Source organism: Nuphar pumila, chromosome 2 (assembly GCF_984573655.1).
Source record: "Nuphar pumila chromosome 2, dmNupPumi1.hap1.1, whole genome shotgun sequence".
Taxonomy (NCBI): domain Eukaryota; kingdom Viridiplantae; phylum Streptophyta; class Magnoliopsida; order Nymphaeales; family Nymphaeaceae; genus Nuphar; species Nuphar pumila.
In genome coordinates this window covers 88,338,922-88,411,010 of record NC_143250.1, presented here as the reverse complement: position 1 = coordinate 88,411,010, position 72,089 = coordinate 88,338,922, and the positions used below count along the sequence as shown (strand labels likewise).

At 38.5% G+C, this 72,089-nt stretch overlaps 2 protein-coding genes and 1 pseudogene across 2 annotated transcripts; 2 read left to right on the top strand and 1 right to left on the bottom strand.

The window, feature by feature from the left end:
- Positions 1-3,342: 3,342 nt before the first annotated feature.
- Positions 3,343-4,207, top strand: LOC149845991 (phospholipase A2 homolog 3-like). Its single transcript, XM_089990068.1, has 2 exons — positions 3,343-3,484; positions 3,926-4,207. Exons 1-2 carry the CDS (start codon positions 3,343-3,345, stop codon positions 4,096-4,098), a joined length of 315 nt encoding a protein of 104 aa, XP_089846194.1. The 3' UTR covers positions 4,099-4,207.
- A 33,187-nt stretch (positions 4,208-37,394) lies between these two features.
- On the top strand, positions 37,395-51,980 carry LOC149845990 (uncharacterized). Its single transcript, XM_089990058.1, has 14 exons — positions 37,395-37,515; positions 37,623-37,667; positions 37,761-37,803; positions 37,893-38,114; positions 38,199-38,333; positions 38,416-38,505; positions 38,593-38,814; positions 38,899-38,997; positions 39,251-39,429; positions 39,581-39,712; positions 48,077-48,203; positions 49,622-49,781; positions 50,202-50,941; positions 51,885-51,980. The coding sequence occupies exons 1-14, from the start codon at positions 37,409-37,411 to the stop codon at positions 51,978-51,980; spliced, it is 2,397 nt and encodes a 798-aa protein (XP_089846184.1). The 5' UTR covers positions 37,395-37,408.
- A 4,465-nt stretch (positions 51,981-56,445) lies between these two features.
- LOC149845989 (GDT1-like protein 4) lies at positions 56,446-69,951 on the bottom strand (annotated as a pseudogene).
- Positions 69,952-72,089: the final 2,138 nt, after the last annotated feature.

Here is a 72,089-nt window from a genome sequence, read left to right as displayed (position 1 = left end):
AAGTGAGACCTTGCAAAAGAGTTTCTTTTCTTTCTTTCTTTTTCCTCTCTCTTCTTTCTTTTCTTTTTCCCCTTCAAAAAGGGAAAAGGGCAGAAAGGAAAAAGAAAAGAGAAAAAAGGGAAAAGGAAAATTTTTGCATGATCACAGTAAAGAAGGACCGTCGCATCGTAATGACTTATTGAGAAAAGTAAGCCCGTGACAAATTGACATCAAAGCAGAAAGATTCATGGCAACCTAGTTGTTCATTGTGTGCAAACACTGAAGAAGACAATGATGGTTTATCTTGGTTACGTAAATTTTTGTAGCTGAAGTATTGTTGATCGAGCATAGAAGAAATATATTGGCAGAATGGTATGAGACATCTTGATTATAGTAAGTAGAAGTGTAAGGTTGTTGTTCAGTTGGATAAGAAAATGTAGATAAGCCAAAGATTCATACCAGTTGTACGTTAGTCTCATAGGTGGAGCTTGACATTTACCGTGTGCATGCAGAGAATGCACGTTGAATTTGGTTGAATGGATTTGCACCTTTGGGTATGAGAGACTCAACTAAACTTTTAGATTCTCTCTCAAGATTGCAGAATGCTCGCTATTTTAGTCCCTTGAGTTGGCAGATCCTCAATGAATTATATGTATAGAAAAAGTTATTGTTTGTGGCTCATCGGTTCTTGCAGGAACGTTTTGCTGACTCTGAGAGAGAGTTACAGCATGCTGGCTCCGGGAGGGAAGTTGCAGTATTGGGCCAAAGGTGCCTATGTGAGGACGAGTGCCCAGAAAGATGCTTTGAAAGACCACTTTGAGGTGATACGTAAGAAGGCGTCCCCTACTTGAGGACTAGTTTGGACCGTTGAAAAATCGCAAGTTGGTGTTTAATGGAGTTGATATCCATACATCACGCATTAGTGGTCATATTTCTCTGTGAAGATCACGAAGGACTTGGAATTGCCCTTGCTGGGGTTGGAAGGCACCCTAACCATGAGCATGAAAATGACAAGTTTGTCGTGCGGGCGAGGATGACCTACTTGTGTATGAAACTGCACTGGAGTCTCATGAGCAGAAAATGTTCCATGTTGATAAAGCAGATGACCACTATCTAAGTGATTGGATATGTGTTAAAGGTATGGGACTTGGCGTGTTAAAGGTTGCGTCGATGGTGGATGGAAACCAGAACAAGTTAAGGTGGGTAAAGAAAAGAAGTAGACCAAAGATATGTACAAAAAAAAACTGGTATATCAGTGAAGTCTGTATTCTTACCTACACCAGCATGGTCCAGGATGACAATGGTTTTGAGTGGGTGAGAATGTCCCAGGCCGATCTTTCAGAATAAGACATGCATAGTGCGAAGCTCTACTGAGTGAAAAATGCATCGAGTGTAGGAATGTGTGGTATGCATTCGATTGATCGGTGATGTGCGATGGTAGCACGACATGTGATAGGCATCAATATCATCGTTAGTGCATCGTTGTGTGGCAGCATAGACGTAGAGCGTTGTTTGGTTAAGCAGTATCAGCGGATTAGAGGATGTTGCTTTTGGAGATTTGGTTAAGGAGCTCTCGCCTTGCAAGATGTCCCACGCATAGCGGTTGGATGCATGGGAGTGTGTGTGGGTTAGGGCTAATTCCCTAGGGATCACCTTAGGTAGTTTCAACCGAGTATAGTGACTCGGGGCTAGATGAGTGAATGCCTAGGCGCCGATGAATGAGTCTGAGTGGTACTCTTTGATATGATGTGCAATCATCAACTGGTCTTCGGACTGGGGGTCGCAAGGTCTTGTTTCTTTGATGACGAGGTTTTGTTATGTCGTGCACATGGAGCCGCAATACGCTTCATGGCATGTAAGGTTAAGGCAAGTTTGCTTTTCTTTCGAAAGTGATAGTTGGTATGGGACGACTATGTACTAAGCGGCATAGACTACATGGAATGCACATTTGGAAATGTGCTTGATTAGCTTCCGCTAGCCAGCTGCGCACGGGATGGTACACAGGACCAATGAAAATGATTCAGCACATAGAAAGGTGTTAGTACGCTGCCTTTGGTCGTTAGGCTGTCCAGATTGGGCAGCTTTGTGCATCGCAGGTTTGTGAAGCATTCTATGCTCGTGACACAGCGATAGAAAGGCTTGCGACGGTAAGGAAGGACCGTCGCACTACACTGACTTATTGAAAAAAGTAAGCCCGTAACACTATTAGCTTCTCTCTTTTTTTAATTTATAACCTGCAGAATCTGCACCCTTGAAGACCTGATCGCGCTGGCTGGCATGCCTACGGTCAGGTGATGGCTCCGATTACTGGATATGTGTTCAAGACCCACAGAAAAGCTATAGCTTGAGGCTCTTTCAGACCAATGATCCAACGTGATCCTGACTTAACTATCCGAAGAAGACAAAGGAGTTCTTCAAATCTGACGAGCAAAAATGATAGAATAGCCCCAGATTTGGCATACCTTTCACACATCGACTTCATTTAAAATCTATATAGGAGCAATCATTCCACGTGGCCCCCATGTCTGGGTCAAGTGAGTGCCCCTACAAGGAAGCCCACAGACCAGAAGATATTTTAGCTTCAACTTGAAAATCATACCATTTTTGGTAACCAATCGACCCATTGCACCAACAGGCCTGTCACTACCGTGAGATTTCGTCACATCAACGGTTGGTAAAACGAGAACCGCATCACTGTCATAGTCAATCTTGCATTTGCTTGACACAATAACAAAAGAACAAAATGATATCACGAGTAGGAACACGACAAAATCTAACCCTTAACATCTTTCACCCACATTGCGGTAGAATGGCCAATGCCTTTGCTCTATAAAATCAGTGCATTGGTTGAAAACCAGGCATTGATTTCAGGTGTCTCAGACTCACCGCCAGTATTGTTGAGCTCCCAACACGTAGCCATGAAGGAATGCAGGTTTGCCCTTCTCATCTTGGTAATAAACTCATCACTTTTCCTGTCTTGTCTAGTGAACCCAGTTCAGGGTCTCAATCTCGGCTTTCAAAACTCTGCTCTACAAGTTTATTCAAACGCGGTGAGTGCAAACCAAGACTCTTTTGCTTCCTGTCTTTCTTATAAGAAAATGTCTTCTTCACTAGGCCCAACCTTTTTAACCAGGGTTTGTTAAGTATGGTCCTGTAAAAATGAGTCTTTGGTATTCAAACTTCACTTTTGATCCTCTTCTTCTTTTCTTCCTTCATGTTCTCCAGCACACAGAGTGTAGCAGGACATGCCAGTCGGACTTCTGCTCTGGTATTTTTGTTGGCTTTTTATTTTTTCCTCTTCTCTTGCTTCCTTTCCTTTTTCCCTTGGAAGGACTTTTGTTATATATGTTTTCCTGCATAATAATGGTGGTTTTCACAGTGCCACCATTCTTGAGGTATGGAAAGTACTGCGGGATTATGTACACTGGCTGCCCTGGAGAGCCCCCATGTGATCGCCTAGACGCCTGTTGCCAAAAGCATGATGCTTGCGTTCAGGCAAAACACAGTATGTCAATGCGTTGGAGCATAGCACTTTTTTAGTTTGAATATCTAGTAGTTGCGTAAGGCACACGATGGCATCATGTTGAATCTTGACCAAGTTCACGAACTCTGATGCTTCTATAAAGTGGAAAATACGGTGGTCATGAACTTGGTCTTTTTTTGGGGGGGAAAGTAATGAACTTGGTCATGAAAGTTGAAGTTTCAGCAGGAGTTCAGGAACTTGGTCAAGTTATCATGAGATGCTAACCATACCCTTACTTTTTGTGTCAAAACTTTATGTTGTTCCGAGGCTCCTTTCGGCCAACTTTTGGCACTATATTAATAGCTTTTCAACCGCTATATATAGCATCACTAGCTAGTTGCTGTTCTGTTGTCCATTATCAAATGGTTTCTTCTTTCTTTTATATGAATATATACTTTTCCTATTGTCGCCATGGTTGCACAGATTACCTTGATCTGGAGTGCAATGAGGCCTTACTGCAATGTGCCGCGAGGGTTCGCGAGTCCGGAGGAGAAACGTTCAAGGGGAATACGTGTCTGATAACAGAGGTTGCTGATCTTATCTCTGCAGTCATTGAAGCGGCATTGATTGCAGGAGGCATAGTACATCATCCCTAATGTTACAGACAGATGATTAAAGAAGTGTATCAACTGTATGAGCTCATATTATTCGGCAACTGAGTCAGATTAAGCTTGTTTAACTCCCATTTCTAATGCCAAAAGGCAAGAGTCTTACTTTTAAAGCCTAGTCTGGATTTTAAAAATGTGTTAAAGTGAAAGGAAATAAAGTTGCCCGTGTTCACATGCCTTGGTATCTTAGTCGTATAAACCTTTATATATATATATATATATATATATATATATATATATATATATATATATATATATATATATATATATATATATATATAAAGGACCATTGGTAGAAGGCTAATTTTTATCATTTTATGATTGTGACCCGAGAATAGTCGGGAGTTGAATGACATTATCTTGGGGCCAGATGAATCATTGAAATTTGCCTCCACTGCATCTGGTTTCGCCAGTTAACACTACATAAGAGAGTAGTAGAAGATTAAAAAAAAGGAAAAAATATCTCACAAGAGTGCCAGCCACGTGGTTATCCTTCTTATAACTGACTCTATTATTGGTCACATTGAGCAAAATAAACACTTTTCTTGAGCACGTAAATCTATGGAGAGTGTTGTTTTTTTCTCCCTTTTTCTTGCAGTTCTAGATAGATGTTTACCCTTCGTTATCAAAGGGAAGCCTTTGGATTTGAATGGTTTGCTGTACAGCTATGCTTCTTTCTCTCTTTCTTTTATTCCCACCTATTGGTTGGTGGTGAAAATCCTCCAAACGGCTCTACGAATTTAGGACTATTTGGTTTGCTTGGAAACTGAGTCTTTGCAAAATTACCAATGCCATTTTTGCAAGTTTTTTTTTTTTTTGGAAGGCAAGCTGGGGTTAGGCAGAACCCCTCACAAGTTATTATTCAACGTAGGGTTTGAACCTGCAACGTGCCCTCACAAGGAGACGTGCACTGACAGCTCCTACCAACCACAGAGCTCCTACTGACCGATGAAAATGCAGGTGTTGCTTTTGGTGAGCAGATCTAGCACTGGTGGCCTGAGTAGGCATGGTGAATGGTGGTACCTAGGACTTATGGTGGTGCCATCTAGGAGTGTCAATGGGTCTGGTTTGACCCGGACCTGGACCCGGCCCTTATCAAACCCTATAAGGTCAGGGTTTGGTGATAAATAAGGTCTGATTAGAATCCGGATCGAACCCAAAGAGTCTACTTATATATGAAGCCAGGTATAATTTATGAAATTTCATACCAGACCCTGACCTTACCTGAATTCCCATTAAGATGGGGAAATTTTCAATGTAAAAATGATAAAAAAAATATTATTTTACCGGGTATGGTCCTGTCTGGTTCATGTAATCTTTATAGGATCTGGGTATGGTTTCTCTTATAATGGGCCTGATTGGACTCGAGTCCAGGCATCTCAAATCAAGGCTGAGTCTGACTCTACCTGGGTCCAAACTAAACCCGACCCATTGACACCCTTAGTGTCATCCAATGGGCCGAGTATTTTTCTAAGTATTCAATCCGAGTACCGAAATCAGGCCTCAAATTCATCAAATCATTTCTGTTTTTTTTTTTTCTTGAAGAGCCCAACAGGCCCGACCAGCTAAAAGCTCGACTCGTCTCTCGTGGGATTCAAGTTGGGCATGGGTCTTTTGGGTCTTACTGAGCTGAGTTTGGCGTGGGCCAAAATGGGTGTTTTAAACACAAGTATTAAACATGGCAGGCGGGGTAGGTCTCCAGCAAGGTGAATTTTTTCCTATCCAAACCAGGTCATTTACTACTTGGGCCAGGTCAGGGTCAGGGCTTATTGGGCTTCGAGCTGCTGTGACAATCCAAAGTCCAAACCCAGCCCATCTGGAGTTGGGCACCCAATACTTATAGAGGACCTCACCTGATGCCCACTCCTAACTCCACGTGAGTGTTTGTGTGTGAAGTCTTTCCTAGTGGGCTGCAGTCGCACTCAGGAAACTATAAGGACACTATTGAATAGATTCCCATTAGAATGGTTTTGCATTTTTGTATTCAAATGAGTAATTTCCCTAGTGGGCTACAAGTGGTCCCAACAGCCCAAAGGCGCACATACATTGAACCCGACCTGTTGAAGTGGCGCCCAAAGGCCCACATGCAATGAATCCAGACATTCTGATGTGGCGTACTCTCAACCGCACAACCGACTGGCCGAATGTCACTGCTGAAGTGGCAAGCTTTGCTGACAACTCGATACCCCACGCTGGCAAGTGTGGCCTTCTGCTATTGCTGCGCTTGCGTGGCAGTGCTGACCGATACAATCGGCTACCCCATGCTTACATGCATTCACTGCGGGTCGCATCAGAATGCAATGGATCCAATCCAGTTCACAATTGCAATACCTGATCCCCCAAAATCTAATTCAGGGTAGGATTCGAACATGGATAGGGAAATTCTTACCAGTCACATGGCCTTTATCAGATGCAATTTTTTGTACAAATAGGCTTTAGAGTTTGGATGCTAATCATATTAGACTTTTGGGATTCCATGTGCGCGCCCCAAGATCCAGCCTACGGATTACCAATTCCATGTAGCGGGTAAGGGACTACCAAACTGGATATCCAAACCTTATACTTTAGGTTATGTCTAGGAGCCCTGAATCGGAGGTGTGTTGCAGTTTCCTCCGGTGATCTCATGCTCTATGATGTTTGGGCACAGTGGTGCCACCAAAACACTGATTTGGAATGGAGAATTGGCAGCCCCTGCACCACGTTCACCGATACGGATCCCATCATTTGAAATAGGATGGGTTCCATCATAAATTCAATCCTAGCCATCCAATCAATGGCTAGATGGTTCTGTTGAATGGATGGGATTGAATGTATGATGAAACACCCATCATATTTCAAATGATGGGATCTGTTTCCCCAACACCTAGCAAAAGCACTTTGTTTTGGACTATCCTCAGCCGTTCATTTATCTGTTATTGATGTCGTCCATCTTAAAAGTAAACGTCATATGTTTTTTTTGTGGGTCCCATCTAGGTAAAAACCGACCTTTTGGCTTGGTTTTGGGTGGCATTCATCTTCATGATGGACGGCATCCAGGTACCTTGGATGGATTTTCTATCCAAGACACCTTGGACCTGATCCTCTCTCTTTAACCCTATTCACAATAGAGTTTTTTGGGGGAAACTCCCATCTTCAATGGCACATTTTGGCAAAACCAAATTTTGGCAACACTTGAAAACTGTATTTTCATGCTCTCAAACACAGCCTTAATGTCTCTATAGATAGGTGCTTTCACGCAAAGGCGGAGCTGCTGCTGCTGTGTGTGTGTGGGGGGGGGGGGGGGGGGGGCAACACTTAGAAAACTGTATTTTAGTTGGTACTTTTGTATTTTGATTTATTTTGTCATAAATAAAATTTATGCATTGTTTTCAACTTCAAGTTATCGCACCAGTGTTATATATTGTCGTTAGATAATGTTTAAGAACTTTCAGTTGAGGTTGAGAAAGACTGCAGCAGATAGTTTGATTTGTCCATATGAAATAGATTTTTATTAATAATTGTAGCCATTTTTTATTTTAACTCAAAAAAAAAAAATTGGAGGGCACTGCCCCGGAACCCCGGACTATCACACCAACTTTTTTTTTTTTTTGCTACACCCCTGTTTGCCTCCCCCTCACATGAATCCTAGCTACGCCCCTGCTTTCACGCACACCCCTAATGCCATCCAAAGGGAAATTTTACAAAAAGCTGCTTAACTTGTCAGCTATCTACAAAAGGCCCCTACATTTCTATTGGATCAAGAGCAGCAGTAGCAATCAACAGGGTGTGAGCCATGAGGAAAGGTGAGCAAGATGCTTCTCAGCTGAGTATCGACAAGGTCAGCAACAGACCGACCCAAGTCTTAAATATCTACCACCTTTTCCGTAGATAAGCTGTAAAGAATTATTAAATCAAGAACACTTCATACGCAAATGGCATCAGCACAATGGTCCTTTCGCTACATTGATCCAAACGCTTCTCGTCGTTTCTCTGGCTTTTTTACAGCAATGCATGGCCTCCTTTTTGTTCATCAGCCATCAACTTGTTTGATGGCTTTTCCAATCCCATTTAGATTTCAGGAACAGCTTCTACTTTGCAATAGTCACAGCTCACATGTGGCTAAAGACTGCTAGAGAGTTGCATTTTTTATTTTTATTTTTTCAAGTTTTGGGCCCAAGGACTCGAATATCAAACCTCTGTCACAAAATATCTCCAATGCTTTCAAAATATCTCCAATCATTCTTTATGACGCCTGAATAGTATAGAAGGGAAGACAGAATAGTTGTGAAAATCGAGAATACCCTTGTGTCATAGCCCTAATATTTTTGTAAATGTTTATATTTATCACTATATTATTATGAGAATAATATCTTGAAAATATCTTTTCTTTTATAGACAAGCTGAGGGTAAGCCCGTGTTCAAACTCAAGACACCCGTCAGTCATGATAGTGCCACCTAACCATCCAGCTATCTCACTGGACTTTAAAATTTCTTTCAATAGCCTAAAGACCTAAAAAAGTTTAGATGCACTAAACTGATTAATTTTTCTAAGTTACAGCTCTATAATATAAATTAAGCTTGAGGGTAACATTTTAGCCTCACTAGCAATGTCAAGAAAATAGTTCTACCCGGAACCTGCTTTGGGAGTAGAACTGGGCTAACTCATGAGAGCTACATTGAGAATTCGCTACCTACGATACCATGATTAATCTTGTTGGCAGCAAGAGTTGGGTTTGCTTTTTGATCAACCAAGGGAATATGTTAGAGATAAACCAATCAGCTAGATTACCTTATCGTTATCTCACCGATTGGTTATGCATGAAACTATGGATAAGCCAAATGCTCAACAAAGTTCTTATTTGGTCAAATTTTGGAGAAATCTGTTTGTTATAACTAACCGGTAGATAAGAGCTATCCTAAAATCATGGAATTTTTTAGTTCATAGTCTTTTTTTTTTGGCTTTCTTCTTATATAAGAACATTGTAATATTTGACGTAAAGACATGATCATCATTCTCACTGAAATTTTTGTTTATTTCTAATCCTAAAAGTCCTATTGTCGTTTAACTTGGTATCAGAGCCATGATATTCCAATGGAAGAGAGTTGTCTCAACCTCTAGTGTTCTGATCCAACGAGAGAAGTTGTTGGATGCTTTGATCAGAAACTATGGAGAAGCCATATCAGTCATCCTGTTTTGCTGAGTTGCTGACTAACGTGGTCAGCGTGTATTCCATTTTTTGCAAATAGTTTCTTTGACTGAGTTCATGTGGTGAGAGAGACCAGTTTCAAGCATATGCATGTGTGTGGACCGTTGTCGTACAGTTTCGAACCGTGTAACGTATCAAGTGCCACTTGTAAGCTACAGTTTGCGACAATAGTTGATTCAATCACAATGGTAGAGCATGTTTAACACAAATTATGCAAAGAAAAATGGCTACAGAGACTATGAAATCAACCAACACTGAAGGGGATTCATCGATGGAATCAACCGTTAGCCCATATTTTTTTTATCACTCAAACAACCTAGGTATGGTGTTGGTATCCCAGGTTTTAACTGAAGATAATTATTCGACATGAAAATGAGCTATGTGTATGACTTTAAGTGCTAAGAATAAGCTTAGTTTCATCAATGGAACGATCCCAAGACCGGATACTTATTGTACTTCATTTATGGCATGGCAAAGATGTAATGATATGGTACTTTCATGGATTTTGAACTCAAATCATAAGGATCTATCTTCAAGTGTCATATATTGAGAAACTGCATTTGATGTCTTGAATGAACTCCATAAACGGTTCTCTCAATCAAATGCACTATGCATCTATCAAATTCAGTTTAATATAATTAATCACAAACAACATCAATCATTCATTGCCGTTTATTTTATGAAATTTAAAGGAATATGTGATGAATTAGCTTCATATGTCTCATATCCAACTTGCTCTTGTGGAGCAGTGAAGGCAGTTCAAGACATGCAACAAAGAAACCAATTGATATAATTTTTTATGGGGCTTAATGATAGCTACAACTCTATTCAAAGCCAGATTTTATTAATGAAATCGATTACATCTATCTCGAAGGCATATGCCCTCATCACTCAAGAAGAGAGGCAAAGAGAGATGTGAGTTCTTTCTCCATCATTCAATGAACACGACATTGTTGGCTGTCACAATTGAGCATAAGGACGATAAAGACATGAATCCAAGATTTTTTCAACCAAGACCACGTCCAAATTGTATAAGATCTAAATGTGACCATTGCGATAAATTGGGTCACATTAATGCTCGATGTTATCAACTTCATGGTTATCCAAATTCAACCAACAATGGCAACACAAGTACAAGGATGAATTCGACTACATCAAGTGAAGGAGCTATTATACTTCAAATTATACCCAAACAATATAAACATCTCATAACCCTTATGTCACAAGGTAAACCAGAACCACAAGTCAACCTAGCAAGTAAAACTTTAGCATTTATTTCTTGCTCTTCTTGTTGACTAATAGACACTGGAGTCACCTATCACATAGTTTCTAGTTTAGATTTGTTATATTCTCTATGACTCATTGTTTGCCCACCAATAGGATTACCCATCGGATTATCTGCTCCAGACACCCACATTGGCAGTGTAAGCATCAATTCACAAATATGACTGATATCTTATGAGTCTCTAGCTTCAAATACAATTTGATATCTGTTAGCAAATTGATAAAAGATTTACAATGTGATGTTTTCACCAATGGATTTTGTATTTTCAAGACCGTCGCTCGAAGCGGATGATTGGAGTGGGTAAAATGCAAAATGACCTTTATATACTTGAAATCAAGAATGGAGTTGTACTCTCTAATTTCAGCCCTGCTCATCTTTGGCATTATCGTCTTCGGTATATTTTACATTCTCATTTTCAGTATCTTGTTGATTCTAATAAAATGAATTCTTGCAAGTTTGATGGAATATGTTTAATTTGTCTTTTGGCTAAACAATCATGTCTTCCATTTTTAAATAGTTCTATTAACTCCACATCAGTTTTCGAACTCATTTACATTGATTTATGGGGAAGATATCAAACTTCATCATTATCTGGTGCATATTACTTTCTAACCATTGTAGATGATTACTCTCGCTCAACTTGGGTTTACCTAATGCGTTATAAATCTGAAACTTTTTCCCTTATCCAAGATGTTTTGCCATGATTAAAACCTAATTTAAAATCTAACTCCAAAAGGTTAGGAGTGATAACGGAAGTGAATTTTGTTTCAATAAAATGCAAATATTTTTTTACAGCTAGGGTATTTTTCATCAACATAGCTGTGTATATACCCTCCAACAAAATGGAGTGGTCGAACGCAAACACTGAGACCTTCTCAATATGGCTTGGGCCTTGCATTTTCAATCTAATCTTCCTATCAAATTCTGGGGAGAATATATCATGACTACCACATATCTCATAAATCGTGTCTCTAGCAAAGCCCTTAATGGATGAACCCCTCATGATATTTTATTTCATAAAAGTCCTAATTATAAACACCTCAAGGTTTTTGGGTGTTTATATTATGGTCACAGTATAAATCACTCCCACAAATTTGATAGTAGAGTAAGAAAATGTATTTTCATTGGATATCCATATGGCTAAGCTGCATATTGTTTGTATGATCTTGAGTCACATGTTACTTTCACCAACAAAGATGTGATATTTCATGAACACATTTTTTCATTCCAATCAGATACATGTGCACCATCTAATGATGGAAATGTTGTTCTACCTTTGATTCCTCACCAGATGGTCCATTTTTAATCCAAGAAATTGATACTCAGGTCGACATTATACCTGATTCTCTAAATCATAGCATACCGAGTTCACAAGATTGTCCCAATCCATCTGAATCTATTCCTCCCTCTCTAGTCAATCAAAACTCTTCTAGTTTGACCCAGTCAGAACCACCTATCTTTGTTCCCATCAATTGATCCTCTAGGGAGATAACTCAACCAACTCATCTCAAGGATTATAAATGCTACACTATATTTTGCTTGCCCGCAACAGGCGCTCAGAGTGTCAACCAGAAAGGTATAAGGTATCTTCTTGTTCACCTTACATATGAAAATTTCTCTCCATTTCACTGTGCTTTTCTTGTAGCCATTAACAAAAGTCCCAAACCCCAATCATTTGCCCAAGTTATAGGGTTTGCTCATTGGAGGAAAGCGATGGCAGCCAAAATTTTAGCCCTGAAAGACAACCAAACTTGGACAGTTACACATCTTTCACCAGGTAAACGTCTCATTGATTGCAAATGGGTTTACAAGGTGAAGTACAAATCTGACGAGACCATTAAGCATTATAAAGCACGTCTTGTTGCAAAAGACTATACACAGATAGAGGGCCTTGACTACCACTAAACATTTGCTCCTGTGGCTAAACTCATCACTATTTGATGCCTATTAGCAGTAGCCACTGTAAAAAATTGGTTTCTTTATCAATTTGATATCAATAATGCATTTTTATATGAAGACCTTGATAGAGAAATTTACATGAAATTGTCTCTTGGTTTTAGCCGACAGGAGGAGCAGCGAGTTTGTTGGCTCAACAAATCTCTCTATGGCCTCAAACAATCATCTCAAAATTGGTTTGCAAAATTTTTTAGTTTTCTTTAAGGGATTGGTTTTACCCAATCTAAAGTTGACTATTCATTGTTTTCCTACTTTATAAAGCATGGATGTATATTTGCTCTCGTATATGTCGACAATATTATCATTGATGGAGACAACACTGCGAAAATCGGTCAACTAAAGGTTCTTCTAAACAATGCATTTTGCATCAAGCATCAAGGAGTACTCAAATATTTTTTGAGAAACAAAGTAGCAAGATCTAGCAAGGTTATTTTCCTATCACAGCCTAAATACACATTGAACATAATTGGAGATCATGGGTACTTGAGGGCCAAGCCGTCAGATCTTCCCAAGGAGCAACATATGAAACTTAATTCAGAGAAAGGAGAGCCATTGAATGACCCAAGCTATTATCATCAACTAGTGGGTCGGCTGATATATCTTACTATTACACAGCCTGATATAGCCTATTGTGTCAATATTTTAAGTTGGTTTATGCATACATCAAAAAGGACACATCTTAATGCTACACAAAGGCTCTTACGATATCTCAATTTCATGTCTGGCCAAGGCATATTGTTGTTATCCAACAGCAAGCTCCAATTATCTATTTATTATGATACAAATTGGGCATCATGCTCAGAAACTCGAAGATCTACCTCAGGATATTGCACTATGTTGGGAAGGAGTCAAATATCTTGGTAAACAAAGGAGCAGACAAATGTATCAAGATCATTAGTTTAGGCAGAGTATAGATTGATGGCTCTTGCTAGTTGTGAGTTAACATATTTATTGACTGACTTCAGAATCAAGCACCCTCAACCCATCTTCTGTCATAATCAGGAAGCATTGCATATTGCGGTAAATCCGGTGTTTCATGAGCGTACTAAGCACATAGAGATTGATTGTCATGTTATAAGGAAAAAAATTCAGAATAGCTCAATCAAAATTTAGTTTGTTCCCACAAATCTATAATATGTAGATATGTTTATGAAGCCTTTGAGACGAGATAAGTTTCTTCAGCTTAAGTACAAGTTGGGTGTCATTAATCCCCACACTCCAACTTGAGGGGGAGCATGTTAGAGATAAACCAATCGGCTAGACAACCTTATCATTATCTCACTAATTGGTTATGCATGAAACTATGGATAAATCAAATGCTCAATAAAATTCTTATCTGATCAAAATTTGAAGTGATATGTTTGTTGTAACTAACTGATAGATAAGAGCTATCCTAAAATCATGGGATTTTTCAGCTCATAGTTTTTTTCTTCTTTCTTCTTGTATAAGAACATTGTAATATTTGACGTAAAGACATTATCATTATTCTCACTAAAATTTGTGTTTATTTCTCATCCTAAAAGTCATATTGTGATTTAACAGAATACTTAGTAGGTTGGTGTGTTTACAATTCCTAAACTGAGTCTGGGTTGCATCTTTTGGAAACGCTAAAGAAGGGTGCCTCTTTGAAAGTGTTCATTTTGCTTTGCTAGGCATTGAAGCTTGCATTGCTTCAGACATTTTCATTCCTACGATGAATCCAATACCCGTATGTGATCATCGCAAAATTTTTCCTCTCTTGGGGTTTCTCTCTCTTCCTTCTCTTTTCCTTTTCCAGCCTCTATTTTTCTCCTTTTTGAAGGGAGAGAAATAAAAGACAGAAAGGAAAGAGAAAAGAAAGAAAGAAAGAGAGAAGAGGAACTATTTTGCACGGTCTCACTTGACCTTGATTTGAAAATATTTAGCAAATAACTCACCTCCGTTTTGAAATATTGCGGGAAAAAATGGAAAGACGGGATTCGCTCGTCGGTACGAGGTTCGACCGTTCCTGGCGCCTTTACCAAGGGTAATCGAACCAAGGGTCGAATCTATGCCTTTTGCTTTGCCTAAATATAATCTAAGAATTTATTCTAACTCTAAATGCACAAAGAATCATGCTTGTGCAATGCAAGGATGTATGCTCTTTTCGAAAATTGATTTGGAAATTTCCAAGTATTCTGAGATGAACTTGGTAATGGAATGAAGAAATGTTTGAATCTTAACTTTAGAACTTGAGATAGATCAGAGAAGTTCTAAGTTTTTGAAGTAAATCAGAGTTGGAAGAATAAATCTTGATTTTGGAGAAAGAATGATTTAAAGCTTTAAAATGAAACCAAATAAAGTTTCAAAGTCAGAAATGGACTTCAAATTTAATCATGGATTTAGGAGAAGAAGATGAAATTTGGAAGTGATATTGAATTTGAATTTTAGAATGGATCTGAGAAAATCAAATGGTATTTAAAATAGAAATGGATTTAAGGAGTTCAAATGAGATCTGGAAATGGACTTGGATTTGAAATCTAGATTTTGAAATGGAATTGAATCTTTAAAATGGATTTAAGATCTGGGATCTGAGGTCCGATGTAAAATTGGATTCTGGATCCTAAGATGGATTTGGATCTGAAGTCTGAGATCCAAAGTAGAATTGGAGTCTGGACCCTAAAGTGGATTTGGACCTGAAGTCTGAGACCCAAAAAGGTAGAATCGGGTTCTGGATCCTAAGATGGAATTGGATCTGAAGTCTGTGATCCAATGTAGAGTTGGATTCTAGATCCTAGAATGGAGTGGATCTGAAATCTGAGATCCAAATGTAGAGTTGGGCTCTGGACCCTAAAAAAATGGAATTGGATCTGGAGTCTGAGATCCAATGTAGAGTTGGATTCTAGATCCTAAAGGGGAATTGAATTTAAAGTCTGAGATCTGATATGAATGTTGAATCCTGGATCCTAGAATGGGTTTTGGATCTGAATTTGAGATCCAAAAAGTGGGGATTTATACTTGGAAATCTGAATCCAGGTTGGATTTAGGATCTAACTTTGGATTTGGAATTTTCAAAATTTGATTTGAGAATTTTGAACTTGGAATATGAATTTTAAAGTCAAATTGGACTTTGAATTTGAAGTTTGAATCTGGAATTTAGAAAATGAATCAAGAATTTCTAAGTTTGAATTGAATTTGGAAAAATGAGTTTTAGAAATTGAATCTTGAATATACAGATGAATTTCAAAGTTAAATTGTACTTTAAATTTGAGATAGAATTTGGAATTTGAAATACAAGATGATTCTGAAGTTTCAAATTCAAATGGGACCTTGAAATTGAATTCTTGAATCCTTCTGAGAAATAGAGTTGAATTTGAATTTATGAATAGGATTTGACATGAGAAATGAAGGAAAGAATTACTTGGATTTATGAAAAAGATTTTTTTTTAAAAATATGATGCAATTCTATCCTAAATGATGAATGAATTTAAATTTTTGAAATTGGATTTTGAAAAGCTATTCCATTCTTTAAATGAATTAAAATAAGATTGAAGATATAATACATCCTTGACTATGGTCATTGAATGTATTATATAACAATCTGTATTTATATTCAAGAGAAGAATGAAATACATTTGGTGCTTTTATAGAATTTAAAATGAAATGAACTCTCAATATACCCTGACTATGGCCATTGGTATATATTTTGAGTTAATTTTAAGTTAAATTCTGATAAAAGAAGAAAATATTTAAAGAAAATATGATGAATTTTGAAAACGGATCCAGTGTGGATCCATTGTTATTTCGTAAAAGATAAAAATCCTAAGTCTTGTTTACATCCTGACTATGGCCATTGATGTAAATCATCAACTTAGGATTTAACTACCTCTTACGAAATGGTGCGTGTGCCATTCGTGTTTCACCATTGTGAGATTTTGAGAAATAAAGACAAAAATGCATGAAAACAAGCAATTTATGACATCACTATGCTCATTCATTCTATCTAAAAGCTGGAAATGTAAATTCTCATTAAGACCTAACTTATTACAACATATGAAATTGAATTTACAACTCCAAGTAATGATATTCTCCCCATATTCCCTGCAAAATACTTGGTTAGTGTGAAAAGGGGAAGGAAAAAATTGCACACATATATATAGATGTTAATTGATGAAGTGCTCAGGTAGGAATGATAGTGGACATATATGCAAAAAATGGGGAATGAAACATTACTAAAAAACATAACATAACGTAGATATTATTAAACCAAATCATTATTTACTTAAGTGCCGACTAACACCAGTCATCATCTATAAAAGTGAATTGTAATGCAACAATGAATATCGAGGGTCTATAACCTTATACAGTAAACGCCCATGTATGTTACATAGAAAAACATGTAGACAAGAGGAGCTTACCAAAGATATGCATTGAAATGCACAGGTACTATGAATTACCATGTCGGGAATGTTTAACTGCTATTGATGCTGAATACGCAGCTGAAGAGGTGCAGCAGTAGGGTAACAGTGGGTGCAATGGATGTGGATGTACACAATTGTGAAATGAAGATCACATATGCTGAGAGTGGAAATGATGTTGGTTGTGCATAGGAAAAACCACAGGGGCTGGTGATGGTGAGGAGATGACTGCGGGTGTACTGTATTTATGACAGCAACTAATGGGGGTGGTGCAGAAATAATGTGCAGGGAGGTGTATGGATGTTATGGGGAGGTGCGATGATAATGTTAATGCAGGATGCCAGTGCAACGATAATAAAGTCGAATGGTGCAGTGAGAAGTAAAGATGAGTTGCTAATATGGCAGATGAAGGTAAGGGGCAGCTACAGGAGTATGTAGCAGAGCATAAAAAGTTGGTGAAGGGGATAAGTACTAACAGAATTGTGAATAAACTAATGACTGTTACTATGAAAGTTATGCAATAGTGGCATATCATGGTATTGAAATGACCTACAAGAGATAGATAAGGAGGATGAATACAACGGAAACACGATGAGCATGGTAGATGCAACAGTGCTATGTGTACATATGGTATGATGTGAGGATGCTGTGATAGGTGGCGACAACAGCTGACATGCATAAGGTGGCAAGATACATGTGATGAGGAATTGACTGTGTGTATGGTGACTAAATGAACAATATGATGGAAAGTGCTAAAAATGAAATATCAGGAAAGAATGTTCAAATTCTCAATGCAGCCTCACTATTCACAGACGATGATCACTCAGAATCAGTTGCATCAGAAGCAAAGTTTGTTGGTGCACAGGCGATCTAGCAAATAGGGTATGACCAACTTCACAACTGAAGCAACTGTAGTAAGACAATGACAAGGTAGATTTTTATTTTTCTGTCTTCACTTTCCTAAAAAAAAAAGTACTCTGCTCTCTGCAATCAGTAAGAAGGTAGGCATCCAAACCATAAGACAAAAGAAAAAAAAAATGACAACACAGTGACCTAAAGCTAGTCATAACCCATAGTAACAAGGAAACCTCACATTGTAACCTTTTCCTTTCTCCAAGACCTGCCACTAGTGATCAGTCTGACAGAAATGGGCCTAACCTGGTGGGAAGTAGTGGTCTCTGTAGGTAAATTGTAGCGGTGGAGGCGGTGTACATGATGCTACAAGTGAATATGATCATTGTGTAGCAGGCAAGGACCGGGCGGTGAAATGCTGCACTAAAAAGACTATACTAAAAGGGCTATAACATGTGTAAAAGGAAAGGAAAATTACTGCATGTTTTATAGAATGATCATAATGCCTAAAAAGACCACAACATGTTTGTAGAAAGGTTATTTTACATAAGCAAAATGCCACAGTATATGCAAAAGGGAAAAGGAAAGTTACTGTGTATTTAAGGGAATGCAGGACATACTATGGTGATGATGGCAGCGGCATAGGTGTAACCAACAGATGAGGTAATGCAATGTGTATGCTGGAGCTATGAATGCTTCTGCGACAATGGTGAGAGTCCACATATAGTGGGTTAGGGGCTGATGCTGTGCACAGGTGGTAAGAAATGTTGCAGAAATGTAAATGCACAAAAAATGCAGGAGTGTGAGTGGAACAACTGAAGTAATCTTGGCGAGAATACATTGATGGGCCTCTCTGCCAGCCCAGGCATGTCTGAATCAAGCTCTTCTGAAGCATCCTCACAAATCTTTGATAAGGCATCCATAGTACCCTCCATATGATTGAAGTCATTGCCATCCAAATAATGCACAAGTGATTGGAGAAGCTCAGGATGGTTAAAAACATATCCTTGTTGCACAATTACTCTGATCACCATTCCAACGGTAGACCTGATATGTCTATCTTCTTTATCAGGATTATCAACTCTATGTAGTCGAGAAGAATGAAAACGTGGCTTCAGGTCCTGATCCCTATCTGGGAAAGATTTGTTGTCTTCAACATCATCCAGAGATTCATCATCCTTAGCATAGACCATTTTTGACAGTAAAACTAGTATAAGATGTGGTAAGAACTCTCTCAAGTTCTCTGGATGTGGTTGAGCCTCATAATGTGCAGACTAAAATTCACAAGCCTCCAGCGAGACTTCCTCATCAGCATCCTTATTGGCTTGCAACACATATTCTATAACATTTCCTAAATGTGGCTCCGAGAAAGAAGGACGGATTCCAGTAAATTGAATAATGGCTGAACACATCAGTTTTAAAACATCTGCAGCAGGATCATGAGCAAAAAAAAAAAAAAGACAAACCTTGGAGATACTGATCCACTGGCATAAGTAATGCAGCAGGCAAGACCAAAATGCGTTAATTTACTGAGACTACAGCAAATCTTCTAAATGGAGCATGAGGTGGGAAAGTAACAGTTCAGATGGCACTTTGTGCCAGGATTTGAACTGAGTGGAATCTCTTTCAAACTCACGAAGAGTGAGGTGGTATATGCATAAATAGAAAGACGTTGATGAAATAATGTTTTGACCCAGCCAAAAGGGGTGCTGATCAAAATGATTCTGATTGGTTTTCTTGCAGCAATCGATTGTATTCAAAATGAATAGGAAATGCTACAATATAGAATATCACCTAAATGAAGCAATAAAGGAAACCTACTAGATAAAATGAAATGCATTGAATATATGGAATCAACTAATAAAATGTGTGCAGAATCAAAACGTAATAAGCAAGCAAATAAGATCAGCTGATGACATGCATTAGCAGATATGAAGGGAAGATGATGAACCATCAGACAACATCAAATCTGATGTAAACCAGTATTAAAAAAAAACACATGAGAATCGAAAATCAAATTACAACTACTAATCATTCAGATAACCAACCGAATCAAGCCTTGATAGGGTTTTGATAGACCAGAACCGATCCAGAGATTATATAATTGGCTTTCAAAATAGAGCTCACCGGACATCAAAACTACAATGGTGATAAAAAAAAATGGGAGACGCTTCCATAGTGAATGTAGTAGTAATTTCTCAGTAGCATCCACACAGATTAGTATCCCACCGTGTGCTGAAGTCTACGGTGATGCTATTACAAGGAATCATCTGTAACATACCAATTAATGTGAGAAAAGGGGGGGATCTACCTAACCTGGAAGATCACAAAGGTTGCTGACTCAAATTGACTAAAATAAACCTTCAGATCAGGATACAACACACTCTGATGAGTCTAATTCCAAACATGGACGCACAGAACAGAGCGAGGAATGATAGATTTCAACTAATCAGATGCTCTTATGGAGGATATCTAGTGCGTGAATGATAAATTACAAATAAATAAATAAATAAATTCATCAAAGTTAACATAGAAAGAGAAGAAATATAATAGAGGGAAAATTAAATGCCTATTACTATTGAGAAGCAAGTCTAAATATAACGGATCAAGAGAGAAAAGCATGTTGGAATATGAAGTATTCTGATCTCTGTTGCACGAGGTAGGTTGAGATTGCCATAGGCAACTCAACGTCACCAGAGGTGCGTTAATGGCAGCCCGAAACAGAAAACAAAGCAAAAAAAGAGTAAAAGAGGAAGAAGAGTATTTACCGTGACTAGTTACAAAAAAACTGAAAGATGGAGGAAAGCTTTTGAGTTTGATCAAGAGAGAGATCCCCTCTGCGTGCCCGTGAATTTGTTTTGTGATCTTGCAGGAAGGAAGGAGGTTGATCGATGGAATCGCTTGAGAATATTGTGGTGGAAGGATAAGGAAATGAATGACGGTGGAGAGGCAGGAGACAGATCCCCTCTCCTTTCTGCATGCTCCCCTTTTAAAGAAGGAGAGGAGCATTCGAGAGAGGTTGTTGGTTGAAGATGAGAGGTTGAGGGAGAAGAGGTTGTTTGAAGATGGAGGGTAGGGCTGAAAGGGGAAGTGCGCGGGAAAGAGGTCGTTTGCCTCTTTTCCAATTTTCCAAAAGAAACCCCCTTGAAAGAACTTTTGTAAAAAAATGGTTCAAAAGAAGTTTTTTGGCGAAAATTCAATTTTTCGAGTTTTAAAACCATTTGTCTTCCTCAATTTTTTTGATTTTTATATTGTTTTTCCATTTTTTTGTATTTTTGTAATAAAAAACTAAGATTTTATAAAAACAAAGTTTTAAAACACTAAATTTTTGTATTTTTCCGAGAAATATTTACAAAAGTATTTTTCTGAGAATTTCAGACCATTTCGGAGAAATTTCTTCAGAAGAATGGGTTTGTTCCCAGGTTTTGAGAAAATGTTCGAGTTTTGACACTCAAATCGAGAAATACAATGTGATGGATCCAAACAGATGTCGGATGAACTGTCCGAGCTATTTAAAAACTATTTTTAGTATTTTCTGTAATTTTAATTTAAAATTTGGACAATGAGATTCAGATTCAGATCTGGACAATGGATCCAGATCCGAAATCAATTTAAACACATAGAATGAATTTGATTTCAGTAAAACTTGAGAAATGAACTAGAATTTAGATTTAAAAGATTTTGAATTTAGGGGCAAGAAGGGAATATTTAAAAGATTTTGAAAAAATTGGGGTGTTCACACCGTGTTTGGATCTCCTACATCATAGATATATAGACCCCACCATCTTCTGTGGTGTCATTTCTGCTCTTTTTGAACAACATTTACTGAATGGTTGGCTTAGAGAAGGGTCATTGATGTGGGTGTCTTGATGCTATTCACAATAAAGCAATGGTCAGAAAATGGAGTTACATGCATGCCCAGTGATGCTGGATATGAAACACCTCTTTTTGTGTTAGGGCTATGTTGGAATCTACATCGATATGAAAGGTTTTATTTAAATCTGGAAAAGATTTACAGTTAGATAAAGTTTCTTGTTTGGATCTTGAACATGTATGAATGTGTAACTTGAGGGATTGAATAATTGAGAAAAAAAGATGTGAGTTTTTTTTCATGGATCTTGGCCTTTAGCCGAATCACATATTCAGTGTTTATCCCTTTCTCCTTGTGAGAAGAAAAAATCAAGGAGGAGAAAAAGATAAACAAACTTTCTCCGTATTGTTATATTTGTTACATGTCTGTACATACTTAAATAGAAAAAGATTGTACATTTGGTTTCCTTCAACGTAGCACTCGATAAGGAAACAAATTTGAATTCTGGGAAAATCTTATATGTTATACAGTTAATGAAATCCATCTATTTATGCATTATACGCCTTGTTGTATTTCCTGATATTGTGGATATACGCTAAGACTCCCCCTCAAGTTGGAGCATGAGGATTGAGAAGGCCCAACTTGCCTTTGAGTCAGTCAAAAACATCTTTCGCAGTTGCCTTGGTGAGAATGTCGGCACATTGGTGAGTGGTGTGAACATATTCAGTTCGAATGGTGCCATTTTGAATCTTGTCATAAACTAGATGGCAATCAAGTTCAATATGTTTGGTTCATTCGTGAAAGACCGGATTGACTGCGATGTGTAGGGCTGCTTGATTGTCACAAAATAGTTGCATCGACTGAGGATGTTGAGTCGCGAAATCATGCAATAAAAATTTAATTCAAGTTAGCTCGCATGTTGCCTGAGCCATAGAACGGTATTCGGCTTCTGCTGATGAACGTGAAACTGTGGGTTGCTTTTTAGTTTTCTATGAAATGGGATTGTTCCCAAGAAAACTATAATACTCTGAAACAGATTTTTGAGTCATAGGACAAGCAGCCCAATCTGTGTCGCAATAGTTGGAGACTTGGATTTGACTTTGAGAGGATATAAAAATGCCTTGTCCCGATGTTCCTTTAATATAACGAAGCAACTTATATGCAGCCTGAAGATGTGGGACCCGAGGATCGTGCATGAATTGACTGAGAATGTGAATCGATTAAGTGATGTCAGGCCTTGTGATAGTTAAATAAATGAGACGACCAACGAGTTGGTGGTAAATGGTTGGATCTTGAAGTGGATCACCCTGATCATTTTGTAGCTTAAGACGGGGATCCATAGGAAGACTTGTGGGTTTGGACCCAAGGTTACCAGTATCATTCAAAATATCTAAGGCATACTTTCGTTGTGAGAGAAAGAAACCTTGGTTGGATCTGGCAACTTCAATACCTAGAAAATAATGAATAGGTTTGAGATCCTTGAGGCAAAATGTTGCATTGAGGTTATCTTTTAGCTTGTTGATATGAAAAAGGTGATCTCCTGCAATAATAATATCGTCCACATATACAAGGATGAAAATGCTCCCATTTGTATCAATTTTGGAGAAAAGTGAATAGTCAGCCTTTGATTGGTGAAATCCTTCTCTTGTCAAGTAAGAAGTTAACTTTGAAAACCAAATTCTGAAGGATTGTTTGAGCCCATAGATAGACTTGTTAATATGGCATACTAAGTTCTCCCCCTGTCGGGGAAAACCTGGTGGCAAATTCATGTAAACTTCTTCATGTAAATCACCATGTAAAAAAGCATTGTTGATGGCAACTTGATAGACATGCCATTTCTTTATTGCAGCAAGGGCGAGTAAACAGCGAACGGTGGCTACCTTGATAACAGTGGTGAAGGTTTCATTATAGTCGAGACCTTCGATTTGAGTGTAACCCTTTGCACCAAGGCGAGCCTTTTACCTTTGAATGCTTCCATTAGAGTTATGTTTGACCTTATATACCCATCTACAACCGATGGGTTGTTTGTCTACTAGAAGAGGAACTAAAGACCAAGTATGGTTGTCTTCTAATGCCTTGATTTTTGACCGCATAGCACTTTGCCAATGAAGATGTTTTACAGCTTGAGCATATGTTTTGGGTTCAAGATTATGGGTGATGGCTGCAAATAAAACACGATATGGGCTGAAAAAAGAGTCATAACTAAGGTAGGAAGAAAGAGGATGATGTGTTTTAAGGCTTACCTCTCATGCGCTAGATTGGAGAATGGGACTTGTGGCATAACATAAATACTCCTTGAGATGAGATGGCTGAGATCGGGGTCTAGTAGATCTGCGGGGACCAGAGTCATTTGATTTGAGAGTAGATACCTCCTGATTATCGAATGATGGATCTGAAGCTAGTATGGATGGCGGGTCTGGGTTTTTACAAGTGTCATGAATAGGTAAGGGAAGTACCAATTCTGCTTCATTGTTGGGAGTTTCATGAGTGAATAGAAAAATATTTTCATAAAATTGGACATCACGACTTGTGAAAACTTCATGAGTTTCTAAATCATAAACTTTATATCCAGTTTGTCCATATGGATAACCAATAAAAACACATTTTCTAGCTCTTTTGTCAAATTTATGCTCATACTTGATATTATGAGTGTAATATAGACAGCCAAAAATTCATAAATGCATGAAATTTGGCTGTTTATTTTGTAGAAGCTCATATGGAATTTTTTCTCACAAAGGCTTAGAGGGAATTCTATTGATTAAGTAAGCAACGGTTAAAACACATTCCCCCCAAAATTTTAAAGGCAGGTTTCCTTAAAATCTTAGAGCATGAGCAACATTTAATAGATCGCGATGTTTGCGTTCCACTACTCCATTTTGTTGAGGGGTGGCTACGCAGCTATGTTGTCGTATGATCCCTGTTTTATCCAAAAAAATTGTAATTTCTTTAGAAAAGAACGCAAACCTGAGATACCGTGAAACCGGATGAGTTGCGACAGATAATAGTAATCGGCTGTGGTTTCCAAAAAATATTGTGGGTGAAGCTCCTAGAGATGCCGCGGTGGAAGCCTGGTGAGAAGGAGCGTTCTACGGAGTCTATTGCAGAAAAAATATTAATAGAAAAGGGGCGTCAGACACTGCTTATCGAGAAACAGCGATGGGAATCGGGTGCTGGAAGATTTAGCGAGGAAGCTCTAGCAGAAGATTGCGATGCTGGGGAAGATCCTGCCAGGGAAGATCTGCCGGGGAAACAGACCCAACGACTTCACCGGTGAGGATCCGACGGGAATGATTATTCTGCCGGTGAGGACGATTCACCAGAGAACCTGGTGAGAAACAAGATATCCAACTAGAGAAAGGCTAGACTTAAACAAGCTATGACTCCATCTGAGTCACCATTTGCACGAGAGAATGTGCCTTCTGCAGAGATGCAGCATAAAAAAAACAGAGGCTCCCTTTCAGAGATGCTCTAATACCATGTGAGAAGAAAAAATCGAGGAGGAGAAAAGATAAACAAACTTTCTCTGTATTGTTATATTTGTTACAGAGGTCTACACATACTTAAATAGAAAAATATTGTACATTTGGTTTCCTTCAACGTAGCACTTGATAAGGAAACAAATTTGAATTCTGGGAAAATCTTATATGTTATACAGTTAATGAAATCCATATGTATATGTGTTATACGCCTTGCTGTATTTCCTGATATTGTGGCTATGCCTGATTTTGTGTATATACGCTAAGACTCCTTCTTATATTATGATTTTAGTTGTATTCAATCTCAATTCTATTTTTCAACAAGAGCTATTTTTCAACAAGAGCCAACCATGAATCTTGATCTCAGGCTCTTCTCTATAAAAAACAAATCTTGATATAAATTGGATTTTTTTTTTAGAAAATATAAAAAATCTTGGCACAATAGGAGAGATTTTATTAGAATTTTCATTGACGTGAATTTATCATGACAAAAATCCTGAGAAATTCAACATTTTCATGATATTAGTCAACAGTGATGTCAATGGATTGAGTTTGGGTCAAACATCGGACTGAACCCAAACTCATTTAGCCATATTCGGTAAAAGCATGTGGCATTTATTAATAGTCGGGGTTGGATTCATATTCAATATACAGGACTGAATCCGAATCCAAATCCTTGTAGTAACTATAGTACCCAAATAGATCTCTGCATCTTTTTTCTTTTTAGATTGTCAAGTTACAATTGAGGGTTCACTTATTCAGAGATATTGTTGTGACCAGGGAGCCAATCAAGAGGCTGATCTTTCCAAATTTGATCCTACTAAAAGAATTCCAACTGATCCAGACTCCTAGCAGCAAAGTTACAATCCTTTGGAACCAGATTACAATAGAAATGAGGAAAGGAAAATAACAGATCCGCAACATCTAAAGGCAGCAACTGCACACCATAATAACAAATATAAATGATGATTTGAATATCGTGCAAAAAAAACACGATATAAACCTCTAATGCAATATTTTCATTATTTTTGTGAGATTAAAAAACTCGCTAAAACTGAATACCTCACAATTTTTTCACGAAAAAATCTGCCGCCAATGTAACGACATGATTCCTCCTCCCCTTATGTATATAACAACATTTAACATATTGATTTTTCAATAGTGTGTAGGGTGTACAAATGGTAAACAGATATTCTGAAAATGATAGAGCCTACGATGACTTACAATTAATACTCATGTTTTAAATCTCTGTGATGCCTTATCAAATATGATTTCTTTTTGTTACCAGTTTATTCCTATCCAAACTAACACACTCACAAGTGTTGTTTTATAGAAAAAAAAAAAGAGATAATTTAGGATATAGACGAGGCTGGACAACGGCCCTTAGTTTTTAGGATTCTGAGCAAGGTTAAGTTGTGCCTATTAACTACTGGCTAAGCCATGCCTAGCTGAGCCCAGTTTGTGCTGGCCAGGGCTTGTACTCTGATCAGCCCAAGGATTCGATCAGAATTCTATTGGGAATTCAGTTGATGTCAATTGTTGATGTGGAATTCCAAACCTACCATGAGTACTTAGCGATCACCATCAAAGTGTGATGTGGTAGTCTAGTGACCATGATCCGGGAAATGTATGAGGTAAGGATATGAATCAAATCACCATGTCCAGATCCTTTGGTTTAAAGTAGGTTGCAACCTACATGATCAAAAAAGGTATTTCCTTACCAAACTTAACTGTTTAACATTTTGTTTTTTCTTGTTGTTGGCTAGAAAAGACAAAAAAAAAATTTAATTTACTTTGTGAAGACAAAGCTATAGTAACCCTAACTCTTTTTCCTTAATTATTTATATTTTTAATAAGTTTATAGGAAAAAAATGCAAGCCAACCAGAGAGCTGACACCTGACGGAAGAAAATACCAAGTCGGGCTCAAGCCTGGCAGGTAGTCTAGCCTGTTGTCCAACCCTAGAAAGGGAATTATAAAGCAGAACATGGTATCCTATCTCATCTTTTTCTTGGGGCCACATTTGGTTATGTCGCCATGACCTACAAACGCCCCCTTTGTTCATTTTTTTCTTTTTTTGGTTTTTTGTGTTAAGTTTCCTAAAGATCGGGTCAGTGATCTCCTCCCATCTCTCGGTTTTCAGGTAGAGATAGAGACCTCTATACTTATCTTATCCCAAATGTTTTCTTCCCTTGCTAGTTTCTCATTTGAGACGGGAATGTCAAGGTTCACTCCTTATTTAAACCTCATTAACTGTATTCTAATGTATGATCGAATAAGAGAAAAAAATAGTCTTCCTCTCATGGACGTAGGCTACAAGCTGAACCAAATAAACTCATCATGTTTTCTTTTCACACACCATGTTTGAACATGGTATCAAAGCAGGCTTCCTCGGCTGACCAGCCTCATCACGCTTCATCCACCAGAGTGCAGGAGCAGCCACCGCCACAGCCTGGTCATCCTCCTCTCCTTCAGGTCAGGCCTCCTTTTTTCCATTCATGGCTGAAAAGAAGGGCAAAGTGAGTAAGGGTCACTCCTCACCACAGACCACTTCCAAGATGGTCATGCAGGAGCAGAACCCAACCCTTAAGATCACCATCATCCCACTGAATAGATCCAACTACTTGGCTTGGTCGAAAGTCACCACCTTGCTCCTCAATGGTAAATCCAATTTGTGGTTCGTCAATGGAAAAATTACACCCCCGAAACTCAAGGATCCCACATAGGATGAGTGGAAATCCAGGAACCACTTTGTCATGTCTTGGTTGCTGAACTCTATGGAATCCAACATTGCTGAAGATTTCCACTTTCTTGACACTGCCAAGGACATCTGGGACTCCATGCGAAACGTTTACGGAGAGCAAAACAATCACACCAGAATCTATCAACTCCAACAAGAGATAGCTCATCTCACAAAGGACGACAAGCCCTTATGTTTGTGTCTTAGTTCCCTACGTGCAATGTGGGATGAGTTGAGTATATACCATCATGTTACAATTGACATAAAGACCATCAAAAGGCAAATCAAGCAAGATAAAGTTTTCAAGATCCTTGCTAGTATGGGACAAGATTATAACAATATGAGGAGTCATATACTCATTCTTGAGAGTTGCCCCACTTCAACAAAGTCTGCTCAACCATTCAATGTGAGAAAACTTGTTGAAGGGTAATGAACTTGGGAGTAAAGGTCCTCGTCGATGCTCATGAAAGGGTTGCCACTACAAGAAAAATGCCAAGTAGCGACGAACTCTATCCGTCGCTAATCTGTCGCTAAACATGTTAGCGACAGATTAGCGATGGATAGCCTCTGTCACATAATTCTAGTCGCTAAATCCTGACAGAATTTATTTATCGCCAGTTTATCGCTAATTAGCGACGAATTTGTGATGACTTATTTTTGTCACAAATCTGTCGCTAATTAGCGACGAACTTGCGACAGAGTATATCCAGATAAATTCCGTCGCTAACTTTTGGTCGGCAAGTTAGCGACGGATTTGCGACAGAATACAATTCGTCGCAAAACATATCATTACTGAAAATTACCGACGGATAATATCCGTCGCAAAATTTTAAAAAAAAAAGAGCCCCGAGGCGTGCGCCTCATGTGCCTATAGTACAATATAGTGCAAGTCTTGTGAAATGGAAATAATACAAAGATACAGTTTTTGCTTGTGTTCATAGCTTGTGTTCACAACTTGTAATAAACATATTATCATATTTCCCCCATCTTCAACCAAACATATATTTGGTCTCTCAATGTTAAGATTTGTAGAACAACTTGTGTTCATAGCTTCAGCCTTTTTCAACCTTTTAAAAGAACAAACTCATTAAACCAAAAAAGAAATGCACAAAACATCTATTTAAAGAGAGAGAGAAAAAAAATAGAAAAGCCACCTAAATTTTGCATCACTAACAATCCGATCAAACAACCTGAAAAGTACAACTATATAGCCATGGTATTGCCTTCAATTTGAGCTTACACGTAAGGCAACAATCATGGATGCAAATGAAAAAGAAAATGAATATAGGAAATGAAGAAGCACAGACAAGCATTCTAGAATTCATGAAAAATCGGGTAGGCTTTAGCAGTGAATAGGGAAACCACCCCCCGAACAGAGACCTTCCATAATGTCAGCATAATTGAATCTTGCACAATTTGATATGGCTTAAGTGGATTCAGAGTCAAATTTCAATTTGGGTGCAAAACACTACCACCAGATCTGGATCCAATTAGCCTAAATAGCAAATTTACATGTAATCAGATTTGTCTTACTAAATAGATTTAGATTTAGTCAAATACCCAAACAATTGACTCGTTCAACATCCCTAAACAAGAGTGAAAATGAGACAACTAAAAGATGGTGCATAATTGGTGGAAAAGAGGAACAAAACATGAAGTATAGCATTCTAATGTGCTATTTCTTAATCGTCGCCTGGTTGCTTGACTCCTAAATCACCAAAAACATATAGCATGTCATGGTTTCTGTATGAAACTTATACAGTGCAACCCAAATTTCAAATAAGAAATTGTAAAGAATGTGGAAGCATGATATTCATAAACAGACTCAGGCTGTATTATCCATTTGATTTGCTGATAGAATAAGCTAGGCTTTCATGAGTAAATGATAAAAAAACTATGTAGTTTGAGTTGCTTCAACAGGTGTAACATGATTTCTCCAACACGGGCTTTCGTAGGCACCAAACAATAAAACCCCTAAAAAAAACTATCAAATCTGTAGGCAATCTCTACACTACATAAAATGTAACCTTATGATAAGGAAAACAAAAACAGAATGAGGATTGAAGGTACCCTCTGCTAAAAATTGGAAACAAGGAAGGAATCGGAAGGGAACACTGATTCCTGCGTCCTTAGCAATGCACAAAAAGAGTCGGGAGCGCTCACAACAAGAGGTTTTCAAAGAGTCCTGATTAGGGCTTTGCCTTCCTCCTCCACGAGCGAGGAGGGGTCATCGTCGTCGTCGTCGCCATCACTGTCATCGTCGCCATTGCCATCATCGTCGTCGTCGACGTACCCTCTGCTGAAAATTGGAAACAAGGAAGGAATCGGAAGGGAACATCGGTTCCTGCATCCATAGCAATGCACAAAGAGAATCAGGAGCGCTCACAACAAGAGGTTTTCAGAGAGTCCTGATTAGGGCTTTGCCTTCCTCCTCCGCGAGCGAGGAGGGGTTGTCGTCGTCGTCGTTGCCGTTGTCGTCGCCATACCCTCTGCTAAAAAATGGAAACAAGGAAGGAATCGGAAGGGAACATTTGTTCCTGCATCCTTAGCAGTGCACAAAGAGAGTCGGGAGCGCTCACAACAAGAGGTTTTCAGAGAGTCCCGATTAGGGCTTTGCCTTCCTCCTCCGCGAGTGAGGAGGGGTCATCGCCATCACTGTCATCATTGTCATTGCCATCATCGTCATCGACGTACCCTCTGCTAAAAATTGGAAACAAGGAAGGAGTCAGAAGGGAACATTAGTTCTTGCGTCCTTAGCAGTGCACAAAGAGAGTCGGGAGTGCTCACAACAAGAAGTTTTCAGAGAGTCCTGATTAGGGCTTTGCCTTCCTCCTTCGCTAGCGAGGGGTCGACGTCGTCGCCGTCGTTGTCGTCGTCATCGCCGTCACTGTCGTCGTCGCCATCGTCGTCGCCGGAGATGACGCGGATGACAACGGAGTCTACCTGGGGGAGGAGGGAGGCGAAGCACCCTAAGCGTAATGAGAGAGAGAGAGACAGAGAAAGGGAGAATTTAGTGCCCTAATTTGGTAGCTTTAATCGAAAATTAGCTACGGATTTAGCGAGGGAAATATTCCGTCGCAAATCCGTGGATAATTAGCGACGGATTTGGGATGAAATATTTCCCTCGCTAAATCCGTCTCTAAGTTGCTACAGTTTTTGCGACAAAAATTTTTTGTCACCAATTTGTCGCTAATTAGCGACGGAATTTGTGTCGTCGCTAGTTTCAAAATTATTTCAAAGATTGGCGTTGGATAATGTTCTCTCGCTAATTCCGTCGCTAATTTGCAACGGAAAAAATCCGTCGCAAATGTCCATCGCTAATCAAGGTTTTTCTTGTAGTGTGCATTCACTAGCAGCACTAAGGACTATCCAATGCCCCCAATGACAGAATCTAAGGACGGTGATCGCCCACAAGGCCGAGTGAGTCCTTGAAGCTAGGTCATATGAAGGATAAATGTTGGGAGCTTCACGGTCATCCAGGACAAAAAATCTGTAAAACAACAAGCAAAGATTAAAGGCCATGACTACCATTGACGACCTCACACAACTATTGTAACAAATCAGCAAGTCGAACTTAGCCGCAACACTAGGAGACCAAAAAAATGAAGCTACAAGTAATAGTTTTGCCCTAAGTTCGAAATTAATTAATTCAAGATGAGTTATAGACATTGGTGCTACCAACCACATGACGGGCAAAATCGACCAACTATCCAACCTCAGATCAGCCACCAAGAGCCCCATAAGCATTGATAATGGGTTCCTAATTCATGTTCAATGCATTGGCAACATTCCTCTAGTAAATAGTTTGTAACCCTTAGAAGCTCTTTATATTCTCTATTTTCCCTCTAGTCTCACGTGAGTTAGCAAGATAACTAGAAGTCACAATTGTATTTCTATCTTCTCTTTTAAGCATGTCATTTTTCAAGACCTGAACATGAGGAAAGTGATTGGTAAGGGATACATTGCAAACGGCCTCTACCTATTAGACGAAGAAAGTTAGGCACACTTTGCCCACAAGACCGTCGACTCCGACAAGATATAGCACTCGAGGCTTGGACGCCTCTCCCATCGCATTCTAAAAATAATATTCCCTATGGTTTCTTTATGTCACGATTCATGTGATGCATGCCAATATTCCAAGCAAACTAGAATTTATTTTCCTTTATCTGAGAATAAATGTGATGAAAATTTTTCTTTTATATATTTTGACGTGTAGGGTCTAGCTCTGATTGAGTCTTACTTTGGCTTCAAATACTTTATCACTTTCATTGATGATTACTCGCATGTGACCTGGGTATGCTTGTTTAAACATAAAGATAAACTTTTAAAGACTTATAAAGAATTTGAAAGTATGGTTGAAACTCAATTCAATATCAAAATTAAGACCCTTCGTTCTAATAATGAGGTAGAGTACGTAAATACCGCCTTTATAGTGTATCTTACAGGTCACAAGATTACCCATCAAACCACTTATGCATACACACCCCAACAAAACAGGGTAGCTGAGCGCAAGAACAGGGCCCTCTTGAACATAGCTCGGGCCTTCATGTTGCACATGAATGTCCCCAAGACTTATTGGGTGGATGCCATCTCAACCACATGCTACATTTCAATGGAACTGTTGAGAGGGAAACACCTAGCCTTATCTCACTTAGATGTCTTTGGATGTAAGTGTTTCGTGCACTTACAAGAATGGCACAGGGACAAACTTATCACTTGGATACTCCTCCATCAAAAGGGGATATAAATGTTATGACCCTCAAAACAAAAAGTTGTTTTCCCTCGTGATGTAGAGTTCTTCAAGAAGGAGTCGTACTATTTTCAGAAAGACACACTTCTTTGATGATGAAAAACAGAAAAGCAGTTGGCAGAGGTTGAAAACCCTATACTACCCATGATCAATGTTTGTCACCACCTATTCACCAGGACGCTAAACACCACTTCTCATAAAATAATAGATGATAATGCCAGTGAGGCTCCAAGGGTCGACGAAGAGCAAATGGCAAGTATTATAGCGAAAGAAGCTGACATGCCCAAGCGATCCACTAGAACAATAAAACATCCAAGCAAACTGAAGGACTTTTACACTTTTTGTGTATCAAAGTCCACAGATCACCGGATTGAGGATCATGTGTCATTCGATTGGTTCTCAAGAGCGTACCTCTCATACATGTTCAGTGTATACTCCAATACAGAACCCACCACCTTTCGTGAGGCTAACACTCAAACCGTGTGGAGAAAAGCCATTGGCCATGGGTGAGGAACTTGTAGCATTGAAGAAAAATTGAACTTGAGAAGTAGTTCTCCTACCACTAGAAAAGAAACTAGTGGGTTGTAGGTGGACATACAAAATCAAGTATCAAAGTGAAGGCTCAATAGAGAGGTACAAAGTGAGGCTCATCATAAAAAGATACACCGAGGTGGAAGGCATTGACTACCATGAGACCTTCGCACCACTCACCAAAATAAACTCAATCAGGGTCCTTTTTATCTAGCGTTGCAAATCAAAGATGAACCATTTACCAACTCGATGTTAAGAATGGCTTCCTTCACAAAGACCTTAAAAAGAAAGTATACATAGAGTTGCCTCCAAAACACCCCAATAAAGTAGATAAAAACCTTGTCTGCAGGCTTAAGAAGGCCGTATACAGACTCAAACAGTCGTCTTGACTCAAACAGTCGTCTTGAGCATGGTTCATCAAACTTAATAACACTTTCACCCAGTTCGGATTCCAAAGAAGCCCTTCTGAACATTCCATGTTCACCAAAAGAATCACTATCAGCACCGTTATCGTTCTAATCTATGTAGATGACATCATAGTAACTAGCAACAACCGAAAGTTGATAAGTGATGTGAAGGATTACCTCCATCAAAAGTTCAAAATTAAAGACCTTGGAAAACTCAGGTACTTCCTCAATTGGATAAAGGAATATTTGTGTGCCAAAAGAAATATGTGATGGATCTTCTCAAAGGGGTTAGCATGTTGGGAGCAAATCCCATCAACACTCTCATCGAACAAAATTGCAAAGTCACAAAAGATGAAGACGAATTTATCAAGGACGTGGGCAGCTTCCAAATACTTGTAGGTTGACTCATATATATATATATATACCTTACAGTTATGCAGCCCGACATTGCGTACGCAGTGAATCTCATCAGTCAGTTCATGCACAACCTAAGATTGCCTCACCTTAAAATCGCCTACAGAATTTTGAGATACATCAAATCATTGTCAGGGAAAGGAATCCTTATGTGTAGAAACAGACACAATGAAGTTGTTGGATACTCAAATGTTGACTAGGCAGGAGACCTAAATGATAAGAGATTCACTTGGGGATATTGTACACTCATGTGAGCAAACTTGGTGACTTGGAGAAGTAAGAAACAAAGCATAGTGGCTAGATCTAGCGCAGAAGCTGAATAGAGAGAAATATCTGCCACCTCATGTGAACTCATTTGGATAAAAGCCTTACTGCACGACATGGGTTTCTTAACCTCAAGCCTATTAAACTAAGATGTGACAACCAAGCCACCATATACATTGAAGCAAATCCAGTATTCCATGGATGGACAAAGCACACTAAAGTAGATTGGCATCTCATAAGAGAAAGAATTCAAGTTGGCATCATCTCCACTTTGTACATACGAAGCAAAGACCATCTAGCAAACATGCTCACCAAGGCATTTGAGAAGAACAAACTCCAAGAAATTACAAGCAAGTTGGGGCTGATTAACATTGACTTACCAACTTGAGGAAAAGTGTTAAGTTTCTTGAAGATCACATCCATCATCTCTTCCCAAAGATCACCTATGTGATCTCCTCCCATGTTATCTTATCCCAACTATTTCCTTCCCTTTCTGGTTTCCCATTTGAGATGGGAACATCAAGGTTCACTCCCTATTTAAACCTCATTGCTTGTATTTTAATGTATGATCGAATAAGAGAAAAAAAAAAGAGATTATTCCTCCCATAGACGTAGGCTCCAAGTTGAACCACGTAAACTCTGCTTTCGTCGTGTTTTCTTTTCTCGCACACCATGTTTGAACATTTTTCATAAAAACAAGCTTACAAATGTGATCTACATGTTTCACTTAGTGAGGATTGGCTTTTGAATCGTCCAATTATGACACATATATATGATTTTATATTACTTCAAAAATCAATATCCTACAATGTAGGATACTTTTTCGAGTCATAAAATCATGTTTTTTCATCGAAAATCAAAAGGACATGATCCAAAAGCCGCTTTTCACTATTTTGAACATGATGAATCCATCCATGAGGTCAGTTTGGATCAAAACAACTAATACATACGAGATCCAAACTAGTTTGTAGGTAATGGCGCCATTGCCAATCCATTACCCTCCTTTTCTGGATAATGGGTTCAACAAAGCACTTTTCTACTGTTGGAAAGGTTAAACCATCCATAAATCTAAATATTAGCTGCTGAAGGTCAGTCTTAATCCAAAAAATCAAAAACTCTAAGCATTAACGTTACCTTCAAAGGTTCCCAGTGTCCACATCCAGATCATCTTTTAGCAAGTCCGGATCCGGATCAGAGGAGTTAGGGCCTCTGTAGAATAAAAAGTTAGTCCACGTGTAAGGTCCAATAGACAAAGCACAATGCCCTAGCCGTACGTTACAGTTGGCAAAACCCAAAATTCGAAAAGAAAATTTTTACATGTTAAATCAAGAAAAATATCAAAGGCTGATTTCAAAATGTAGAGATCTGCTACCACACTTGTGGTTTATAATGAACAAAACGGTCGAAATAAATTATTATCCATCAAAATTTAGCAAGTTAATAACAGGAATAGCTAGTCGTGTTTTTTAATGGTGGCAACTTAGAACAACATGCTAATCAACTTTTTTTTGTTTTTTTAAAGAGTTTTAAAATGCTTTTTTTTTTGTTTTTTGATAGGCAAGTTGGGGTTAGGCAGACCTTTCCAGATGATTTTTCGAAAAAAATAATTTACAGAGATTTTCCTAAAAGAAAGCTAATCCAAAGAACATAAAATAGTTCTCAAGAGATAACCCCAAACAAAGGTTCAAGATCCAAACCCAATATTAATGTTTTGCAATGAACCTTGATTTTTATTTACAGATCCATATATAAGATCATGAGATCCAAGACCCATTGTAGATTTCCCCGTTAAACTCTTTATTGTTTTAAGAAAAGCAAAAGAAGAAAAAAATACAAAGATGTTCTCTATCACAGAAAGAACTTCCCTTAGATGGTTCCTTTACATATTTTTTCCTTGTTTCTTATTTGAATTGTTGGTATAGCTAATGGCAAACAAAAATCGTGTTTTCTCATGACATTTTGAAATATTGCCTGATATTTGTCTATGGTCCTCTCAACGCCTCCAGAAGATTATCACCATTTTTTTTTTTCGATAGGCAGATTAACACCAATCCTACAAGCATACAACAGTTTGGACCGGGTAAGCCCGACGAGTTTGTTATACTGACCCTGAAAATTACATAAAGGTCCAGGGGCAGTTGAGAGGGTAATAGATTGGATCTCGTATGTGCAAGTTGTTTTGATCCAGATCGATCTCATTGATGGATTCAACATGTTAAAAATAGTGAGAACCGGTTTTTGGATCATGTTTTTTCAATGAAAAACACTATTTTATGACCCGAAAAAGTATCACATACTGTAGGCAGTCCATTTTTTAAACCTTATAAAATCTTACCTACGTCGACGATTCAAAAGCTGATCCCCACATGTAGATCACATCTGTAAAGTTGGTTTTATGAAAAACAACTGAAAAAAAAATTAATGAAAAAAGAAAGGGACCTTTGTAGGCCATGGCCAAATGAGCAAATGTGGCACTCAGTTGAGAAACTAACAAAATGGTTTAAAGGTAATTTATGAAAAGGGCATACAAGGTAATTTATGAAAAGCTCATGTTTTCAATTGCACTCTAATCACCCGGAAAATTAATTTTGCAAACTGGTTAAACAATAATTAGTACTTTCATAAACAAATAAATGAAGCCCTAACGATGGACTAAGGGATTAACTGACCTTTTTATGAATACTTTTTATATTTAATATTTATGGGCTACCATGAATTAACAAATTAACAGAAATATGCATAAGCGTGTCATTAACTCGTTATCAACGGTATTCCATTCTAGAGAGAGAGAGGATCAGCGTGTGGGGGAGAAAAGACGTGAGAAGGGGTTTCCATTTGTTTTAATAATTGGGCATTCAATTTTGGTCTGACAACGACCGCAAGTCTAATTAAGCGCAGTCCACGATGAGATCGGACGGTCGAGATTGGTCGACCGTTAAGTCTCCCCGCTGATGTCCTCACCTTGTGGGCAACTATCCGTTGAACATCCTTTCCTTCTCTCACTAGAACTAGAACCCTGCCTGGCTGTCTCCCCCTTCCCTTCTATTTGTGTGCCTCCAATCCCCCCCCCCTTCTCTCGCTCTCTACGTCTCACACCTACTTTTTCCTCCTCCTCCTCCTCCTCCGTCTCCCTCCTCCTTCTCCTCCTCCTCTCCGCGCTCTGCAAAGATCCCAAAGGAACACTTTATGCGTTGCTGAAACCACCCTTTCTTTCTTTCTTCTTCTCGAAGGAAAAAAAAAACATCAAGAAAATGGCGTGGGCCAGCAAACGCAGGGCGTTGGGAGATCTTGGAAACCTTATTGGTGGTCTCTCTGATAAATCATCAATTGTGAAAAACTCCCACCAAGTTCCTCCCGAGTATGTATAAGTTTCTATCTTGTTTTCTTTTGTTTCTGTTTCTTTCTTTTTTTTTCTGTAGTTTTTCGTTTGTGGGTGTTTTTAATACAAGGAAAAAATTTGAACAGAAATCCTACCACGAGCTTCATCCCTCTTGATCGACCCATCACACGGTAATCACCCCATTCTTTGTTTGGTTTGTGGATGCATATGATTTGAATGATCTGCGCACTCTTTTAACAGCCTCTTTTCTTCTCTCTCTGCAGACAATATGGTGCTATTCTTGCCAAAAACCAATTAGTACCGCAGGTTTCCATTATTGACTTCTCTTTTTTTCCTTCTTTTCTTGTTTGTTTTTTGGGGTTATCTTCTTTGTCATTGATGGTTTTGTGGGTCAGGCTTCTCAGAATACTGGCAAAGAGAACGATGGGAACGGCCAGTGGAGATTGAAACAGAGGCGAACATTGTCACCAAAGAAAAAGGAAACCCAGAATCGAGAAACTCTTGAGCAGATTGATGTTCCCATGGAAGAAAAGGAGGATGACAAGTCGAAGCAGATCAATGGCATGGACCATGAATCGTCTTCTACGTCGTTATCCGTATCCGAGATTCACGAAAACGTATAGAATCCTATATTAATTCCCTCTTTCCTTTTTGCTTCTGTGACTCTTCATATCGGGTGAAGTTTACTGACAGAAGTTCAGACGCAGAAATCGTGCGAAATTGAGATGGAAGAAGCTGAGTCACCAATCCCTACTTTCGACGAGGCCGATGCCCAAAATCCATTGGCTGTAGTTGACTACATTGAGGATATATATAGCCATTATCGAAAAACTGAGGTACATTACGATTAAATTAAGAATCTAATAGCAAATCAATTATATGTTCATATATAATTTATCTTTCTTTGTATACCTGTAGGTCATGAGCTGTGTTCCTGCAGACTACATGTCGAAGCAGACTGATATCAATCATCGAATGAGAGCTATAATGGTCGATTGGCTGATTGAGGTTTTGCAATTCATTTCCTTTTTTTGTCCTTTTATTTGCATTTCCGTAATTAGTATGGTGAAGGTGATGGGCTGTTTTCTTCTGTAGGTGCATCACAAGTTTGACCTGATGCATGAGACTCTGTTCCTGGCCATTAATCTCATAGACAGATATCTGTCTGTCCAAAATGTAATGAGAAAATCCCTTCAACTAGTTGGCATCACAGGGATGCTACTTGCTTGCAAGTATGAGGAGGTTTATGTTCCTTTACTCGAAGACTTTGTGATGATTTCTGACAGAGCTTACACTAGAGAAGATGTCTTGAAGATGGTAAGAGAAATATATATAGCTACTCAATCATATAACTTTTCATTTAAAATCGATTAAAATAATTGGCCGTTGTTATTATTGTAGGAGAAATCAATGTTGAATACCTTGCAGTTTAACGTATCAGTCCCAACCCCTTTTGTCTTTTTGAGAAGGTTTCTTAAGGCTGCAGAATCTGACATTAAGGTAGAGTGTGTGTGTGTGTGTGTGTGTGTTGATGGCGAGAAACCCCCTTTCCCAAGCGAGAGAAAACCCAGGGTGGGGCCCTATGACCACCTGCCTTACAGGGCCCACTCTGAAAGCTACAGACACACCTGTGTGTCAGCGGAGTTTGATCTGGCGTCTTCAACTCAACGCCTTCACAACCACCCCGCTGGCCATGCGGACGACCCTGTGTGTTTGTTGTGTACATCTTTTTGACATTGGTTTTGTGGTGCAGTTGGAAATGGTGTCATTTTATTTGATAGAGTTGTGCTTGGTGGAATATCGGATGCTAAAGTTTCCACCATCCTTGCTATCTGCTGCTGCAATTTACACCGGAAGGTCCCTACTGAAACAATCTCCACGGTGGAATAAGACTCTCACTTTTCATTCCACCTATTCTGAAGAACAGCTTCGGTGAGTCTCTGGATTTAGAATTGAGTTTTAAAGAGTTATAGTTTAATGAATCTGCTAGAATTTGGCTAGCCAAAAAAGGGTGTCTTTGATCTCCCCGTGTACTGTAAGTAACTTGATCTCTTTCTTTGTCTTTATTTTTTTCATAAAGCAGGGACTGTGTGAAATTGATAGAGGAGATGCACCAAAATGCGGGCGTTGGGAAGTTGACGTCAGTGTACAGAAAATACTCAATTTCTAAGTACAGTTCTGTTGCGAAAGTCATAAATCCTTTGCTACAACAGCTGTAGCAGAACTTCTAACAGCAAGAACTATGCCATTTCACCTCTGAATCAGAGATGAATAGGGAAGCTTCAACTTAAAAGTTGGACTTTTATTGATGTTCATGGACCAGACTAATTCAAACCGAGATACTTTCTCGGCAGGCTTACACAGTTTCCTTTTAGCTTTATTGGGTTTGATCAGGACTTGATTGATGGAAAGCCTTAATTTCCTTGGCTTACACAGTCTGTAAAGATTGGCAAATACCATAAATAAATGAATATTTATGGGTGGACATTCTTTCAACAGTGTATAATTGGCTGGTTCTTTGCTAATTAAAGAAATTTACCATTGAAGACTTTGTGCTCTCTTTCTACAAATTATAATAAGTTAACAGAATTACCCTGGAACAGAATAGTATCATCGCAAACTTTGTCAATTGAAAAAATATGCTCTCATCGCAAACTTTGTCAATTGAAAAAATATGCTCTCATGTTTTGCTGGCATAAGCTAAACCCCTAGTGCCCTTGAGAGTAGTACGGGTATCGGTCTGAATCGGTGGCCAAATTCAAGGCCTGATACCTATACCCCAGTGGTCATTATGGTGTCACAATTAGTTTCTGACAAATTGGAAATGTGTTTGATGAAAAGCGATTGTTCACTTTTTAATATAACCAAAATGTTCACAAATATTGTCAATACTGTTTATATTATTATATTTTTGCATTTTATACATGTCGCTGTTTTCTTGAGATTTTTTTTGAGAAAGAACCAGAATATCCAAAATATCAAGAAATTTTCCCTAAGCACAAGGTTTTGAAACTTGTTGGTTATAAAAATCATACACATGTTACATGCCACCACTATAGGGGATCATCACAATGCATATTCAGATCCTACTTTAAAAATCTAAATCCAGAAATATTATATGTCAGATTCCAATCAGATTAGATGCTGTGTGCCTGTGTATTTGCGCGCGCGTGTTCAGACCCAAATCATCAGAATTTTATGATGGACCCAAGATATTAGATGTGTGTGCCTGTGTGTATTTGTGCGCCCGTGTGTTCAGACCCAAACCAGATTCAGATCAGAATTTTATGATGGACCTAACTCAGATTCATATTAAAATCCAATCTGATTGCAATTCTACATGTAAAGAGCTTGTTACGGCACATATTTTTTGAAACTTTATTCATTACTACATGGGTATGATTTGGATCTGGACATTTATTCAAATCTACTGTTTAATTCAAATTCAAAATTAGATTTGGCAAAATCTGACCCATATCCGATCCGTTTGCACAGGTAGCCACTTAGATACTGGATCGAAGGGTGACACCTGCTGTGCCCGAGTCACTATCAGAGACTGGTAGAGGTAAGCTGGCATGAGCAGTTAGTGCACGTCACCTTGTGTTGAGAGGTTGCAAGTTCAAATCTCAATGGTATATGTGTATAACTGGTAAGGGTCAGGCTAACCCCAGCTTTCTCTGTCAAAAAAAAATTTGTTCCATACCCCCCAGCTGATCGATCAATCACAGAATTCCTATTAATGGCCCGAACTGTGATAATCTTCGAATGGCAGAAAACTGGTGTAGCCGGAGTGCCTTCTATCAATCACATAACTCGTTTTCACTATCTTTCAATTATTGCAAATTTCTTTCAAAATGAAATAACAAATTTCCTGAGGCTAATAGAAAGAGACATTACACTTTTCCCGCAGCAACTTTTCCCCAAAGGTTCTCTAGAACGATGCTGCTGAATGCTTCAGATGGGTCCAATGTGTGAAAAAGCAATGCAATCACAAGAGAGCTTTTTTTTGTGGGCACACTGCCCAAGTTTGAAACAGGCAGATGGACATTTTGCCAGTCCAAGTAGAAGCATTTTTCAAAGCAGCCGTAAATTGTAACGTTAGAGAACATGAGTCTTTGAAAAACTACTAATAATATAATGCAAAACTGTGTGCTTTCGACCCACTGCTTAAGGCTTGCACTTGCACAAGCACCTTTGGGACAACAGATCAGGTGCAATCACACATTGCACACTTCAGTGTACCGTTGCACCTGATCCGCCCTCCATCTTTTATTGGGGCTCCACAGTTGACAGGCTGTATCCCAGAGGTGGAGGACGGCCAGGTGCAACAGCACACTCAAACTGTGCAATGTGATTGCACCTGATCCACCCTTGTCGTCCTTTGCTTTCTTGCCTATTCTCACCACTGAGCCCAACTATACAAGCATCGGCTGGGATCTTCCCATACCAGCAAATGGACCATATATCCATGTCCTGGCATGAAACCATAATGTATCCCCAAACGAACAACACACACACGCACAAAAGAATCAAAGACTAGACATGTAGTAAGGCTGTCATCAGATTGGGTTTGTGTTGGATTCCTAACCTCACCTGAATATCCAAATATGTGCATGAAAAAATTCTGACTTGAATATAATTTGGGTCAACCTGAATCCAACTCGATTAAAAAGCGGGTTGGATCTGGTATATAATTTTGTCTGGAAATCCCACCTCACCAAGCTGACCCAAGTTTTTTCTATGTATTCCCCTTTAAATTATAAGGGACAGGTTTGGAATTCATTTTCTTGACTCTACATATTTTCTGTCAATGTGAATAAATTAGTTACTTCATATAATTAAGTACACAGTAGGCTACTTTTAACATACAACATATATAGCAAATATCAAGTTTTTACACGCACAAAAAAAGTTATAGGTTTTTATAAGGGACAGATTGAAGAAATAAATTAGAAGTAGCATGGCTACGTACATACAAAGAAGGTATGCTTCCCACAAGTTTGTGAAACATCAAGGTTCCGAATCCACGTACCGTTTCCCAAGAAACACATCTCTTCCACATTCAAATGGAGCTTCCGATAATCAAGTTCGTACATCGGGCCTAAACTGAACCTGATGAAGCAAATAAAAAAGAACTAGAAGCCATATTCCCAATGAATGACTCTTGAAAATCCCAGGGTTTTGGCTTCCCTTCTCAAGGCATATGAGCCATAGGTATCTGCCATATCAAAGTCAGGTAACAATGCCAGGGCATAGTTCGGCCAGCAGTCTAACCGGCAAGAGGACTTGCATGCCACCACCTGTGAAAGGTTAGCCTTCTGTGAACTTCATTAAACAAGCAACGCACCTATGAACTTTAAACTCACGAGCCTAAATAGAACTGGGCTATGTGCAGCCTCAATAATCCCGCAATCTAGACCGTTTGTCTGACCGAGAAAATTTGGATTGTCTTGTTTCAAACACATAATAGTAAATTCTATTTCTACATGAAACAGTGGGTCTTGCTAGTTTTGATAGTCCAAACAGTGGGTCTTGCTAGAATAATTAAGTTTGAACTACAAATGTAAAATACCATGCTCATGAGATCACTCATCCATCATGTGGTTTATTGATAACCCAAGAAGGCTTAGCTTATCTGGTAGGGGCGACTTGTGACTATCACCAAGTTGAAGTTGAAGAGTTCAAAAACCACGAATGCATATTCCTAATAGAAGGCCAAAACTGGGTGTACTTCTTGATGGACAAGGACCTGAAGTTTTTATGCATGAGCTTGCAAGCGAGTGAAGATCGGGTGCAATCACATTGCACATTGTGTGCTGCTTCACCTGACTGCCCTCCATCTCTGGAGTACAGCCTGTCAGCTGTGGTGCCCAACAGAAGATGGAGGGTAGATCAGGTGCAGCAGCACACTAAAGTGTGCAATGTGTCGGTTCTGGCGGTCTTCCCCATCATTCAAAAAAAAAAATAGAATTGGTTATCACTTATCAATCACGTTTAGAGATAAATAAAGTTGTGAAAAGATCAGGTAAAATATGACTGCACAAATATTTGTGCATTAAGCACCTGATCACCCTCCATCTTGATGACGACAGGCCCGTCAATTGTGGGGCCCAAGGCCTGATGGAAGGCAATCAGGTGCTTAATGCACAAATTTTGTGCCATGTGATTGCACCCGATCCGAGCTCAATAAGGTTGAATGCTAACGTGGCATGACAGATAATAACGACCAAAGCACAGAGGGATGACGTCCGAGCTACAAAGGGACGTTGCTCTGCAACGTTCACCCAAACTTATGCCTCCGAATCTCCCAACGTCTCTCTCTCTCTCTCTCTCTCTCTCTCTCTCTCTCTATATATATATATATATATATATATATATATATATATATATATATATATATACGCAGATAAAGTTCATCTAAAAGTGGCCATAAAACTATATCCAACTCCTAACATTCTGAATAATTGGTCACCCAGAGTTGCAATGGCTTGCAACTTTGTCAGCTATAAAATAAACGTATCAATCACTCTTTTCATGGGAAAAAGATTCGAGTCTTATCTAAACCTTGCCCCTGCAAAGATGTTTCCCAGGCTATTTTCATAATCTCTTCATACTTCACCTGCTGAAAATGGGACCATCAGGCGCCCACTTTGTTTCCATTTTTTTTTATTCACGGAGAACTAGGACGTTGCTAACAGCATATTAGAACAGAAAAAATGACCTTCACGAAAGTCCATTTTGGTTTTTAATTTTATGCTACATGTAAATATGATACAACGCCCAGAAGAACGAGACTTTCAAGGGACTACTGCAAGAACAAACTGTGCCAAGTTAGTTCATGGATTCTAGATAAATTCATTATCATGAATCTCCTCAAAAGAAGGGAAGCTGAAGCAAAGAAGTGAAAAATCCAAGTTTGTCTACGCACGACGACAGTGGATGGCATGTTAGTTATTTGGATTTGGATTGGATCCATCTGGTTTTAGTTTGGATCCAGATCCATTTTCCATAACTAACCGTTATGGACGTCAAATGTGCGTTGATTTGAAGTAGAGATAAGTCCCACTTAGTTGTGGGCTTATCTGCAATTGTTAGTCAGTTATGGAAGAGAAAAGTATGCCTGCATGGCTGAGGGCAGCGTGTACGATATATATTTTCCTAAAAGGTTTTAACCTACGCGGTTGGGTCCCTACTCTAATTTTCTCATTCAAGTGTTGTGACTCACCTAAGGCAGAGAAAAGCTAGAGGAGAAGGCTCTTCTGCTCTACTCCATACGCCCGAGCTCCATCATCAATCAATGGCAGGGACACAAGGTACATGTTTCTATTTTTCTGTATTTCCAGTTTTTGTACAGAATGCATGTATCCTTGGTTTTGTTAGCCGGGGTTTATTTTTCACATGTGATGGATTATCCAAGATTTTGCTTTTATCATAACCCTTGATGTCCAACAATTGGTATCAGAGCCATTAGGTTCTGCATTGGTCCTATGGGCTTGTTCATCCATCTTTGTATAAAGTAAAACAGAGATGGGGGCAGAGACGAGTCTCATATTTTCTGAAACTCAGTCCCGACGTATATCATGTTGTTTATGTTGCTTTGATAAACAGAAGCAACGTGAAAACCCAGAAAATCGATTTTGTTTTGAAACAGAATCGGTTTCTTTTTTCTGTTCTGATAATCTGAACTAGTTCGATACAGTTCATTTCAGTTATGGAAACTGTATCGGACTTGACCCGTTTCGGATCCAATTGGAAACCGAATCGGGTCAAGGTTGTGGACTATTATGGTTCAAATCTTTGATCCCGAGCCATGTCGGGTCTGGGCGAGTCCCTGTGACCGACACGACTCGTGTCGGGTTCTTGTGACCGACACGACCCGTATCGGGTCTGGGCGAGTCCTTTGTGACTGACACGACACATGTCAGGTCACTGTTTCCTTTTCGACTTTTCTACCAGAACCGGATCTTTCCCACCGGTCGCTGGTGAAACCCCTATTCAAAAGGGGTTTTGCCGAAAATGATGTGGGACTCATTTTGGGTGAAACCCAAACCCTCCCGGATAATAGAGACGGCATTGGTCTCGCCGACCGTCTTGCCGGAAAAACCCCTCTATATAAAAAAAATTTACTTACAGAGGGTGTTTTTTGTCGTTCTCTTTATCCACCGACTTCCACCTCTGTCACCGTGTGGTGACCGGAGTAGAGAAGGAGGTCGGTTCTGGCCGGACCTACAGTCCGCACCGCGTCGGATGGCTGAGAGGGATCGGGGTTGTGGGATCTGGGCTGGGGGATCGGGTTTTTTGGGGCATGGTAAAGGTCGGCAGGCTCCGCCGCCATCTACCCCGTCGAGCATTGCCGTCATTTTTTATAGAGCCACTGGCTGCCTCGCCGGATGCTTCGGATCGATGAGAGAGAAGAAGCTTAAGGTGGCTAGGGTTTTCTTTCTAAAAAACATTGTAACGATGTTTTATATTCGGGAAACTGGATCGGGTCTGGACCCGATCTGAAATATATGTTTCCCCGGATCCGAAAATGATAATCGGATCGGGTCTGGACCTGATCCGGAATACTCATTTCAGCCTGAGTCTGAAACATAAGGTTGTGCTATAGTAACGGGTCTGGGTTTGGACCTGGTTCGGCTTGTTTCAGGATCCATAGATTTGAAGTTCATATATATCAGGTATGTTTGTCCCAGACATGTTGTTCTGGAACGGACAGAACATTCTGAACAACTCTCCTGTAACAGATACATTTTTGTCTGAACAGAACGGTCCGTTTTGGAACAGACAGAACAACCCAGAACAAACCGTATCGGTCCATATGGCTTTTGAGACTGATACAGAGCATTCTGGGACCGGTTTTGAGTGAATTTAAACTGGTTCCTGGGGTTTTGGAGTCAGTTCTTTCACTTGGCATAACTGGTTTTTCATTTTGAGACTATTCTAAGGGTGTTTCGTTTATGGTTCATCAAGTTTCAAACCGATACATTTATTTCTGGGACTGTTCATCATGTTTTTAGACTGGTTCTTCGGTTCTAGGGTTAACATACATGTTTTAGAGCATGCATATCTTATTTATGAAGCAATTTTAAAGCATATTTAGTTATATTACTGATTCATTATGTTTTGGAGTCTGTTTTGATGGTTATATACATGCTTCTATTGATATTATGCATGTTTCATGCATATGTATACACATTTTGAATGCATAAAGATATGTGTAGTATTGTTTTTTAGTATGCATGATTATTTAAGTGTTCACATCAATGTTGATATAGGGATTAACATGGAATTTGCATCTATATGTATTTGTTTTCACCAAAGTGAACTGATGTATATTTTTGCAAATGTTTAGTTAGAAAAAAAAATTTAACATTGAAATTGTATTGGCCTCATAGAAATAATATGTCATCCAAAGATGGTATTATTATGTTCAGAGGCTAGTAGGATAAAATGAAGGAAGTGTCTCCCAGCACATGAGATGTGTAGTACCCAAAGGTACCATGTTGATTGTCTCTGGGTACACGTTCCCTCAGTTTTATCGAATAGTGAGAGGTGAAGTGCATTTGCGTATTATGAGTACCCACCAAAGTGGGACCATAATGACCCCTGGCATTTCCTAGAAAAGAGTAAATAATTCAGGGCCTTATTCATGTATTTATCTTTTCATTTACATGTCTCATTATATGCAATAATAATATCTTTTGTCTATGTAGTGCTTAATACAGTTTTTGGCTCATCTAGTATCCTTTTCCTCGATGGTTCTAACTTCTCAAAATGGAAAGAAACAGTCTTATTCACTTTAGGGTACATGGACTTAAACCTAGCTCTTAGAAAAGAGGAACCTGCTGAACTAACACCTACTAGTACTTCAGAACAAAAATCCGACTTTGAGAAGTGAGAGTGTTCTAACCGCCTTAGTCTGCTTTTGTTGCAGTCTAGGGTAGCTAAGAACATAAGGAATGCCATTCCCACATGTAAGAATGTAAAGAATTTTTTGACTGCTATAGAGACACAGTTTGTGAGTTCCAACAAGGCTAGGGCTAGTACCCTTATGTCTAAGTTAACATTTATGAGATACATGAATGAAAAAAACATCTGACAACACATACTAGAGATAAGAAACATAGCCACACAGCTTAATGACATGAAGCTGACTATCTTGGACTCCTTCCTTATCCACCTCATTATGGCATCATTGTCAGCTGAGTACGGTCCCTTTAAAATCTCCTATAACACACATAATGACGAATGAACTTTTAATGATCTCTTGTCAAAGTGTGCTGAGGAAGAGGAGAGGTTAAAGGGTGAGAAGGTGCATAGTGCACATATGGCTTCTCATAAAGTTCAACAGAAGAGTGGACCTAAAAAAAAAATTAAAAAGAAACCCAAGAAAAAAATCAGCCTCCCAGCCCAACCAAGCACCTGCTAAGTCTGATGTTCCTGCAATAAAGTGTTTCTTTTGCAAAAAGAAGGGACATAAAAAGGCAGAGTGCGTAAAGTATCAGCTCTGGTTGAGCAAAAAAGGTAACTTGGCATTTGTTTCTCATTAATGTAATTTGATTGATGTTCCAATTAATAGTTGGTGGATTGACTCAGGTGCCACTGTGCACATTGCCAATTCTCTACAGGCATTTTTGAACCAGAGGGAACCAACAAGTCATGAAAGCAACATCTTCTCCGAAAATAAGATGCGGTCTCATGTGAAGGTTGTTAGGACCTGCAGAATAGTATTAGATAGTGGTTTCATTTTGGATTTGGTAGATACCTTTTATGTTTGATCCTATAGCAGAAACCTTATTTCTATATCAAGGCTTGATAAATTTGGATATTGTATTATGTTTGAACAGTCCAAATTATATATCAATAAAGATAATATCTTGATTGGTTCTACATTACTGTGTGATGGATTGTATCATCTGGAAACCCAAATCCATATCCAGAAAACTCTTAATACTAATCAAGTAATTGGCAATAAACATAACCTCATAGATGATCAATCTTATCTTCTTTGGCATCGTCATTTAGGAGACATCTCGAAAGAAAGAGTCCAATGGCTTGTGAAAGAAGGGATCTTGGGATCCTTAGATTTCACAAATAATGAACCGTGTTTGGACTGCATCAAGGCTAAGCAGACAAATACATATAAGAAAAATGCCAAAAAGAAGTGATAAATTATTGGAAATCATTCATACTGATGTATGTAGATCATTTGCCTCTTGTTTTATGGGCCAAAAGTATTTTGTCACCTTTATTGATGATTATTCTCGGTTTATGTATTTGTATATCCTATTTGAGAAATCTGAGGTCTATCAAGTTTTCAAAGACTTCAAGAAAAAAAATAGAAAAACAAACAGGGAGAATAATCAAAATTGTTAGATCCGATAGAGGTGGAGAATACTATGGGCAATTTACTGATATGGGACAACAAGAAGGACCATTAGCTCAATTTCTGAAAAAAGAGGGCATTGTCCGGTAGTGCATATCAGAATGGTGTAGTCGAAAGGCGAAATCGAACACTTAAAGAAATGGTCTGAGTAATGTTGAATTATTCAATATTACCTGTAACCTTGTGGGGTGAAGCCCTAAGGACAGTCGTGCATATTTTGAACAAGGTTCCTACAAAAACCGTTTCAAAAACTCCTTATTAGTTATGGACAAGTAGAAAGCCTACATTTTCTTACATGCACATATGGGGTTGTCCTGCAGAGGCTAAGTTGTATAACCCCCATATTAAAGTCTTTGATCCAAGAACAACCAATGGATATTTCATTGGTTATCCTGAAAGGTCAAAGGGTTACATGTTTTATTGTCCGTCCCATACACCACATATAGTAGAAACGAATAAGGCAAGATTTCTAGAAAATGGTTTTGTTGAGAAAGATGCATTACAAAACCTCAATTTTGAGGATCTCGGGATAAGGATAATACCCCTGAGATAGATGATAGATTGCCTATCATTTTTCAACCAAGTGTTGAACCCATAAGTGATGCACCTACTACAGAAGAACCATTAATGGATAATACTAGAGAGTACATACAAGAGAATTAGGAACCTTCACCTGTATGGAGATCCACTAGAGTTAGAAGATCTGCTATTCATCTGGATTACGTGGTGTATTTACAGGAGCCTATAAATCTCATAGATGATGATCCCACAACATTTATGGAAGCTATTAAAAGTAAGCAATCCTCACTTTGGATTGAGGCTATGAAAGAAGAGATAGACTCTATGGCCAAATCTGTTGGGTGTAAATGGGTCTTTAAGACCAAAAAGAACTCCAAAGGTAATGTTGATAAGTATAAAGCAAGGCTTGTTGCAAAAGGTTTTACCCAAATGGAGGGCATTGATTATAGTGAGACATATTCACCTGTCTCAACTAAAGAGTCAATATGGATTATACTTGCCCTTGTAGCTCATTTAAATTTAGAGCTACACCAAATGGATGTAAAAATAGCTTTCCTGAATGGTGAACTTGATGTGAATGTTTACATGGATCAACCTCAATGTTTTTCTAAATGTGAGTCTGAATGTTTGGTTTGCAAGTTAAATAAGTCATTATATGGACTTAAACAGGCCTTCCACCAATGGTACATTAAATTTACCGAAGTCATTCTGACTTTTGGATTCACAGGAAATATTGTTGACCGATGTGTGTTCCTCAAGACAAGTGGGAGTAAGTTCATAATCATGGTATTATATGTAGATGACATATTACTTGCAACAAACGATAAGCTCATGCTCACAGAGACCATGGAGTTTCTTTCACTTCATTTTGAGATGAAGGACATGGGAGAGGTTGTTTTTGTTCTCGGCATAGAGATCCGTCGAGACAGAGCAAAAGGTGTCTTAGGCCTCTCTCAAAGAACCTATATAAATAAAATTCTCAGAAAGCATGGGATGCAGAATTGTTCTCCTACTACGGCACCCATACTTAAAAGGAATAAAATGAGCCTCAAAGATTGTTCTCAAACTGAAGAAGACAAGGCACTCATAAACCAAATATCATATGCTTTAGTTGTTGGTAGCTTGCAATATGCGCAGACCTGCACCCGACTTGACATATCCTATGCAGTTGGGGTTCTTGGCAGATTTCAGTCGAATCCAAGACATGCTCATTGGACAGCTGCAAAGAAGGTCATGCGGTATTTGCAAGGAACAAAAGACTATATGTTGACCTACAGGAGATCGGAGCACCTTGAAGTGATTGGTTATTCGGATGCTGATCTAGGAGGATGTTCTGATAGTAGAAAATCTACAACAGGATACATCTTCTTTCTTGCTAGTGGTGTCATTTCTTGGAGGAGTGGGAAGCAGTCCACTACTGTTGCACACACCATGGAGTTTGAATTCATTGCACTTTTTGAGACGACGTCACAGGCTATCTGGTTGCGGAACTTCATATATGGACTCAAAGTAGTTGAATCCATTGGGAGGCCACTGAGGGTATATTGTGACAATGAAGTCGTTATATCCTTTTCAAACAAAAACAAGAGTACTGCATCATGCATGCATATGGAATTGAAGTGCTTTGTTGTCAAAAAAAGAACTGAGAATCAACATGTGTGTATTGATAACATTGGTAACAAAGAAATGGTTGCAGATCCTTTTACTAAGGGTTTGGCCTCGAGATTATATGTTAAACATGTAAAGAGAATGGGGCACTCAATTTCGTTGTAGTCAGATACATAATTTTATACATGTGATCACATGTTGTTATAAAGATTGATTTTTTTACTTATATTACATAAAGTTATCTATGTGAATAGAATTTTGTTGAAGCAATATAAATTGCACCCGAATAGAATTGAGGCCAATCTATTCAAGTTTGTTATTTTAAATCATTTGGGAATAGCACATTTTTGTCCAAGTAGGAGATTGTTAGTTATTTGGATTCAGACTGGATCCATCCAGTTTTAGTTTGGATCCAGATCTATTTTCCATAACTAATCGTTATGGACGTCAAATGTGCGTTGATTTGAAGTGGAGATAAGTCCCACTTAGTCGTGGGCTTATCTGTAACTGTTAGTCAGTTACGGAAGAGAATACCAGTATGCCTGCATGGTTGAGGGCAGCGTGTGTAATATACATTTTCCTAAAAGCTTTTAACCTACGCGGTTGGGTCCCTACTCTAATTTTCTCATTCAAGTGTTGTAACTCACCTAAGGCAAAGAAAAGCTAGAGGAGAATGCTCTTCTGCTCTACTCCATACGCCCAAGCTCCATCATCAATCAATGGCAGGGACACAAGGTACATGTTTCTATTTCTCTGTATTTCCAGTTTTTGTACATAATGCATGTATCCTTGTTTTTGTTAGCCGGGGTTTATTTTTCACTTGTGATGGATTATCCAAGATTTTGCTTTTATCAAAATCCTTGATGTCCAACAGGGCATTCAGAAGTATGTGATGTGTTGGTTCCACCGGTGGTCTACTGGCGCTATCCAGTCGACGAACAGTAGCTCGGAATGGTGGACCAGAGGCTGATGAGGGTCTGGGCTCGGGCGTACACCTCCTTGATCGGGCCTCAAAGGCAGCCGAGATGACGATCGCAACCATCCCACTGGCGAGAATGTTGAAACCCTAGTTATGGCTCGGTTGAGAGGCGGCGAACTCCAGTGATGCAAGTAGCAGAGCCTCAGAGGTCATTGAGGGTGTTGATGCTGCCGATGAGCAGCAGGGCGGCACAGTTGTCGCCCCCTTTCCTGCGATTTCTTTTTTTCATAAGAGAGGAAACCCTACCTCCTCCTTTTACGGAAGTAAGTAAAACAAAAAAAAGAAAATTAAAAAAAAAAGGGTAAAGTTAGGTTTTAATTTTTTTAAATGGGTTTTACCTTTCTACCCCTTTTCTCTACTTTTTAGGAGCTATGTTTCTGAGAAATTTTAACTTTTCCAAAATTACAGAAAAGAACCTATAATTTTCTATTTAACTCAGAAAATTATGTTTTAGTGTTCTAGATTGTTGATTTTACCCAGAACTATTTTGATTTTTTTTTATTTTATAGAAAAATACTTCTGGTTAGTGGAATACTTCAGACATGTTTGGATTTGGTCAAGTTATTTAAGTAGCTTCTTATAAACTTGGTTGGATCAAGTAAAACATTTTTGGACCCAATTATGATTTACTTTATATCTTTACCTGATATTTTTTTATCCAGAAATATTGTATCTGCATATATTTTTATTATATGCATTAATATTCTGTTCATGTTAATATCTATATCTAGTATGGTTTGATCTAATTTTTATATAGATCAAGTTAAATTGTAAGATCTATTAAATATAATGTTTGAGTCAAAATTGGATCTGATCGAAATTAGATCAAATGTTTGGATCTAGTAAGGTGGTATAGACCCTTGATTTGATCCAGTAAAATATTATAGATATAGTTAAATTTGGATATATCAAAATGAGAATAAGATCAAGTTGATTGAGTATAGATTGAATAAGTTTAGATCCAAGCTATGCACTTGGATTCTCTTATTGAACAAATCTAGTGATGGGTTCGAATGATCAGATATGAAATATGGATCTAGTTTGATGTATTTTTGTGATTGAATCTGAATGAGTGTTATGCTCAAATATGAGATATGGATCCAGAATTAATCCAGAGACAAATCTCTCTCTCTCTCTCTCTCTCTCTCTCTCTCTCTCTATATATATATATATATATATATATATATATATATATATATATATATATATATATATTGTCAGATATATTTTATTGATCTAGATTTGATCCAAGTTTTATGTTAAACCTGGATAGTATCAAGCCAGATATTTGGATCTAATAATGATATATGTTTTGTATGAATTCGGGTTTGACAAAGTTAAATCTAGATAAATAGAATGTTGGATGTGTAATATAGATTTATTTTCATTTGAAATATATGGTTTTGAATATGAATTTGGATTATGGTCGAATCTTGTGAGATCCGTAGTTTTATTTAAGCTTGTATGGATATTCATTTTTAATATGGATTGTGTTGAACTTGATAGATAACATCTCAAGTCAATTTTAGATATAGACTCCTACAAATTCAATATATATATATATATATATATATATATATATATATATATATATATATATATATATATATATATATATATTGAATTTTCCGCACTTATGGAGGGGTGACAACCAATTTTCCGATAACGGTTGGGTTACATCAAGGATCTGCTTTAAGCCCTTTCCTATTTGCGATAGTGATGGATGAGCTTACGAGATCAATTCAAGAAAATGTACCGTGGTGTATGTTGTTTGCTGATGATATTGTTTTGATTGATGAGTCTAGAGCTGGGGTTAATGCTAAGTTAGAATTATGGACACAGACATTGGAAGCTAGAGGTTTTAAGTTGAGTAAGAGTAAGACTGAATATATGGAATGTCGGTTTAGTAAGCAACGAAGTAGTGATGGGAGTGTAGTGAAGCTTGGTGAGCAAGATATACCGGTGAATGATTATTTCAAATATTTGGGATCCATCATTCAAAAGTATGGAGAAATTGATGGAGATGTAAATCATAGGATAAAGGTTGGGTGGATGAAATGGAAAAGTGCTACTGGAGTGTTGTGCGATCGTAGAATGCCATTGCGGTTGAAGGAAAAGTTTTATAGGACGACTATTAGACCCGCTTTACTATATGGTACGGAATGTTGGGCTGCCAAGAGACATCATATTCAAAAAATGAGTGTAGCTGAGATGCGGATGCTTAGATGGATGTGTGGAAATACAATAAAAGATAAGATTCGGAACGAAGAGATACGTAAGAAGGTAGGTGTTGCACCCATTGAAAATAAGATGCGAGAGAATCGTTTACGGTGGTTTGGACATATTCGGCGAAGGCCTAATGATGCTCCAGTTAGAAGGTTGGAGAAATGGGAAAATATATTAGTTAAAAGAGGTCGGGGTAGGCCTAGGAAGACTTGGATGGAGATGATAGGAAAGGATATGAATGCTTTGAACCTCACCGAGGACATGGCGTTGGATAGAAATGATTGGAGGAAAAGGATTCATGTGGAAGACCGAAAATGAATTTCTTTTTTGGTTCATATCGCTGACCCCAATTGTTTTGGGATGAAGGCGTAGTTGTTGTTGTTTGTTGTTGTATATATATATATATATATATATATATATATATATATATATATATATATATATATATATATATATATATATATATATATATATATTAGATCTGATAAAGGATTTAAATTTAAATGTTCAAACTTATGGTTTGATTAAAGCCTTGTAATTGGCTTATCATATTTGGCATATCCAAATGATAATGATATAATTCTCATTGGATATGGATCTAGAGATTTATGCTTAACTTCATTATGAAAAAATAACCTAGTTTGTGAATATCCTCGTGATGGTGATATATCATAAAAGAAAAGTTCAACTAGTGTATGTAAAACCTTGTGATATCATGGATTAATACAAATATTGTTTAAATGCAATGCATTGAAAAAGTGTGAGCTAAATTATAACTTTACACGTGCATGTGAGGATATTTATTTATATATAATGATAAATAATCATTATAAATAATGTTCCCTATAGTATGAATACATGAAAGAATATTTTTCATGTTTTTAAAGCTTTTACATGAAATGAAACGTGGTTAGTCATATATATGACTATCATGATATACTGATCTAAAATGATCAAGTGGTGACCAACATGTAATAGTTCACGTGCATAGTGGTTGTACAAACTATGGTGAAAGTTTGAAAAGTAGAAGTATTTGCTATGGTTGAAAAATCATAAAATTATAAATCAATAAAATTCATATTACTTCACTAGCTTGCATATAGACATAATGATGTCATATGGTATGGCCATGGAAGAGCCACAAGAACCTCATGACTATGTGAGACCTACATTATGATGTATTCATTTTTTTATTTGTGAATTGCATGACTCGGTATGAATACTTGAAATAAACTGTTATACAAAATAAAAGTTATGATAAAATCTATGACATAATGAAAAAATAACCTAGTTTGTGAATAAGCTCATGATAAGAATATATTATGAAGAAGAAATCCAACTAGCGTATGTAAAACCTCATAATATCATAAGTACAATACATAATGCAACAATGTGAGTGTTCGTCCCAGATGGCCAAGTGAAAGATATTGGATCCGAATATGAATCAAGTATAGCCAAATGTATCTCGCATGAAATTCAACGACCCACTTGAGTAGTGTGCCATTGAGATAGGAACCACCAGGATAGTGGTGGTTCCACTCCTCATTGGATTCTCAATATGTTTGAGAATCCAATGAAGTTATTTAGGGTTGGATAACGGCTACCCAGGAGTGGTTATATCTCAGCTCCTGCCTCTGCAGAGATAATAGAGAACTTGGTATTCTTATCAAGAATCCCCCTTGAAGCAGGCTATTAATATCAACCATTATTCTCCTCTCCTAGTCTTCATTGTGCACACCTCGATTCAAGATTCAACACACTCTTGGTGAAAAACGAAGAAAACCCTTTTAACTGCCAAGTAGTTATGTTTTATCGTCTTCATCAGTTTTTTGGTGGGAAGAAAACCCACATGATCTGCCTTTCATGTCTCGTATACTGAATTGAATATGATACTTATTGCAAGTAGTAGTTCCCAATTAAGCATAATAACCATTCACCGTATAACTCAGAATATGGCACCAGAGCACTACAAAATCTAAACATGTCTCGGGAAGAATTGTATCATTCAGCAGCCTTTTTTTAGCCATTCTGCCTAAAAGAGATCATGGTGACATTTGCACCTAAGTCACAAGAGTAACTTTTATGTAACGCTGTGTATGCTGCCTGTGTGAAAATAATAACTGATGGAAAGTTATGGGCTGGAGTGCCCAATTCTCAAATAATAAACCTAACTACTACAAATAATGGCATTGACTTGAAATAATGATCGTGACCATCAAATGGCCAGCCATCAAGAACATTCTACCAGAGAAAGATATGATTGGAGACCAAAGACCAGAAAAAGAATTCCACCAGAAAGAGCAACCTGCATGGCAATAACCATGGGAATCAACAGGCTGGAGAAAGCTAGTATGGTAAGATCTAGAAGGTCATTTACCATCTTTTCAGATATCCGAGATGCTAAACTTTTGCCTCCCAGAACAGCTGCTGATGTACAGAGTGCTTGACCACTGAAAATGCAAGTGTAAAATTACAATGATCATTTATGTTTGCACCCTTTCACTACTTACAAAATGTTTCTGATTAGAAAATAAAGAAAGCAAGAGAAAGGAGGGGTTTACATAATTCCTCCACGAACCACACCGAAAGGGTTTTCATCAGAAGCTAATCCAATTATAGCTAGCTAAAAGGGTATAAACAATACATTCCAAAATTCATCAGATGAAACGAATACCTACGTCATAAAAAAAACATTAGTTCAGTCTCCCACTGCTTACCTGGCTCTTGTCACCCCCCACTCACCAAAGAATGTAATGGAGAATGCATGTGAAAAAGTAAATTAAGTTAGACCTAATAACTATGAATTGCGTGCACTCACAATTACTTAGATCCCATGGAATAACCTTAGTAGATTGCCTTCAAGAAAATGGGTGAAAATAGACGAACAAGAAGCGGTCTCTCTTGCTTCTTTAAATCATCATGTCTCTCAAAAACTTGAATCTAGTTAGTGAAAAAAAAAAGACTAGGTTAAATTACCACAAAAACATATAAATACTCAATCCTAAAAAGGACGTAAATAAACTATATCATGTTATGGAACAATAGAAAAAAAAAAACATGCTCTATTCAATTGATCAGGGATATCAGGGATATAATGCCCATGAAGATTCAACAGCAACCGGACAAGGGCTTGGCAAAAACCATGCATCAATACCATAACAATGTAATAATGATATTGCCTGCATTCACATGGCATAAATAGTTGCAATTTAATGTGCTATGTTACAATTGTAAATCATATAACATGTTAACAGGAGTGATTTGAAAGTTTCTATGAATGACAGTATGACACTACTGACTATTCTTGACCATTTTCAGAATTTACTGTAGCCTTTTATTACGTGTTATTTTTAAAGTTTAAAAATTACTCATTGAGAAAAGCTAAGAGTAGTCAACAAATTAGACTCATCAAGGAACAACATGTGACTCATGTCTGGAAAAAACAATGGAAAAAGTCATCTTGATTGACCCAAGGACGTAAAACAGAGGACAACTATTGCTCCCTATAACAAGGAAGTGATATTCCCCCAGTCAAAAGAGGCAATACAATCATTTTCTGAAGTTAAAAGATGATTCAAGGTTGACATACAGATTACCAGATTGAAGACATACTGACCTTAAAACCAGACTTGCCCTCGCCTTTGTTGGCCTTTACATCTGCATCCTGTAACACAGTGGCCATGAAAATTAGAAAAGACAAAAGATAAATAGTTTTCATTATCTTGCATAAGAAATGGGAGATCTACCCACCAATTTTGCCTCCACCTCAGCTAGCTCTTCAGACTCTCTGCAGGATAAGAAAAATAAGACTAAATTGTTAGTCAAATAAGATAAAACAGCTAGTGAGATTGGGAAAAGTAAAAAAAAAAGACACAAGATAGAAGCCAATGAATTTTGTTTTGACATCAGTAATAATTTCTAGGGATGAAGCATGATGAAAGAGAGTGTATACCCTTCCTCAGTGAATCCTTACCATAAAGACCAAAGCCCAAACCCAAAGAACAACAATGTAGTTATATGATGAGTCCACTTGCGAGAAATCTGCCCAAGGTAATATCCAAAATGGGATTTGATTAGACAGTTGAAACGATGGGAATAAATATCTAACAGCATAAGGTGGCAGTTCAACCTGAAAATTCTCTACCCAAACCATTCAAAATGCCATACTTCTGTCAAAGGAATGAATGCTTAAGCACAATTCTGCTGGTCATTTCATCTGGACCTCATGAGTAAATAGTTTAACCAGAAAAAAATATACGTGAAACTCTGATAGGAATCAAACCGCATATATAGCAGAAGCCACAATAGTTCTATGTAGGAAGCAATGAACACTATCGAAACACAGCACAAGCCACAGTTGTATGTAGAAGCAACTGACGCTATCTCCAGACTAGAGAATTTGTGATAAGCTATTCATTTTCTAAGTATCTAAACATAGTCTCAGCTGTTCTGCCAAGTAAGCTTCTCTCTAATTTTTTTCTATTTTTGCTCACAACACTAGAACCAGCTGCTGCAATCACTGGCATTACAAACCTGAAATCAGGAGTTTGGTTCGAAGAATAACTTGCAGATATTCCCACAAAGAAGAAACAAAGAAAACAGACAGACAATTCAAGGCAAAAAAAACCCTGTTCAGACACATTAAAGATATAATAAAAGATGCATTAAAAAAATGTTGGGCATAGTACATAAAAGATGCTGCTGGAAGGGGCAATGTTGCCCAAAAGCAGTTTGGGGCATAAGATGAAGAAGATGTATGTGTAGCCTCAAGATTGGCATTCAGGGGAGGATATTTCATGTCGCACTTAGAGGGTTGAACAGCTGGAATGGGGTCTGCAAGAAAGGCCAGTTGGGTGGAGTGACAAAACATGGTACTGTCACAAATATTAAGGACAGCAGAATGGTATTGTTAGAATAAAAAGTCAAGAAGTGGTAGATGAGAATCAAGAAATCCATGGTAAGGCCCATTCTGACTAGAGTCATAGGGTGTGAGGCATCGGACAATAAGCTGATCACAAGGTTTTGGCATGACTGTTAGCAGCTGGGTGTTCCTCTATTCTTTATATTTCCCATGTCGTATAGGTTGGGTGGCCATAAAAACAGATGAATTGCTGAAATATGGGATGTTATGGATGGTGGATGGTTCTAATGGTTCATGCCTCAATACGGATCTGAGAGGGTTAAAAGGGGGGCAAGAGGTGGTTCACATTTTGATGGTGGCGTTATTTTTCTCTTGGTGGTGCATATGGAAAAAGAGTAGTAGGATGATTTTTTATGGAGAGGCAACATCCCTTGTGATTCATTATGTCATGCAAGATACCCTATTTTTATATGCAAAGCTCAGATTGGGGAGAGACAATTTGGATAGGATTGGTTTTTTAGGATCAGACCCTAGTAACCCGGGGTTCATGTTTCATTTTCTTCATCACAATTTCATAAGATTTTATATTTATTTTAGTAAAATTTATGTTACTTTAGTGTGTGTGTGTGTGTATATATATATATATATAATTCACCCATGACTTATAGTTCCAATGAGAGTCTACTTTTCACTTTGTAAAAGAATCATTTTGATCACAGAAGCTTTGTATATTAAGCTCGCATACAAGAAGGCATGGATTTACTAGAAGTCAATAAAGTGAATGAACAAGTTACTGAGATTGATCGATAAATTACACTTTTGCTTAACCTTGTATTTAGTTCAAGTCATGCATAAATTCATTTAGCATTCAAGTTTGTGCGTGTATATTCTTTTCTTCAGAGGAGGATATGGTTATGTCAACCACCATGGATTTGTAGGCCACCAACCTGTGTCATCTTTAAAAAAAAAGGTTTTGTGACTGTGGGCCGCCACATTTATATACTAAAAATCCCTAAAGCTCTGATGATGCTTATCTGCGATTAGGTTTCTGAATCAATCAGTTGTAGTCTTAATATTGGCCAAAACTGAAAAAAGAACTTACCCAAGTAACCCCCTAGCTATATTAGATACTTCTACAATACATGGATCTTTATTCACTGAGTTTGTTCTACTATAGAAAATTAAAAGATTCTCTCTTGTTTGTGCTAAAAATGTATATATGTGTGTGTGTAACTAGATAGTAACTAAGGTTAGTTTTCTTTTTTATTTGAGATAAGACTAGTCAACATTTGTTGACTAGTTAAACATAGAGTAGTTGGGGTTCCAACGGCTCTATTTAGAGCTATTGGACCCCCAATGACTCTCTCTTGAGTCTCATTCTTTTGTGTATAAATATGGAGCAAAACCCCACCATTTGTTAATGCTTATTGCATTATTTCATCATCAATAAAATATCATTTTATTATTATTGTGTTAACCACATTGGGTGGATTTGGTTTGTGAGCCCATTTTGTATCTTGTGTATGTTCTTTTGGGGCTTTGATGAAACTCTTTGAGTGTCCACTTTGTTGATTATGTAAACATTTTCGGAAAACCTTGTTTCTTTTCATGGTATCAGAGCTAAAAGATAGCATGAATACAGTCACATCAAACATTGCAATATATTTAAATCATTCATATCAAAACAATGTCAAACATGTACCTGCAACAAACACACTCCAATATTTCGCTAACTACTACCATGACTAGCATGAAATCCGAACTCCAAAAATAAGAGTACTTCTATTTTCAGATATTAAAAGCATGCTCAGTATGATCTCCGAACTCCATCAAAGCAGTCCTAGATATCCACAGCTAAGTGAGTGTGTGAACAGAAAAGTGTTGCATCTAAGAAATTAACTTACCTGTGATGCGCTTGCATCACTTACTCACCACGGGTATTTACCCGATTTGCATGCTATTGCCTTTGTATTTTTTTCTTATTTCTTTTTGCATTGTATTTTTAGCCGCATGCAATGCTTAGCACTAAGCATCGCGCAATTCACTCAGCTACGCACCTGCAAAGCAGATTTATATACAACAGGTATAACAACCCATCAAGAGGCGACAGAGGCTCCGCCATCGCCTAGTAGAGAGAGAGAGAGGTGGTATACCTGCAGACTCACCGGCGAAGGGGATTCGATCGTGGGTTGGCTGCAGAGTGAGGCTACCGGAATAGGAGGATGACAAGGTCACTGGATGGGGTTATATCGAGCGAGCAAGGTGAGAATGCGTGAGAGAAAGGGCAGGGCGAGAGAGAGGCAGGGGCATTGGCCCCTGCTAGAAATAAAAGAGGGGCAAGGGCATCGGCCCCTACAAAAAATAAAAAGAGGAGCAGGGGCTGATGGCCCCTGCCGGACCAAGAAGAAGAAAAAAAAGGGGGGCAGGGGCCAAAGGCCCCTACAACTCTTGAAAAGGAGGAGGCAGGGGCCAATGGCCCTTATCATCCTTGAAAAGAATCAGGGCAGGGGCCAATGGCCCCTACCGACTTCAAAAGAAAATCGGGGCAGGGGCCATTGGTCCCTACCGGATTCTGAAAAATGAAGCAGGGGCCAAATCCCCCTGTCGAAATCTCCAAAACAGGTGGAAAGGGAGGGGGGTCCTGACCCCTTCCGCCGGCCCGCTGGGTGACCGCAGGCAGAATGAGAGAGAGAGAGAGAGATGAGGGGAAAGAAGAAGGGAAGGGAGGAGACATACCTAGGGGAGGAGGTCACCGGCGTCGACGTCGGCAGACGAGCAAGAGGGAAGGAGAGAGGAACGAGGGAGAAGGGAGGACGAGCAAGAGGCGAAGCTGTCGGAGAGGGAGGCGATCGCCAAAAGGGGGAGAAGGGAGGGCGAGCAACGGGGCGAGAGAAAGGGTGGGGGTGTGCGATGAATGAAACAGAAAGGGAAAAGAAAGAGGGCTCATATTAGGGTTTTACAGAAAATTTAGTGACGGATTAGCGATGAAAAAAATCTATCGCAAACACCGTCGCAAATTTGCGATGAAGTGGCGACAGAAAAACTGTGTCGCTCATTCATTGCAAAGTTGTGACGGTGTTTGCGACAGAATTTTTCTGTCACTAATTCCAAATAATTTTCTCTCGTTAATCCGTCACAACTTTGCGATGAATTATTTCTGTCGTAAATTTCTGTAGCTAAATAATATTTTTGTTTTGCCAATCCTTCCATCAATGCATGATTCTCCTATGGAACAAGAATAAAAAATCACCGACATCCTAACCCCATTTCTGATAACCTGACTTCCTCAACAGAAAACCAACAACCTGCTCCAAATTTGGACACTACTGAAAGCTCTCTTTAACGATCTATAAGAGAAAAACATCCATCTATCCTACTTAGAGACTTTTACTATGCAGCTGCTCAATCTGGATCTAATTTTGTGATCCTCGCTTTGAAACAAGACCTGAAAGGTACACGATTTCTTTTAATAAATTATGTCTCTTTTCAAAAGTTCTCACCTTCTTATCAGAAATTCTTGTTAGCCATCTCTGTTGTTACTGAGCTCATCTCATTCCAACAAGCTGTATAAGAGGTTTGTTGGCATGATGCCATGAGTGCATAAATACAAGCTCTTGAAGAGAACAACACCTAGTCAGTTACTTCACTCTATGAAGGTGTAAAATCGATAGGATGCAAATGGATATAAAACCAGACTTGTTGCAAAAGGCTGCTCTCAACAAGAAGGCCTCAATTATCATGAGGCCTTTGTTTTGTGTGGCTAAGTTGGCCTCTGTCAGGTGTCTACTGGCTATTGCAGCAATAAAGAATTGGGTTCTTCATCAATTGGATGTGCATAATGTTTTCTTCATGGTGATTTAGATGAAGACATATACATGGATTTACCTCCAACGATTGCAAAACAGGAGAGAACATGGTTTGCAAATTAAACAGGAGAGAACTTGTTCTTGGACTCACCGCCCAAATTAAATAAAACTTTATATGGTCTCAAGCATGCCCCTAGAAATTGGTTCTTTAAGTTCTCCACTACACTTGTCCAATACTGATTTTCTCAATCCAAGGCCAATTATTCTCTATTCACGTTTTCCAAAAGGAACATATTTGTTGCAGTATTGGTATATGTTGATGATCTGGTGATAGCTGGAAACGATGATATAACCATTTCAGTATTGAAAATTTATTTGAGCCAGTAGTTTTGTATTAAAGATCTAAGACTATTAAAATACTTTCTCAGTATTGAAGTGTCTCGATTAAAATCAGGTATATGTCTAACTCAAAAAAAATATGCCCTATATATTTTGGATGAAATTGGTTCTTGTTGGAGCCAAATCAATTGAGTTTTCCATGAAACAGAGGCCTACATTAACAACCAGCGATGGTGAGGAGTTACGGGACCCGTCAGTCTATAAGAGGCTAGTTGGTCAACTAATATACCTGACCATCACCCGCCCAGATATTATGTATGCAGTTCACATGCCTAGTAGATTCATGCAGACACCGAGAAAACCCCATCTAGAGGCAACCTTACGAGTGATTTGATATCTCAAGAAAGGAGGTCAAGGAAATTTTTTGTCTGCTACATGGAAACTGAACATTAGAGTATATTGTGACTCGGATTGGGCGGGTTGCTTAGAGACTTGAAAAATTGTCTCAGGGTATTGCATTTACTTACGAGACTGTCCGGTTTCATGGAAAACAAAGAAGCAAAATAGTGTTTCAGGATCCTCCGCAAAGGCCGAGTAGCGTGCAATGGCTAATGCAACGTGTGAGATAATTTGGCTAACTTATCTGTTTAAAGATCTTCGGGTCAGTTTGTCTTTCCCTGCAGATCTTATGCCTGATAATCAGGCAGCAATGCTTATTGCTGCCAACCACGAGAGAACAAAACACATTGGCATTGCTTGTCATCTAGTTCGAGAAAAAATACTTGAAGGGGTAATCAAAACAAAGTTCATCCAATCCAAGGACTAACCTCTTTACAAAACCCTTGGGAAAAATATCAATTTTCATACTTGACAAGCAAACAGGGTGTTCTTGACCTTCACTCTCCAGTTTGAGGAGTGTTGAGATGTGTGGCAATGATCATCTCTCCTTCTACCGTTGGGATAGAGATGAGATTCTATCCAAATGGGTGTTATGCATGTAAATTTGGAGCCAAGATTTTAGAAAACAGTTTCGTTGTGTATCATATATTGATCCCATAAATCATGGGACTGGTGTACATATTGGTTGTCTTTTATAATAAAAATTTTCTTCCTCCCGTTTTTTGATCTATCCTTCACAAAGACTCACCTCGACGATAGAGAAACCCATCGTTTCGGGTCGCCAAGAAGAAGAGCACAGAGTAGAAAAGAAATGGGTGTTCCAAGAGAAACTCTCCTCCTCCTCCTCTTCTTCTCGTAGGGAAAGAGAAGAGGAGCGGAGCTTCTCCTGGTGAACTCCTCCTCCTCTTCCGCCTCCAACTGGCAGGTAGTGGACGGTGGGATATAGGCCCTATTCTGGTCAGAGTCTGTCGTGTCCCAACGCCACCGGATACAACCAACCAAACACAATTTGAGGCCACACACTTAACTATACAACGCGGGAGCACAGATCCGAGCTATCCTCGCATTAGTCGAATAAGTGATTTTTAATCCAAAATTCGTTTTTGTGTTTGGTTTTAATGACTTAATATCTTTTTAATGTGGCCAGTTTCATGAGCACAAAACATTTCTATGACCAGCTTTTTTTATTGTGAATAACAAAAAGAAAAACACTTGGGTCACCGGTATATTCACACAAAACCCAACTCCTTGTCTCACTTTTGCCGAGGGAAGAATGCAGCAGTACACTTAAAAGCGTGCAATCACATTGCAACCGATCTCAATTCTTTTGGCCTTGTGGTAAAAGGAGTGCACCCATGGGCTTGGACTGAGTAACATTTTATCAACTTGGTGACAATCATGAACGCTCCTACAAGAAAAGTGGACATCTTGGATAACCTTTTGTAAATCCCTATTTTGTCATATCTGATTAATTATGCAGGATTCCCAGATGATTAACAAACTGTATTTCTTTTTGAGGGGGGACACATGGTTCTAAGTCAATTTAAAGCGTGACACCTATTCACCATTTTCTAAGAACATTTATTCAATAAAACTACTAACTTTTTTGGATTCAAAGTTTAGTTTGATCTTCATCAATTCTCTTTAATTGATTTTACCTAAACTCCACATGCGCCTCAGACAGTGAGTATGATGAAGCCCAATTGAAAAGTTAGTGGTAAGTTAATTAAGAATGGCGATCGAGAGCCTTTCTGATGGTTTTGGACTTGGTTGGCATTGAGCAAAATAGTTAAAACAAGAAAGTTTTTTTTCTATGAAACTTCATTTAGGTAGGCATATACACGACCCGAGTTCGAGCCCAGCCTGGGCTGTTCGAACTCGACTCATTTCAAAATGCATGCGTTCAAGCTCGACTCAAGCTCAGAACCGAGCTTGAACAACATTGTTCAGACTCAGCTTGGTTTCGAGCTCGAACCGAGCCGAGCTTGATTATTGTTCTTAACAAAATTTACCAGTAAAGGGTCATACAAAGGTGGGATTCAAACCCCGATCTCCCCAAGCGAAGTACAAATGACACACCATTACTCTAGACTGTAAGTTGTGTTTATTGTGACCCAGAAAATTTACATATACTAAAAACCCGCTAGATTATTGTATAGAGAAAAAGTGACAGTGCATGAAATTCGAACTCGACACCTTTTGAAAAAGAGACTAATGCCACAAAACGATGATTTTAGGGTGTTACCTTGCAAATGTATTACATATATACCTTATGCGAGCTTTATTGAGCTTTTCGAGCTTTTCGAGCTTAATCGAGTTCAGAAACTTGATCAAGCTTGGCTCATTTATCCACACCGATCCTGGACTTGTGTTCAAGAACGGCTCATTTATTTTTTTTTTGAACAAGTTCGAGTCAAGCTTAAATAGGTCGAGCTCGAGCTCGAGCCAAGCCTGAGCTAACTCGGCTCGTTGTTTATCCCTACATTTAGGTTGTGGTGAATATGGAGGTGATGATCTTTTAGCTTGTTTGACTGGAGAAATAGAGGCTTTGAATATTTGCTTTATTTAGTATGCAAAATTAATTTCTCCTTCAAGAGTGAGGTACTAATGAATCACTTTTGTAATGGTGTAAGCTGTGGAGGTAAATTAATATTTAAAACGCCAAACTGTGGTTTTTATTCTTTTGGTTAAGCGTAGCACGTGCCTTTCACCGAATTGAAAGCGGACAACAAATTTGATCTGTATGGATGAGATTAGTTCGAAGTTGTTTTTACTTTGTAAATTTCATGGAATATGTATTCGTGGTTCTAGTTTGGAAAGTATGATGCCTGTCTTTTGTATGGTTAGTTTGAAAATTTCATGGAAAGTATGATATTGATGGTTCTTGCTTTTCTAATTAAAAAAAAAAACACTATTGAGAGAAGCCTCATTGCTGAGCATAAGAGTTGTGGTTATGAGTTAAACATATATCACTAAAGATCCATTACTTTTATCTACTGCATTATAAGTGTGAGAAGTTACTCGACTTGCTTTGTGATTAGCTGCAAATATATGATAAAACAAAAGCAGAAAATGTGAATGAATCTTGAGGATGTTGCGGTCTTAGTGGTCTAAAAGCGAGTTTTTTTTTTGCAAGAGGGTATTCAAAGCATATTCACCATTTAAGTTCTGGTGGTTAATATGTGATTAAGAAGATGAAAATGATTTAACTCGCACTTACTGGTGCTTATCATCAAAGGAAGACTAGCTTCGGTGAGAAAAGGGATAGAGGTGGGGTAAGTGTTAGGTGTAAGAAGGAAGGGAGAGAGAATTCCAAGAAGAAACGTGGGTTGCTTTTTACTTTTTGAAAAAGGTTGGTTTTGAATAGTCCCATATTGATTGTGCTTGAGTTTTTTGTGGGCTTTATAAACCACATGTAAACTCATGCACTTGTTCTTGAGAACAAGAGAGTGGGATGACCACCATACACATGCGCGTGCGCTTGCCGTGTCGGGTTGGGTCGGGTTTGGGTAATTGGCCCTTTCGGGCCATATCCATTCAAGACCAAAGTATCTTTTTACCCAAAGTTTCTGTGGATTCCGTAACGGACTCCTTCCACGTTTCATAACCGTTCGTGGGTTATAAAAGCGTGGTCAGGGGTGGGGTTACGGATATGCTGAGAGACAGACGCTCTGGTTTCTGAAGCTCTGCGAGTTTTCTCTTTTCCCTGTTACTCTTTTTCTCTCCTGAGTTATCCCGAAAGGGGTTGTTCTGCAACGTTGGTTCGAAGAGGTCGTTTTCGAAGGACGACCCGTCGGAGTACTTCCATACGACTTAGCCTGTTACACAGTATTAACATGCTTCTCTTATGTTTATTATGTTATATGCATATATTTGTTCATATGCTACTGTCTGGATTTTGGTTGTTTGTGGAAACCGACATGTCTGCACCCTGTTATTGTTTCTGTCATCCGTTTATCATGCTATTTACACTGTTATATTTCATGATTTATATCGTGTTATATATTGTGAAACTGTGTGGTCCGATTTTTGATCCAACAGTAAGTTTATGCAATCAATATATCATGCTAGATGAAAGAACCAACTCTCTTTCTCTCTCTCCCCAAAGCAATCAGTGGATACATTATGTTCTCAAGATTAATCATTTCAGTTTATTTTGGAATCTAAGTTGTGTATTGGTGATTGTTTTATGTTATTACATAGATATAGATACAGACACCAACCAGAATTTGGTACGTGCATTTTCAAAAAATATTCAAAAAATGATACATGTGGAAATGAAATTTTTAATTATTCAAATGACTAAAAATATTTAAAAACATATTTGTTTTTCAAAATATTATAAAAATACAAAAAAATCCATACATGCCATAGCGTGTCACAACATGTGTCCATGTGTCCAGTCTTGATCCATAATGGCATCTTCTGAAACATAGGTACTATGACAGTTCCAAACAAAGATTTAGCAACTACACTCAGGCAGGGTCTAAGATCGCAAAAGCAGACCTTTTGAAGAGGCATGTTTATTTCTTTAACAAATTCACCTTCAAAATCATTTTTTCAAAAATAGTCTTTTTCAAAATATTATCCAAACGGGCCAAACTTTGTTCAAGGTGAAATTTCTTCAGAGAGTGAATCCACAAAGAGCAGATTACTGGCAAATCAACCAAACAAGCATAAGAGAGAGAGAGAGAGAGTCCGAGGCACTTAGAAGTTAGGTCCGGGTTGGGTGGGCACTGCCACCTTGACCCAACATTTCATAGGGTCAGGTTAACCTCACTATGGAGAAACTTTTGGGTCCCTAATGTGGCTCCGCCCTTGCCTCAACACTAGGAGTGTTAATGGGTCGGGTTTGGTTCAGACTCAGGTGGAACCAGACTTGGACCAGATTTTTGGGTATGGTATCGTGTCCAGACACGAGTCTAATCGGGTCTACTATAAGAGAAACTATACCCGGATCTGATAAAAAATGCATGAACCAGACCCCAACCATACCAGGTCAAAAATTGGGGGTCTTAATCGAAACTCAGGTCAGGTCCGGGTCTGATATAAAATTTCACAAACTATAACCAGGTCCATGTATTAATCGGTCCTTTGGGTCTGGATTCGAGACTTAATTGGGTCTTCTTATTTGTCTCTATACCCGGACCCTATAGGTTTGGTCCGGGTAAACCAGACCCGTTGATACCCCTACTCAAACACCATATCGTTTACATGACATCCGGTACCAGACAGAATCAGCTAGCCTGTCGTTATGATGACGGTAGCTGTGGTGGTGATGATGATGTTGATGACAATCATGATGATGACCATGACATTAATAATGGTATGTATCTCGGGAATGCATAGTCCAGACTCCAGAGCATCTTTTATACGTACAAAGGTAGACAGACGCTCTATTTTTCAATTCAATTCGATGGTCCCAACCCCATTAGGAATGCGTGTTGGTCCTGCTCGACAAGCATCCCCTTTCTTAGAAGATGATGCCACATTTAAGTCGATCTCATGGGCGCCATTTACGGCGTAACAACTAGAAATAATAATAACAGTAGCATACTCATTAAAATAATGGAACAAGAAAAAAAAATCAATCTAAGTCCATCTTCTCAACCTCTTCCACACCATTAGAGAAGAGCATTGTTGCTCCTTCAATCTACCAAGCTAATGAAGCCACAACAAAAAAGATGTTCTCCACGCAAAAGAAGTGAAAATTATGATGTGGGGTGTAATCTTTCCTTTCTCTTTTTGAAATTTCTGGCATTTGTAACGAGTGAAGAAGAGAAACCATATTTTGCAATAACTCGGATCATGAATATGAGCAGAAGAAAATTGCAGTACGTGAGAAGCTGAGGGGACAGAACATTTATATACATATCCTTACACTCTTTGGTTGTATCAGCAGCTATAATTTTGCTGGATACCTCTCTGACATCACTTGACTGCTTTTGAGTTTTGAATAGTAACCATAGCTATAGACCACTGTTCCCTCCGTATCAAATGCCAGATGAATCAAACCAAGCAAACCACAAACAGAAGCACAAGGAAGAAAGGCAAAGAAGCAATTACTATCTTTATGTAGGGAAAAACAATTGTACAGGATTTGTTAGTTGTGGAGAGGATTAGGACCAGTGTGAACCCTTCTCTTCTCTTGTCCAAACTGTCTCTCCGCATCTCCAAAGCTGCTGCTTCTCTCTAGAGCATGAGCTGCAGGAGCCAAGTTGATGAAGCTCTCCTTCAATCTGACTGCACCAGAGGAGCTTGGGTTCAGAAGCATCAGAAGCACCCATAAACACAAAACCACATTCTTCCTCCTCATAACAAGCCCGATCATCCTATAGTTACTGGCTTGCTCTCTTTTTTTCCTCTCCCGGAAAGACAAGAAAATGGCGAATAGAAGGGGAGGCAAAGCACAGGGAGACAACTTCAAACTTTGATGCGTGTCTTCTTCCAGAGCCAGAGGAACCAGAGATCCTTATTGGGTATCCATCAAAATAATAAAATCGATGGCCAATTCCCAAAGAGAGAGAGAGAGAGAGAGAGCAGAAGGTTCTGATCTTGGAAGCACTAGTTTTTATCAATGTTGTCGGTATCGGTATCAGCACTGTATCGTTTGGCCAACGATACAGGTGAATCGGCCGATACCAATACTCAAGTTAATTGTTATGAATCGGACAAAAAATAATTAAAAATATTACTTGTGATACATGTTAATATTAAAATAATATTAAAAATAAATTTAAGTATTTTTTCTATTTATTAAAAATAGCCGATTCAGGGGTGAAGCCAATTGATTTTCTTCCCGATACGCACCGATACTGACAACATTGTTTTTTATACCTCACATAGATGAAACCTGAATATTTGATTCTTGGAACCTTCTTCTTTCTTTTTTTTATTTTTCCTTTGTCTTACATTGGTGTTTGACTTGAAATGATGATTGTTATATTGGTTTTCTCTTTTCTTTCGTTTCATTGCGCTTTTTCTTAATCGATTTATTATTTTTTTTATGTGTGGGAGGCTTTGCATTGAGATTCTGGCAGTTGGAGAGTGTGAGAGAGAGGGAGAGTCACGGGCTAATTTCAAGAGAGAGAGAGGGAGATATGTTTTAATTAACAAGAAAACGTATAGAGTTCAACCACAATCTGGACAAGTATACAGCAAACCAGCAGCAGGAGAAAGGAGGTTTTATGAGCCACTGATAGCCGTGTTCTAATCAGAACGTCTTGGTTGGCTTCTAGTACATGTGGCCGTTGTTTTCCGATATTCAAATCCTCCTCCTTCCTGTGGCCTGTGAGAAGCCTTAATTTCTTGTGGATTACTGCGCTGCCACCAATCGACATAGTATAGACACGGTGATCTATTTCATAAGCTTCTCATTGATTTTCTTGATATTATGTACTTTATTAACCATAGCTAGAATGATCTGGTATCTTAGATAAGACTCTCTCTCTCTCTCACGCAACAGTATCACTTAATAGGGCAACAGATATAGGTACTCTTAAGGAATTTCTTATAGGGCAAATTTTTAGATTTTGGCAAATTTTTGTAACAAAAGAAAGTCTAACACCCGGGAGTCCAATTTACTCATCTCCTTTATCCGAGCCAACCCCAGGAGAAGCCACCAAAACAACACATCACAAATGTCATGATTCATGCTTAAATATTATGCATAACTTTAAATAATCATCAAATCTATATAAAAAATCATGCTTTCATGATAATAAATATTTATAAAGTATAAAAAAATAACAAAAACATGCTTTTTTGAATAAAATCGCAGTCCTCATGCTAAAACCAGTCTAAAAATACTTTAAACTGGTCTAAAACAGCCTTGAACCGATCAACTAAGGGCCTAAATCGAGCCCAAAACTGTCAAACTGGTCTAAAACACATACAAAAGCCTATAAATCCTTAAAACTGAATGAAAAAATCATTTTCCTTCACTAATTCATGAAAACAAGGTCTCTATATTTAGGAACCAGTGAAAAATTGATAATAATTGATCAAACAATGCTCTGAATCGGTCTCGAAATGCCCCATATCAGTCACAGAACCGGTTTAGGTATAAATAGTGCATGGACCTCATTTCGAATATGATCTGATTCAATTCGGATGCAGATCCAGTTCTAATGAATCGCCCTAGTCGGATCCAGTTTGAATTCAGACCCATAATGACCAGATTCTAAGTTGGATCTCACGATCTAAACTCAATCTGGATTCTGATTCATAAAGAATTTAGGTCATATCTAGATCCTAGGTTTGATCTGTTTAGACTCGAAACCATAAATGGGTTTGGATCAAATCTGGATCTTCAGAACCGAACCAAACTTCGAATCAAGACCCGATCCACCTGGTCCATAATGGATTCAGGTCCTTAATCGAGTCATCCTACATAACACGACCCACCTGGTCCATAATGGATTCAGGTCCTTAATCGAGTCATCCTACAGAACCCGACCCACCCAGAAC

Coding starts and splice junctions, on each gene's coding strand:
- LOC149845991 (XM_089990068.1), top strand. CDS start 3,343: ATGGTGGTTTTCACAGTGCCACCATTCTTGAGGTATGGAAAGTACTGC. Junction 3,485..3,925: donor TTGCGTTCAGGCAAAACACA/GTATGTCAATGC, acceptor ATGGTTGCACAG/ATTACCTTGATCTGGAGTGC.
- LOC149845990 (XM_089990058.1), top strand. CDS start 37,409: ATGGCGTGGGCCAGCAAACGCAGGGCGTTGGGAGATCTTGGAAACCTT. Junction 38,815..38,898: donor GAGAAGATGTCTTGAAGATG/GTAAGAGAAATA, acceptor TTATTATTGTAG/GAGAAATCAATGTTGAATAC. Junction 49,782..50,201: donor GACCAAAAAGAACTCCAAAG/GTAATGTTGATA, acceptor TATTATATGTAG/ATGACATATTACTTGCAACA.